Here is a 72,089-nt window from a genome sequence, read left to right on the forward strand (position 1 = left end):
GAGGGAATGTGTGTTATGGAGTTGATGGTGGGTCGGGGTTGGGGGACCGTGTGCTGTGGAGTTGGTGGTGGGTGGGGGTCAGTGGGACTGTGTGCTGGGAGTTGGTGGTGGGTGGGGGATGGGGGACTGTGTGTTGAGATAGGGGTTACAACCATATACATTAAAGCCTGTTAAAAACAGAAAAAATGCAAGGACATTCATGATTGTCTACTAGTGACCTTTATTCATGTGCAGGTTGTGTATTGGGTGCAGTCACTGTGCGAAATAATATGATCAGTACCTGTCTGGCCAGCTTCCCCTCCCTCATCCCATCCCTGTGTGTATCATCCCTGGATCCGGCCACATGGTCATTCTCATCATCATACCCTGGGGGTTACCTGTCTGTGTCAGGGGTGGGGGGTAGAGGCACATTCCGCCTGAGGCAAATGTGCAGCATTGCACTTGTCAAGACAATTTTCCCAACTTTGCCCGGGGCATACATGTAGGCCCCTCCATTGTGATCTAGGCACCAGAATCATGCCTTTAAAAGTCCAAAAGCATGTTCAATGCAGATGTGTGTTCGGCTGTGGGCATGGTTGTATGCATGGCCATGTAGTGTGCGTGGCTCACGCAAAGGGGTCTTCAGTCACGTGAGTTCCGGGTATCCTGAGTCACCTGCATGGGAGGGATTGACAACAGCAGGCATTTGTAACATTCACGGGTCTGCCGATTCAGAATATTTGGCCATTTCCACAGTGGGCATTCCTGTGAGCAACAAGGTCATGCGATGTGTATGTGTGATGGGTGTACATCCTTCTGATTTCATGCCATGCAATAAAATATATTCTGTACATGCACCATGTGCTGTTGAGCAGGCTGTCCTGTGGTGGCTGATGGTTGAATGCACATGGGATGACTGCTATGGCATGGGTGGACACAGCACTACAGGTAAGGTGGTGTGTGGTCCACATTTCCTCATAGACATGTACTCATATTGAATTGTGATAGGATGCACTAATACTCCCTGCGGGCAAGGGACACCGGGAACTTTGTGCCCCGGGTTCCACCTGCACCACCCCATGGAAATTTTAGGGCCATTGGTGCATAGAGTGTCACAGGATGGGGCTACTCTTATGACTGGCTGATCAGGTTAAGTAGGCATTTGTCTTTTGATGTGCCTGTATCACTAGATAGTGCGTAATGCTCTTTACATCACCATGGTGTTTTACAGTTGATGCATGTTTCTATGGGCTTATGGAATGCTCTCTCAGTGGAATTTATTTACATGTTTACTCCTTGGGACTCTTTTGACACAGCATTTTAGGGAATAGGGAGTGGGGTCCGCTCTCTTTGGATTCCTATCTGGGGCCCTGGGTGGACTCGATGTTGGGTGATGGGGTGTGAATCAGCAGCACAATCAAGGTGCATTGTCGTTGTGGTCTGATGTGCGGTTGTGTTTGCAGCGGGGTTGGTCCATCACCATGTGTAGGTCCAGATGTGGTTGATGTGTGCATGCGCCCTTGGATGCCCCCCGTAAATGGTGCAGGTGCTGCACAGGTGCTGCCAGTGCCTCCTCTTGCCATGCAATGCTTCCTGTGGCTATTCCCTCCACCCCCTTTTGACTTGTGCTTCAACATGTATTTGTGGCAGAGTTTGTACCCCCCACCATCCAGGTCCATTGTTTGTGCCTATCCATGTATCATGGCAGTGTGCTATTGCATAGGACCATGGAGTCGTGGGTGGATCCAGGGCAGCTGGCACAGCAGTGGCTGATGATTAGGCCAGGCCCACAGGTCATCTACACATTCATAGAGTGGTAGTGCTTGCGGTTCCTAAAGACTGCCTCATGGGCCTGGGGCATAACCAATGCTACATGGGTGCAGTTGATGGCTGCAATGATGTTTGGCACTGTGCACTGGCATAGAAGCGTAGCTTGAGGCAATTCACCTGGGCCTGGGTGGTGGGCAGTGCAATGTGCAGGTTGACATGTCGCAGCAGGGCATCCAGCACCTGGCCCAGGACTGCACTGAATGTTGACTGGGCCATGCCATACATCATGGCCACAGTGCTGGAAAGTGCCAGTCCCCAGGGACTGCAGGACTGCCACCAGCTTGACCAGTGGGGGCTCGGCTCTGCGGATGGCAATCCTGCTCCCAAAATCGTTTTCTATTGTGACCAGCAGTTCAGTGATGGTTGCCCTATACAGCCGGCACTCTGTTACCAACTGGGTGCCACTGAGGGTCTGGGGATTGGTGCACACCTTGCTGGGACTTGTCACCTCCTCCTGCTCCTCCTCCTCCTCCTCATCCTCCACCCACCCCCAGTGCTCCCTGTGCCGTGCCCTGGTTGTCCAGCATCTGTAGCTCCAGGCGCAGCATGTGAAACTGCATGTCAAAGCTCCCAGCAAAGAATGGCAGCATGGTGTTGGAAACTGTGTTTGGGGCCTGTGGGGGGGTCTTATGTAGCCATCTGCTGTGAATTGTATACACCTGTGGCTTTATTCCTTGCACCTGGGTTCATTTACCTCCAGCTAGAGGTTGGGGGTAATTCCAGCTGCATTATCGCCTGTTTTTGGGCATTAATACTGCTGGACATGGGGTTGTGATAGGCCTGTAATAACACTCTGTGTTGACGGCGGTATTACCGCCGGCTCTGATAACGCCAGCTTTAATAACTCTGGCTGTATTAACGCTGGTCCCTTTTGGGTCTGGCGCTATTTTGCAGGGTCGTGAACGGGCGGAGCGGTGTTCTAGGCGCTAATATTGTTACGCTGCATTTAAGCGCTGGCTACTGCCTAACTCGTGATGAGACCCAGAGTGTTGGAACACAGCTCCCAATATGTAATTCTGCTTTGGCTCTCTGGGCCTCTCAAGAATGCTGTGTTAGTCTTTTTTAGTGTTAGTAACACAATTCCCAATATGTAGTTCTTCCTTTTCGCTCGCTTTGGGATTAGCTTACATTTCTTATTCAATTTCAACATACTTCATTCACTTCCTGTACTGCCTGCAATCTAATTCCACCCTTCTTCCCGGTGTCTCATACTAGATTCTCTTTGTTTGTCACCCCTTTGCTATGAGAGGGGCTGTGGGAATGGTGTTCTTTGATCATTCGTAGCTGTCACCCAACTTTTTCTTTGTGAGTTAATTTATGAGTCTGTGTTTTCCACTCTGCCCTGGTCACTTTTAGTCAGCATCTTGGAAGTCTCTCATGGATCAGGCACTCTCATCTGTCCACTTTTCATCAACATTTCAGCAATGCCCTACATTTGGGTGACAGTGTTTTAGGAGCTATTTTCTCTCTCTGCATAAACATTTCATCTTCTTAATGGCCCTCTCCCAAGTATCTTCCATCTCAATGTGTCTGTCCATCATGACCACCCCTCCTTTCTGGGTGTCATTATTTCTTGAACTCGTGTGAACATTACATGTTTTTTCTATGCTTTGTACTTTCAAATCCCCATAGATAGCTCTTCATAACTTCCACTGGCTCTAGGATATTTGGTCTTCAAGTGACAGCATGCACTGTTTCCTTTGTATACATATCTTCTTAATGCCTCTAACGTGTTTTGATTCAAATCCCAGTAGGCATCAGTTATCTTTCCACTTCATTTTAACTGTCTCTTGGGCTTTTGCCTTCAAGTTTCGATTTGCTATTTTTGCTTTCAATGAACCAAGAAACTTGGATTTCATGGTCAGAGCACTTTTCCCTGTGGCTCAATTAATTCCCCTCCATGGTTGTGCCTGATTCCTTACTTGTTTCAGTTAGCTCATAGAGTTTGCCTTTTGTGCCTTGGTCTCCCTTCAGTTCTGGGAGACCATGGACTTTGATCTAATTTGGATTTCTTGTGCATTAGGGTTACCTTCACCTGATCCCCTCGCTCATAGGAATTCATTGACAAAATGTGTTCTAGAGGCTTCTTGTGGGTCCAGTGTGTGGCATTTCATCTAAACCTCTTGCTCTAAACCCTCTTCGTGGCTGCATGTTTGCTTTCATTCTGGGTTCCATTCTCTGTCTGGACTTCGTCACTGAATACTGGATAAGGATTCCAAATCCACTGTTCTTGTCTCTCTCTACATGGCTGGCTTTCTTAGACCCTCCCTGTAATTCATTTACTATCTGTACAGTATAGCTCTCTCCATATATCCTCTCCCTACACCTATCTCATTTAATTCACCTTTGTCTCCTCCCTATTTCTCAATACAGGCTTCTCTGTCTGACCTCTGACCTGCACGAATTTGGACTTTGTTACTTGTCTTCTCTGCATTAACCTTGCTGTCTTGTAGGTATGCTCACCACAGTCAGTAATGGTTTTCAGCATTTCTATTACAAATGCCTCAGAATCTCCTATATGTCTTACCGTGTTTTGTTTTTCTTTTTTGTCTTTAATAGGTAAGCATCTTGCCCACCCTTTCGCCATCTCCACAGGGTTTCGATCAGCCTGCATCCACGAATTCTCCTTTAAATTGAAATTTTAAATTCTTCAGTCAGTAGAATAACATATTGGATATTAATGAGTTACTTACACCTTTAACTTTGTACATTTTACATAGAAGTTAACCTATTCTAGATTTAATTTTACTTGGTATTAGCCCAAAGGATTCCTCTCCTAGTGATGCATTCATAGAATCCCAAAATAGTTGTTGCTCAATAAGAGTTATTTGCAGAATTCATTAATGGCCTTACAAAAAAATGCACCCTCTAAATGACAGGCATGGAATAGATCTCAGTTCCATGGTGCCTAAAGGGCAATATAGACACATGATCAGAGAGCAGCATCAAAATTACTTTTACATGTTTCCTTCAATTAAAATGTGTGAATAAATAGTGTGACGATTCACATCCTGTTGTCACTTCTCACCAGAGGGGAGCTCTTTCCTATGTGCCTAGGGCGGTGTAGCCACTACCCAATAGTCCCCCTGGGAGTGGTTTAATGTGGGAGGAACTCATGGGGAGGGACTCTCTCTCTGGGGATAAGGACAATCACCTGGGGTACAGACAGTTAAATATCGTTACTCCCCGACATTCCCTAGCCCTCCCTAATGTCAAGAACCACTACATTGAGAGCAAATCTATGTATTGTTGTAACATAGGAGAGGAAGCCAACATACTAGTACAAGGAAGAACACAGGAGACATGAAGATCATTGACTGTGCTAACACTGATAAGAGATCGCCCCGAGGAGGCATGAGGTTTAAGTCATTAACACAGATGAAGGTCTTTTGCAATCTGCATTGGAGGAACTGGATACAATGTATAAAAAGGAACAGAGGACTATCTGCATGTGTCAAGCTCGGCCACAGAGCTGAACACAGCCATTAGAGGAAGCAGCTGTAGCAGATCTCCAACACAGGAGATTCAAATCCTGCTGGCGGACCAGCGGGAGGGAACACAGAGAACGCTGGCGAGCAGCTCTGGAAGTTCTCTGTTGGGTCTGGTGGTGCCGACACGAGAAAACGACTGATAGAGGGAAGCGATCTGGGCTGTGCATGGAGATGCTGAACTGCAGATCCTGACAAGGAGAGAAGCCCGAAGAACCGACTGAGCCGATCCCTGTCCCAGGAAGCCCCCTTGATGTACCGAAGCCCCTGAGAAGGTAAGGGGAGGTACGGGAGACCCAGAGGAGGTGCGTGAGTGGCTTGGAGAGACACTTGAACAGCGACCCTACCACAAACACAGGAAAGGTTGGGGATGCGGGAACGTGAACCAGAAGGTTCTGGGACCCTAACAATGAGAAAGAGAGCATCAGAGGACATCTTCTTCAGCATAGTGGTAACAAGGAAATCACTGGCTGTAACGCTCACCTGGCTCCCACGGAGGCGCTGGTCTAGTCTGGGTTGCTGTGGCCTCTTCAAGCGTGATGCGCAGAACTCGGACCACCGATTGAACAGGACCCCCAAATCTTGCTTGTCTGGCCCGTAGGAATATCCTTCTGCAGATGATAAAGGGGATTAACTGTCTGCAGAATAGTGTGCTTGCTCCCCCCTTTCCCTCTTCGTTCTTCTCAGACTTCCTCCAAAACCCCCAGTTTAAGCTCACCTTATGGTTTGGAAGGATGAACTCTCCATCCTGCTTCTGGTGCAGGGGCGCAAGTTCGTCCAGTTACTTCACTGGTTTTCAGAATGGCGCTGGCAAAATACACTTGACTTTTCTGAGCGATACGCTGTAAGTATGAAGATTCAAAAGTTCAAGTGTGAGCCTCTTTTTATGTTGTCTTCCTAACCTGTGATCTGTCCTTTATTTCAGGTGCAGAACGAAGGCGATGCGTTGAGGGGTTAAATTGCCGATGGTAAAATCAGGTGAGTTAGTGATGAGGGCGACCCCTCTAAATGTCTTTATAATTCCCCAGTAATGTCTTTTATCCTTTCCCCATAGGGGCCAGGGTGCGGTACCTGCCAACGAAGCGGCGCCAACCCGAAATGTGGAATGGTTCACCAAGAAAAGCCGGTAAGTATTATGGCTGAAAATTCGGCTTTCCTCCTGTGTTCCCTCTGCTCACCTTTTGTCTCTTCTTCTCTCCCCTAGGTGCTGAGATGTGGCGACTGGTGCTGACAGCCGCGATGGAGCCGGGAGATGTCTCGAGGACAGGTGAGTGAAGCGCGGCGCTGCAGCGAGCAACGCAATGCTTTTAAATGGAAGTCTTTCTTCAAGAATGCTGGCGTGAAGATTCCGGATGCAGGTAAGAAGTTTGAATAAGTTCTTGGTTTTCACCTTTCTCTTCTCTTCTTTCCTTACAGGTGTTCCAGGTTCGAGGCGGGCGTGGCTGGAGTCCAGGTGCAGGAGCAGACACGGTGAGCGTTCAGCTGCTGGGATGCAGAACAACGCGAAGCACGTGTGGCTGTCTGGGCGTGGCTTAAATAGCCTTGGAAGAAGTCCTAGGTAAGTATTCTTCCACAGCCCCACCCAAGTAACAAAATAGTCCCTTCAGTAAAATAGTCCCTCCTAAGCCTCATTTGGCTTGGGTCTTCATGAAGCATGGTCTGCATCAGGTGAGTATGCAGCATGGTCTGCATCAGGTAAGTGCACCAAACACTTTTCTTTATGAGCCTGGCGCCTATGGCGCCAGGACTGATGTCCAACATGAGCCTGGCGCCAAAGGCGCCAGGACAGAGTCCAAAGAGCCCCTATAAGGGGCCGCTGGGTTTTTACCCGGGGGCATGATGCCTGCTTCCGGGGTGCTGGGCCTGGCCTGGTGCTCCGGGGTAGGCATCATGACAGCACTCCCCCCCAAGGCCCCTCCCAAGGTCGTTCCCTCTGGAGGTTTCGGTTTGTTTGGAAAATTCCGATGGAACCTTTTTACTAGCCGAGGTGCATGTACGTGGTCGCTGGGTTCCAAAGACCTTTCCTGAGGCCCGTACCACTTCCAATCAATTAGATAGAAAAATTTTGATTTTGAGATCTTAGAATCCAAAATGTTCTTCACCTCGAATTCAGGCTCGCCATCTATCTGGATTGGTTCTGGTGGCTTTATTAATCTGGTCCTGGTTGCACTGGTTTCAAAAGTGACACATGAAAAACGGGGTGAATCTGCATGTTAGCTGGTAGATATAGCTTGACTGCCACTGGGTTAATTATAGCTTTGATCGAGTAAGGGCCTAAATACCTTGGATTAAAAGTCTGAGGTCCCTTGAGCGATAAGTGTTTGGTAGCCAACCATACTTGATCCCCTATTTGGTATGGAGGCGCCTCTCTTCGATGCAGTTCCGCATTCTTTTTGTATTTCCCTTTCGCATGTTGTAAGTGTGCAGTTGCATCCTTGAAGGCTTGAGTAATTGTAGAATGCAAATGGTCCACTGCGGGCATTTCAAGGCTCAAAGGTGAGTCCAAGTCTGAAGTACGAGGGTGATGTCCATATAGGGTATAAAAGGGGCTCTGACCAGTTCCAGAGTGTATCGAGTTATTGTATGCATATTCAGCCACCCATTAAATATCCTTCCAATTACCCTCCGATTGGTGCAACATACATCGTAGATATTGTTCAAGGGTCTGGTTTGTTCTCTCCGTCTGACCATCGGTCTCAGGGTAGTGGCTGGTTGAGAGTCTTACGTCGATTTGTGCCAGTTGACAACACTTTTTCCAAAAATGAGAAATAAACTGGCTTCCCCGATCGGAGACTAGTATGGACGGGAATCCATGCAAATGGATGATATTTTCGAGGAATTCCTTGGCAAGAACAAAAGCTGAAGGTAATCCTTTCAACGGAATAAAATGGGCCATCTTGGAAAATAAATCCACCACAACCAGAATAGTATTGTATCCATTACAAGAGGGCAGATCCGTGATAAAATCTAGTGACAAGGTGTGCCAAGGTGCTGGTGGAATGTCTAAGGGTTGAAGAAGACCGGCGGGTTTTGTTTTTTGACCTTTGTTTTGGGCGCAAACTCCACAGGACATCACAAAAGATTTAATATCCTTTCGCCAGGAAGGCCACCAGAATTGTCGTTTAATTTTTTCCTCTGTTTTGGCAATGCCAGGATGTCCTTCCATCAGAGTATCATGATGACGGGAAATAACCAGTTCTTGCAATTCCTTTTCTGGCAAAAATAAGCGTCCTTGGAAGTAAGGTAAGCCATCGTTGACTGAAAAGTAAGACCCCCTTTTGATCCAATCCTGCAAGGCTGAAGAGTCCAGGAATTGTTTTACCCGTGTTTGAATGTCTTCAAGGGTTTGTAAAGTGGTTATCCCCAAAATTCTTTGTTCGGGAATTATCGGCACAGGTTCTGAGTTTGTGTCCATTTCTCCCATTCCAATTCGAGATAGCGCGTCCGCTTGCCATTCTTACAGCCGGGACGGTAAGTGATTACTAAATCGAACTCAGCAAAGAACAAAGCCCATCGGAGCTGTCGTGAAGACTGAGCCTTGGCAGTTTTTAAATATTGTAAATTTCGGTGATCAGTGATCACGGTGATGATATGTCTGGCGCCAAGAAGATAATGCCGCCAAGCCTAAAGGCGGACTTAATGGCTAATAATTCCTTATCGGTGATTGCATACTTTATCTCCGGCGGTGAGAACTTTCTGGACCAAAATGCTACGGGGTGCAGTTGGTTGGTTTCGGGGTCTCTCTGAGACAGGACAGCTCCCATGGCTAAGCTGGACGTGTCGGTTTCGACTATATACGGGAGATCGGGACGCGGATGTTTCAAAATAGGTGCAGACGTAAATTTAGCTTTCAATTCCTGAAAGGCCTGTTCAGCTTCCTCGGTCCATTCAAAACGTTTATTTTTCCGCAAGAGTGCAGTGATGGGTTGCACCACACGTGAAAATTCCGGGATAAACCTGCGATAAAAATTGGCAAAACCAAGCATGCTTTGGACACCTTTCACCGAACTAGGTGATGGCCATTTGAGGATGGCATCCACTTTCTGGCAGTCCATTCGGACCCCTTTTGGTGTCAGGATGAATCCAAGAAACTCAACCTCGGTGGTATGGAAAACGCATTTTTCCAGCTTTGCAAACAGTTTGTGCTGGCGCAATTTCTCTAGGACGGCCCTGACATGTTTTCTGTGATCTGATTCCGAAGAGGAGTGCACCAGAATGTCATCGATATACACGACAACACAGACATCGATGAGTTCCCGAAGGACATCGTTCATGAAGAATTGGAAGGCAGCAGGCGCGTTGCACAACCCAAAAGGCATCACCTGGTATTCGAATAGTCCATATTTTGTACGGAAGGCCGTTTTCCATTTGTCGCCTTCTTTTACTCGTACCAGATGATAAGCCCCCCGGAGATCTAACTTGGTGTATACGCAAGCGTCCTTCACCTGGTCAAGGAGTTCAGGGATCAAAGGCAGAGGGTAACGATTTTTAACAGTTATCTGGTTCAATGCGCGGTAATCGATACAAGTTCTAAGGTCGCCTTCTTTTTTTGGCACGAAGAACAAAGCCGAGGATGCCAGAGACTTTGACGGGCGAATGAAACCATTGGCTAGGTATTGATCTAAATATTGTCTCAAATGCAGATTCTCCGGTTCAGTAAGGGCATAAATCCTGTTACAAGGGGGTTGTGCACTGGGCACCAGATCGATTTGGCAATCGTACGATCTGTGAGGAGGTAACATGTTGGCCTGTTCCTTTTGGAAGATGTCCTGAAAGTCTTGGTATTCCGGAGGTAGTTGCATGGAGACAGAGGTTACTGATGCTAGACTGATCTTCAGATTTTCTGGGTAGCAGGTTTGTGCACAATCCGGGAAGGTTATTCTCTTCGCTCGCCAATCAATTTGAGGATTATGTGTCTCTAACCAAGGGATTCCGAGAATAACCTGAAACTGTGGAGCCTTGATTACATCAAACACTACTGCCTCCCGATGGCCGTCCGGACCTACAAGTGTCACCTCAGCTGTGGAATGTGTTACCGGTCCAGAAGCAATTTCGGTTCCATCAACTGTGGTGATGACATCTTTGCTGGTTTTAGGACGCAGAGGGAGGTTAATCCTGGAGACCAATTCACGATCCACATAGTTTCCTATAGCCCCACTATCGATGTATGCCTTTATTGCATGCAACCGCTTAGGCTGTTCCGGATCTACGAGGACCATTGGCACAATGAAATGCGAGGTCTGAGAGTTAGTTTTCAAGCTCGGCAAGCGGACCCCTACGCTTGTCGGGCGTGGTCGTTTCCGGATACAGAGTTTTCATGGATTTTATCAGCGTCTCCTACCACCTTCTTGGGCGGCTTTGCCGGGCAATCTCGTAGAAAGTGTCCAGAGGACCCACAATAAAGACATAATTGCATCTGCCGTCTTCTTTCACGTTCCTTTTGAGTTAGAGGTCCTTTAACCCCTCCGATTTGCATTGGCTTCAGCCCCCTTGAGGTTAGCGTGGGTCTTGACCAACATTTGGTCTCAAACTTGGACCGATCTGCTTTTCTGTTTTGCAGTTTGTGATCCAATTGGACCACTGAGTCTATATATTCTGAGCATTCTTGGGGCGGATTTACAACTTGGGCCAGGACATCTTTAAGTTCTCTGCGTAGACCTCGATAAAATAACGTGATTCTTTTATCCTCTGGCCACCCAGTTTCCACAATTAGTCTATTAAAGGTTGCAATGTAGGATAGGAGGTCTTGATTGCCCTGTCGCAGAGATAGAAGTTCATCATCCAGAGCCTGCCGCTGGGAGTGACGAGCAAATAACCTTTCCATGCTTGCTTGAAATCCTTGAAAATCACGAAGAATCGGGTCATCTTGAGTTACCAGTGGAACTGACCAATCGGCAGCACTGCCGCTGAGATATGACAATACAAAGGCTACCTTGGTCTGGTCATTAGGGAAGGCCCCAGGTCTGCATAGGAAATGCAAACGACACTGATTCATGAATACAGCGAATCGTTTGTGGTCCCCAGCAAAGCGTTCGGGTGGGGCCAGCGGCATGTTTCCAGGTAGATTAATCTGCACCGGGTTACTGGAAAGCACAGGAGCGGGGTTCCCCCCGGAACCGGGTAAAGGAGTTTGTCCAGCTTGACCTTGCAAAAGCTGTCTAGCCAGGTCATCAGCTCTTTCCTTTGTTACAATCACTTCCCTCCTGAGAGCATTAGTCTCTTGACGAGCAGCGTGTACTTTGGCCCGTAATTCCCCCAGTAGTTGGGCCAACTGGTCAGTCTCAGAAGTTTCCATAGCGCCTGGGTGGGAATTTGTAGGAAGGGCTTCGCATTCTGTAACGCTCACCTGGCTCCCACGGAGGCGCTGGTCTAGTCTGGGTTGCTGTGGCCTCTTCAAGCGTGATGCGCAGAACTCGGACCACCGATTGAACAGGACCCCCAAACCTTGCTTGTCTGGCCCGTAGGAATATCCTTCGGCAGATGAGAAAGGGGATTAACTGTCTGCAGAATAGTGTGCTTGCTCCCCCCTTTCCCTCTTCGTTCTTCTCAGACTTCCTCCAAAACCCCCGATTTAAGCTCACCTTATGGTTTGGAAGGATGAACTCTCCATCCTGCTTCTGGTGCAGGGGCGCGCGTTCGTCCAGTGACTTCGCTGGTTTTCAGAATGGCGCTGGCAAAATCCACTTGACTTTTCTGAGCGATACGCCGTAAGTATGAAGATTCAAAAGTTCAAGTGTGAGCCTCTTTTTATGTTGTCTTCCTAACCTGTGATCTGTCCTTTATTTCAGGTGCAGAACAAAGGCGATGCGTTGAGGGGTTAAATTGCCGATGGTAAAATCAGGTGAGTTAGTGATGAGGGCGACCCCTCTAAATGTCTTTATAATTCCCCAGTAATGTCTTTTGTCCTTTCACCATAGGGGCCGGGGTGCGGTACCTGCCAATGAAGCGGCGCCGACCCGAAATGTGGAATGGTTCGCCAAGAAAAGCCGGTAAGTATTATGGCTGAAAATTCGGCTTTCCTCCTGTGTTCCCTCTGCTCACCTTTTGTCTCTTCTTCTCTCCCCTAGGTGCTGAGATGTGGCGACCGGTGCTGACAGCCGCGATGGAGCCGGGAGATGTCTCGAGGACAGGTGAGTGAAGCGCGGCGCTGCAGCGAGCAACGCAATGCTTTTAAATGGAAGTCTTTCTTCAAGAATGCTGGCGTGAAGATTCCGGATGCAGGTAAGAAGTTTGAATAAGTTCTTGGTTTTCACCTTTCTCTTCTCTTCTTTCCTTACAGGTGTTCCAGGTTCGAGGCGGGCGTGGCTGGAGTCCAGGTGCAGGAGCAGACACGGTGAGCGTTCAGCTGCTGGGATTCAGAACAACGCAAAGCACGTGTGACTGTCCAGGCGTGGCTTAAATAGCCTTGGAAGAAGTCCTAGGTAAGTATTCTTCCACAGCCCCACCCAAGTAACAAAATAGTCCCTTCAGTAAAATAGTCCCTCCTAAGCCTCATTTGGCTTGGGTCTTCATGCAGCATGGTCTGCATCAGGTGAGTATGCAGCATGGTCTGCATCAGGTAAGTGCACCAAACACTTTCCTTTATGAGCCAGGACTGATGTCCAACGTGAGCCTGGCGCCAAAGGCGCCAGGACAGAGTCCAAAGAGCCCCTATAAGGGGCCGCTGGGCTTTTACCCGGGGGCATGATGCTGGGGGGTGCTGGGCCTGGGCTGGTGCTCTGGGGGTAGGCATCATGACACTGGCCACCAGAGAAGGGTCTGGGGCCCCAACAGTGAGAAAGAGAGCATCAGAGGAAATCTTCCTCAAAACAGTAGTAACGAGAAAACGACTGGACACCAGAGAAGGTTCTGGGACCCCAATAAGACTTGTAACTTTGCTAACAACAGACGAGAGTGGAAGAGGGTATGGCAAGCTGAAAGCAGTGAGAAAGAACTGTGCCAAACTACAAGAGGAGAAGAGAGTCATTCTCCTGGGACGGAACTTGGAGTTGCGATAATAAAATACCTGAGGAAGGGAGTCATTCACCCTGGCCTTGTTGTGAACGGAACCAGGTAACACCAGGAGAAGGAAGTAATTTTCCTGGTTCAGACCCAGGAGTTGGGTAAAAGCCACCAGGAGAAGGGAGTCATTCCCCCTGGCCTTTTCATGAACTGTACCGAGTAATATTAGAAGAAGGGAGGAATTCTCTTGGTCCCGGACTGAGAGTTCAGCCATTCTCCTGGGTGTGAAATTGCATAAAGACTGGGTGAAGCCCATGAGCCAGGGGAAGGCAATCATTGCCCTAGCATTTTTGTTGTGAGAGACCAATCTTTTGGACACTGTTCAAGAAGTAGGAGAAGGGAGCCAATTCTCCTGGAGAAGGGACTTTCTGTTAGTTATCCTTTAGTTGTAGTGTCAGGGTTAGAGTAGGATTTTGAGACAGGATGGTGGCACTTTAATTTGACGGACATTCTGACACACTCTTTAGTATTCGTATTCTGGCAGGGAAACCCCTCTTAGAGATAGGGACAGTTAGCTTTTCAATACGATAAAATAAAGGTCTATAACCAAAATCATGGCACCTTTGTGTCAAGTACCCTCTTCGATACCCTTACAATAGTCAAATCTCCAAGTCACATGGTCATCAAAGTCTCTACATATCAAGTAAGGACATTTTTGTTAAAAGTTCCTTTAAGATTTTATCCAAGCCACATCCCTTTGAATACTGACTAAGAACTTCCATCTAAAATGTGGTCAATTGGCAGAATGAAATCAGCCCAGCTACTATTGGATTGATTAATTGCCACTCTTTCAAATGCTGAAAGTTGGTCTCCAATCCGCAGATTAAATTTAGGCAATTGAAAGAGTGCTGCCTACAGCATCCCCATGGAGTGCACTGGGATCAAATACTCACCCAACATGGCACTCACACTATGTATATAATATATAGAACAGTTACGTCTGGTCCTATGTATATATTTACCATATTAACTTACATTTCTAGTAAAATGGCACTTATAAGCAGTCCAGAAAAACAGCACGTTTATGTGTCATCAGCATTTAAGCAAAACGCAATGTTTTTTTTCAACTCGACATTTTATTAGAATTTAAAACATAACAAAGACATCAGACATCATTGCATATGCACAGAGATATGACACAATACACTTTTGATAAGGGATCCTCAGACAACTTCAAGCCCAGTGTAACATCCCGGGCCCTCAGGGGGGTGACTGCACCACTCGATGGTAGCGCCCAGGTGAGTGGCTTATTCCAGCCAGCGGGTTAGGGGAGGCGTACGCGTAAGTCCGGGGAAGTTTTCTGCATAGTCCATGAATGGGGCCAGACATTTCGGAAGAGGTTTAGGTTGCCCAGCCGAAGTGCTGTAATTTTTTCTGGCTACAGCGATGTCCCAGCTCTTGGACCACCATAATGGGATGGAAGGGCCCTCAGGGTGTTTCCAAATCCTCACCAGGGCAATTTTGGCAACTGTTAGTAGGTGGGTGCAGAGGCGTGTTAGATGGCCTGATAATGGTAGGTCCCCGACCCCAGTGTCTCCTATCAATATAATCCCTGGGTCCAAAGGAATAGTGAGGCCAGTGATTGAGCAGATATGGTCCAATACGCCTCTCCAAAAGCTCATCGCTTTCGGGCAATCCCACAAAAGGTGGAACAATGATCCCTTGGAGGCGCAGCCTCTCCAGCAGTTCATCGAGACATTGAAGCCAGATTTGTGTAGCTGCACCGGTGTGACATAGTATCTGTAGCACACCTTATACCCACCCTCCCTGTTGGTAATGCACTGGGTGCTTTTATGCAGCCTTGACCAGATTTTGTTCCACATTGCCAAGTCCATTGTTTGCCCCAGGTCTCTCTCCCAGTTGACCATGTATTTCTCTTTAGATTCAAGGGTGGACCTCTCCAGAAGCCGGTACAGAGTGTGGACTTTCCCTTTAGGAGGAGCTGATGTGAATGCGAGTTCTAGGGAGTTCATTTCCTGGAGCCCCGCTACTTAACGGTTTTCTGGGAGATCGAGTGACGGATCTGCGTGTAGCGAAATCTCTCCCTTCCGAGACTTTGAATTTCCCCTTGCAAGCTCCAAATGTGAGAGGAAGGCCACCTTCTAGGAAATCCGAAATCTTCTGGAGGCCCCCGTCTATCCAGGCTCAAAAGCTTCAGGGGTGGAGCCCCAGAGAGAATTCGGGATTGTCCCATATTGGTGTGAGAAGTCCCAGGGTCCCCGGCACTTCCCATTTCTTGGCTGCTGCTTTCCAGCTCCCCACTGTGTTACGTGTTGCAGTGAGTGGATTTAGGTTAGACTGGGCTTTCCATGTCTGCTTGTTTGGTAGGTCAGACAGTGGGGGCTTACATCATGCTTCCTCTATCTGTAACTAACATGGTCGGTCAGTTGCTTGGGACCAAGAGAATGCATGCGACAATTGTGCTGCTCGCCTATACCTGGACACATCTGGAACCCCCAGACCCCTATGTTGCGGCTTCGAATCATAATCTTTCGTGCTGTTCTGGATTTTTGCCCCTCCAGATAAATCTCATTATCTCCCGCTGCAGGGTGTTAAAGTTACTCTCAGCGATATGCGTTGGAAGCGCTAACCATTGGTAAATTAGCCTGGGGAACAGGTTAATTTTCAGCCCAACCAGGAGATCTCTTGGTTATTCCAGCGACTAAGGTCCCCCAGAAGTCTCTGAATAGCTGTGAACAGTTGCATTGGTAGATTTTAGCATTATTTTTGGGAATATGAACCCCCAAGTATCCAATTGTAGCGTCAGCCCATGGGATGGGAAGCATAGAAGCAAGGACTTTCTTCCGCTGTTTCGTTAGGCTGATTGCAAGGGCGGAAGACTTGTCATAGTTCACCCTGAATCTGGAAGCCCTCCTGAAGGCGTCCAGCTCCTCTAGCAGGGGCATTAGGGATGTAATTGGGCATGTTATGGTCAGGAGGGCATCATCTGCATATAGTGAGGTTTTGTATACCTTTCCCCCTATTGTGAGCCCTCTGATGTCTGAGTTTTTCTGGATCCTCTCAGCAAAAGGCTCCATAGATAAGGTGAACACAAGGGGGGGCAGTGGGAAGTCCTGGCGTGTAACCATAGTTATAGCTATGGCCTTAGATCTAATGCTGTTAACTCGGAGTTGGGTGGTTGACAGCTGATAGATCGCCATGGTCCATTTTACAAAATTGCTGCCTAATCCCATGTGCACAAGGGTATGCCTTATATAATCCCAATCCACTAGGTCGAACGCCTTGTGTGCGACCAGGGAGATGACCAATAATCCCTCCCTTCTGTTGGCGGTTTCAATGAGGTTCAGCATTCTTCTGATATTATCGTGCGTCCCCCTTCCTGGTATGAATCCCGTCTGGTCCCTGGATACCATCCAAGGGAGGATCCCACCCAATCTAGACGCCGAGACCTTGGAGTAAATCTTCCCCTCAGTGTTCATGAGTGTAATCGGCCTGTACAAGGACGTTTGTTCGGGGTCCTTCCCTGGTTTGTGGACTAATATGGTGAGAGACTCTGCCATGGTCCTAGTGACCCTCCCAGATTCCAAAAAGGAGTTAAACAGGAGGGTTAGTTGTGGGGCTAAAATATGCATAAATGTTTTGTCAAATTTGGTCGTCAGCCCGTCAGGGCCTGGAGCGGTGTTCTTCAGGGATTGAATGGCATTGGAAACCTCTTCTAGTGTAATTAAAGCTTCCAGTGAATAAAAATAAGTCGTGGCACCAGGTGGTTTGGAGGACTATAAATATTGGTGGTATGGGGTTTGGTCTCTCGAAGAGGTGGGCGGGCCTGACATGATTGTTCTGTGGTGGGCTACTAAGACCTCCAACTAATCGGCATCAGTGTATCTAGCTATTCCATCCTCCCCGATAAGCCGGGTTATGTTATTCCGGTTATGTACCTTTCGCAGTTTGTAAGCAAGAATACGGGGTGCCTTATTACTTCTGTGATAATAAAAATGCTTAGTGTATGCAAGGGCTTTAGCGGTGCAATCCGCCCAGCGTATTTATTGGGCATAAGAAGCTTTTTCCAGCTCTCTTTCTGCCTTTCTTGTTGGGCGTACTTTTAATTCACTCTCAAGAGCCGAAACTTTAAATTCTTGTGCTGAAGCTTGTATCTTGGAGACTTGTTATTTTTTGGCGGCTGCACTAATGAGTGTCCCTCTTATTACTGGCTTCATGGCCTCCCATAGATTCTCTGCGGATGTATCAGGGGTTGCATTTTCCTTAAAGTAATTAGTTAGTGACTCGCCCACTTCTGCTTTAATTATTTCGTCTAATAGGAGGGAATCATTGAGCTTCCAGTACCTCGTCGGGTGAGCCGGGGCGCCGGTTATTGAGAGGTCGGCTGACACTGGGGCATGATAGTAGATTATTCGGGTGTGGATTACTACTTTTTGGATGCAGGAGAACAATGCTCCCGTGATCAGGATGAGGTCAATTCTGGAATAACCCTCATGCTCATTGGAGTAGAAAGTGTAATCCCTGACCTCCTGGTTTGTTAGTCTCCACCCGTCCACCATTTCCGCTTCCCTTAACAGTTTGGCTAGGGCCAGGGCTCGGGTGAAATCTGAGTTGGATGGAGGGAGAGTTTTATCCTTCAATGGGTTGGGGACCATGCTAAAGTCTACTCCATTAATGAGGTGCCCTTTTGTGAAGGTTAGTAGTGTCAGAAGCAACTCCGCTGGGTACTTATCCTGGCCTGTATTTGGGGCATTGATCACTGCTATAGTGATCGGGTGCTGTACAATGTACCCTTTCAATAGGAGGGAACTGCCTGCGGAATCCTTCTTTACTGTGAGGTTGGTTAGGGAGAGTTTGTCACTGAGTAGGATAGCCACCCCCCTCTTCTTGTCCCCTGAGGTGGCGAAGTGGGTCTTTTTAAACCACTTAAATCTAATGCGTTGCACATCTTCCGGTAATAGATATGTCTCCTGGAGAATCACTATGTCCCCACCAAGTCGTTGAGTCTGCTCTCTACTGATTTGCGTTTTCTGGGGGGATTGAGCCTTGGACGTTCCATGTAACAATGCGGACATCTTTACCTTTGTCTGACCAAATGGGATTCTTGAATAGTTTCAGCTAGGGGCACCTGTGCATTAAGTCTTATGCTAGGCTTCCGGGGTGTCCATCCGAGTGAGTGTGCGAGTGTCTCATCTGGCGATGTCTGAGTTGCGAGATGTTTGATTAACTGCTAAAGTAGGGGCACTGAACAATTCCCCTCTCCCTTCCCCTCTCCTTCCCCTCTCTCTCTCCCTCTCCGCCCCAAAAACTCTAGGGATGAGAACAGTCTCATCCACAAGGTTTCTAACCAGCTCCATCATCGGATAACTGCGGCCAATGGGCCGAGCCAGCATTAACAGTATAGCACTAGTTGGCGGTTGATCAGCACCCGGACCTTAGCACTTCTGACATGCTTCATGCTCCAATGGAATGAGTAAGGAGGCCCCGGAGGAGATGTGAGGCCACCGCACGGACCCACGCTCCCACCTCCCTTGGTAGAACGGAAGTAAAGGTGCGGGTGAGTGTCAAGAGTTTCTGCAAGTGGGTTGTGCATGGAGCGAAGATACTAACTTTCCATTAGATAGTAGCGGAGAAGGCAGTTAGTTTGGGTTGGTCAGTTTCCAAGGGCCTCAGAGTCTACGTCGCCTACTGGCCTGGGACCAGAAGCCAGCAGAGGCCGACTTTGCTTGTGCTTGAGTTTGCATTTCAGACTCAGAGTCTCCGATGTCCGTTTCCCTTCCTAGGAAGTGTTCCGCCTCCTTTGGTGTGCGGATCTACCTGCGCGTTCCTTCCCATGTGAAATTCAATGCAGTAGGAAAGCTCCAGCGATATTGCACCTTCCGCTCTTGCAGCCATTCCGTGAGACCCCAGAGGGCTTTTTGTTTCTACAGGGATGCATTTGCTAAATATTGGTACAGTAGAATGGTCGCCCTTCTGAAAAGTATTTGCTTAGTGGATCTAGCTTCCCTTCTTTTACTTTAAAGAAATGGATTCACGCAAGGACATCTGGAGGGGATGCAGAAGCCTGCCTTGCGGCTGTTCAGTGGACCCGGTCGATCTCCAGGGGAGAGCTGTCTGGGAGAGTTAAGATAAACCTGAACAAGTCTTTAGTAAAGCACTCCAACTCAAAATCAACTATTGCTGTGGAGATTCCCCAGAGGTGTAAATTATTCTGCCTAGAGCGGTTTTCCGCATCCTCCTGTTTAGCTTCAAGCGCTTCACATCTTGTTCAAGGGATGTGATTCTGTCGAAGCCGCGCTCTAGCTCAAAGGCGTTATCACAGAGACTATTTTCCACATCTTCCGTGCGCTTTTCTACCTCTTCCATCCTTCTGTCTAGCGAGGCAATCTTCTGCGTGACCTCATCTGTTCCTTTCTGAATTTCCTTTATTAGCACGGACGGGAGATCTTTAAGGTCAGCTTTAGTTGCGAATTGCATCGGATCTGGTGCTTCTGAGGAATAGGTTCCCTCGGAAGTGGAACCTGCTGTCTGGGCACTCTTCTTCGATTTTTCTTGGGTGGGATTGCTCATCATTGTATTAATGTCTGTCTGTTTCACTGCTTTCCCACTTTTTTGCCATACTATCTGAGGTATTATTTGCGGGAGGGAGAGTCCCCAGCTCCAGAGAGTCTCTTCTAGTAGTCCTTCTCTCTGTAAAGGTTGAGCAGAGGTATATAGGCTCAGGCTGGCTTCCAGAGGTGTTCACCCACTGGTCTCTCCACCCCAGCTCACCCCAGGTTGCGGTTCGCTGTACTGGTCCCAGAGCAAGGCTGTGTTCCCCTGAGGTGCTCACTGTTTAATAGGGAGGTGAGCGGATGGTTCGTGGGCTCATTTCATGGGTCTTGCTTGATTAGACTGACTTTTTTAACTCTGTTGCTACTGCAGTTGCCCAGTGCTGAAAGGTAGATTGAGTAGTTAGGAAGGGGGAAGGGCTTTGTGTGAGTGTAGTGCAATAATTGCAGAGTAATCTGGCCTCCAACCTCCTGTGAGCACTTTGATTAATGCAGGATTAGTGGGGCAAGTTCATTATCCATTCCCCGAGGTTCTGAGGGTTTATGGCTGCTCCGGTCCTGTGTTGTAGTTGCGTTAGATTCCAAATAGACCCAGAGGCCACAATCCTGTGGCTAGAAGCAGAGTCACTCCAGAGCACATGGGCTGAATCAGGGATGTCTGTCTGCTGATGGACGTGCTGGGTGCGCCTCGTGACCCACCCCCCTCGAGCAGATCCGGAGGGGAGAGAATGCACCTGGGGATGTGGCGGGATGGCCTCCAGGGAGACTATGGGGGGCGGGAGCATTGCACACATCGCGCAGGCCAGGGAAGACCTGCAAACACTTTCAACGCGACTCACCAGGTGGAGGAAGCTTTGCGGCTGTTGCTCGGGTGTGTCGGACGCTCGAGGAACGGCAAAGCAGGCACTGCTCCCGCCACAATGGGGGCCTTCCTGAGTCCAGCAGCCCGCGGCAAGGCTGTAGTGGGTGGGACGGGGTCTCTGCAGGTCTGGACAAGTTTCACGGTGAGTGCTCGCCTCCTGGGGTGATTGTTGCACGGCTGCGAACGGCTGTAGGTCCGGGTGCTATCTCGCCTCTACACCATCAATGCGGTTACTCTGGCGGGAGCTCGGGCCGCCGGTGGTGAAACAGCCCCTCCCCCATTGTGGCCGTGGAGCTCAAAGATCGATTGCCCGCCATTCTGGCTGCTCCGCTTCAAGCTGGGACAGAGCTTTTCATTGCAGATTGCAGCCCGGGGGCAAGGTGTAGACGCCCCAGGTTCAGCGGATTAAGAGCAGCAGATGTTCATACCCATCCCCCAGGGAGGTTTTCCGGGTACGCTGCAGGCTCCAGTCTGCCGAAATTCACTTCGACGGCAAGGCTTCTCAGGAGCTAACACGGAGCCATGCTATTGAGTTGGCTCCCAGCCACAGCCCCCGCAAAATGCACATTTTAAAAAAAAGGTAAGCTTCACCTTTAGAAATGAAAGTAATGTTTGCCAGCATGTGTTTTAACATATCATTTTAATTACAGAACCATTTATTTCATGGTGAAAATCCATGATCTGAGGTTATAGTGGATGTGTATCTCCCTGCTTCACCCCATCCATTTATTCTATCGATATAGATTTATCAGCCGTCTTCGACCTCGTCAGTCATGAAGTCTTGTGCAATCACCTTACCTCATCAGCTCACTTCTCTGAGAAAGCTACAGCTTGGATACAATCCTTTCTGGACAAAAGAACGATGAGAGTGTTCTCTTCTACCGCATCTGCTGACCCAGCACCAGTGACGTGTGGAGTACAACAAGGGTCCTGCATGTCACCTTCGCTGTATAATATTTTTTTGCTAAGCCCTTGGTTGATGATCTTGACCTCTTCGGTGTCACCTACACTAATTATGCAGATGACACCCAAGTCCTCATCCCTATCTCCGATAACTATGACCTCAATACTAAACTATTGAACAAAATCTACCTCATCATTCAGGCATGGATGGCCACACATGGCCTCTGCCTCAATGATGAGAAGACCGAATTCCTACCCACTGGCTCCCAAGCCAAACTAAATAAACTTGACATCAGATATAAATCACATACCATAGACGGCATCAACATCCTGGTCTCCAAAGATGTCAAGACACTCTCGACTCATCCTTAACCCTGAGCAAACAAGTGAACGCCAGAGCCTTTGCCACAGCTTACATGTGTAAACTAATAAACACCTGCAGACATTTCCTTTCAGCTGCAAAACAATGCTCCCAGAGACGCCCTTAACATACCAAGATCCCACCATATATCTGAAACTAAACGTAACGCCTGCTGGCTGTCATGTCAAGAACAGAATCTCGTTCAAAACTCTCACCCTCACCCATAAGTGCCTAGCCAACTCAGCACCAAAATACTTGACCTGTACATTCCCCAAAAACCAATCTGACCGACCCACCAGTCAGCACAACTACACTGTATGAGAGTCCCTAGACATAACCTTCAGAAATCAGGAGGCAGCAGCTTCCCTGTGCTAGCGTCAAAACTATGGAACTCATTACCTATAGCTCTAAGAGCAGAACCTTCATTCTCCCAATTCAGGACAAGTGTAAAAAATTGGCTGTCCACTCAGGGGACTAGATAATTACCTGCTACCTATTGCTTCTTCTTATTCACTGACATTCTCATACCTACTCATTTGACTGTACATACAATGCATATTTGTATTTACTCCTATGCCTGTACATAACCTCACAGTATTATCTCTGTATCTGCTGTAACGTGCTACTGTAAACTGTACAAATGTAACTGAGGTAATGCACCCAGATACCTGAGGGTTAGGTGCGCTATATAAATAAACAATACAATACAATACAATACAATATTAATAACCAGCATTAAAGTAACAAAGATTAGCTACATCAAATTGTGATTTTCTTATTAGCTCTAGCTCTAATCATTTAATTATATTATGGGGAAGGGGCAAAATTTAGATAGGATGAAGTCTTAAAAACCTAGGGTGGGAGTTAGTCTGGCAACAGAAATCCATGTGCCTGATACATTAGTAGTAAAATAAAATTCTCTGCAATATACCATTTGAAGAAAAGAATCTAACATGCTCATGCAAGAGAGTTTGATAGAAACTGCGTAGTTGAATACTGCAATAGGTAATATTTGATTCTAGTACATAATAATATTGGTATAACTTGTGGCCTTCTTTAAATATAAAGATCACCAGATAAATTAATTAGCTTCTCAGCAATCTCTTCACAAACCTTTTTACAGCTGCTTAATCTTATCGGGGAGACTACAAGTACTTTTGCCTCAATGAGTACTTTCCGACATTACAAGACATAATAAAATCGATACCATTGCTTTACAGACATTTTATTTCTAGCTCATACTAGTTGAAGAATTGAATAGCATTAATCCAGTCTCTGCCGGCCAAAGAGGGAATAAAAAAACACTCTGACACTCAAATCAAAGAGACACAACATGGAGTAAGAAACCCAGAAAAAAAAAAACTTCAATCAACTCTGGGAAAAACATCAGTAGATCCACACAAAATTAAAATAAAGACTGGAACTATCACATTTTCAAAACTAAATGATGTGGAAGTAAAGGAAAAGACTCTCAGGAAGCAAACTAAACCAGATTCGATGTCAGAACTCTAACGACGAGGGAAAAGGAAACCATAACAAACATGGTTTGTGGAAATAGCGCCTTGGTCTATGTGCTCGAGGAATACAGGAGGCTCTGGGCACTTGTTTAAAGGGGACAACAAAGATCTGAAGAAATTTGCTTCCAAGAAACTTGGATTACTAAGCAACCCATCAGTGAAGGATGCACCACCTATATGAATCCAGCTATAGCTAGAGATAGAGGACAACCTTCTGCAGGCCTTTTAACTCTTCTAAAGCATGGGATAAATCTAAGAGACACTGAAGCACACAATCCGAACCACTTCATACAAGTCTTAATACTAGAACAATTGGTCCCTTCTTGTACCAATGATCGATCGAATAGTAAGAGTTCAAGAAATCCAATCATAGGACTGCTGAACTTATATTGGAAACCTGCAGCAATTAACAACAACACTTTTATTGGTTTTGTCTGCTCTTCGATCGATGAAATCCATGCTCGCTATACATCCTCAGAGATTATCGTGTGTGGAGATATGAATTTACATTTATTCACAGAAACGGGAACTCTGATCCCAACTCGGAAGCTACTTGAAAAGGCAATAGCTTGGATGAAGGAACTAGCGCTAAGAGACCTGGTAGAAATGACTGGGCACATGAAAGGTGACACTGCGGCACTGCCCACTTGGTCCAAAGGAAATTTAAATGCGTATCTGGACTATATTTTCATGACTCACAAACTAAGTGCCGAGATTGAGACACTGACTATTGCTTCAACAGAAACTAGTGACCATCATAAATTATCCATGGCATGGAGAACTAACAACAAAGAGCCCCTGCAAAGAGCCCCTGCATTACAGCTACCAACAATGGAACTAACTCATGGCAACTCAAGAGTTCTCACATGAATGACACCAAAACAATAGACTATGATTGGCTCCTTCTGCCGTTTAGGCAATTTACTAAATTAAAGATGGACCAAAGATCAACACATGTCTGTGCATTCAGCAAAGTAATAGCCACCAGAAAAAAAGGCGTAAGACGCAAAATCAGGAATGCGAAACAGCCACCGGTGGATCAGAAAAGTGCCTATATCAAATCTTGCAAGCAATTACACAAAAGGTGGTGTTATAGCAACAAGAGTATACAAGCACAGAACGACGCGGAACACATGCTTCGAGTGTTGGCAAGCTGGAATGAAAGAGACCTGTGGATGATTTTAAATAGCCAAGATGCACAAGCAGGTTTGCTAACATCAAAAGTTGTGCAATCCACATGGGTTGATCATTTTGCACAATTGTTCACAAGGAAAGCTAATGATTAATCTGGAGTAGGAAAATAAATTCCACTCTGCTCGAAATGGGACACAAGCTTGGAATACGAAGATATGTTATCACATATCAAGCACCTCAATTCTTCCAGAACCCCGGGACCTGATGGTCTCACCAACCAAATGTTGAGATCAAACCCAGAGTCTTGGGCTGATTTCTGCCACCACCTATTTGCATTAATCATTGCTCACAAACAAATTCCAGTAACCTGTGGAATGGCTATATTAATTCCCATTTTCAGAAAAGGAGACAAGACAGTAGCAAGTAATTATCGCCCTATACCTCTCTTAGACCCACTTTGTAACGTGTTTGCTTGTTTCCTGCTTCAGCGCTTGACAAAGTGGGCAAAAACTAACAACAGAAGAGATCCTAGACAAACTGGATTTATACAAGGAGTGGGAACAAACATCAACCTCCTCATTCTAAATGTACTCAAGTTAGATGCTATCAAGACAAAAAACAGACTGTGGCAGTATTTATAGATTTCAAAATAGCATTTGATAGTGTTTACCGACAGAAGGTCTGGCAAAAACTAACAATGTGGAATTGTCCGCCTGACATACTGGAGCCCATCAAGGCTCTATACTCCAATATGACAGTCAGAGTTAGGTTAGCAAGAAATGGTTCTCTATCAAATGCAATTCACTCCTGGAATGGCCTGAAACAGGGCTGTCCACTGGCAACATCCTTATATGACCTCTATACTTCAGTTCTCCATTCATTACAGAACTTACCTGCCTCAAATCCTCCCATACTAAACAGAACACTGGTACCATACGTGGACGACTTTGTACTTTTGGACAGAACTCAAGTGGGGTTACAAAAACGCCTCTTGGCGTTAGAAAGATATGTAGAAAAAAATGACCTCAAAATCAACATATCAAAATCGCACTTTATGTCATTAATTCAATGTCCAAGAAATAAGAAAGGGAATGCTACACTTTTCTTGTATGCAAAAAAACTCGATGAAGTCAAACTCTTTAAATATCTGGGAATTTGGCTTAACCAAAGTATGTACAAAAAGGAATCGGCAGATCACTTGCGAATGAAAACAGAAGCCCTGGCTTGCCAAGGACTAATGCTACATAGGAAGTATGGCAAATTTTCGTTGAAGTCCCTCATTACGTTTTACAGACAAAGGCCCTCATTCCAACCCAGGCGTTAAGGGTTTAACGGCGCCGTCGGCGCCGTTAACCCTTAACGCCTGATTTCCACCTTAACGCCTGCTTTTAGCAGGCATTAAGTACCAGGGCGCTAAGCGCCCTTGGCGTTAATTACGGCACCGTAATTTACGGTGCCGTAATTAGCGCCTTCCCCACTCCCATTGTGCCCTATGGGGCAAATATGGGAATGGGGAAGGGTAAATGGGGATTGGGGATTTACCGCCCCACTCACCTTGGAATGGGGCGGTAAATCCGCCATCCACCATGGTGTAAACAGAGTTTACACCATGGTGGTAAAGTAGGGAACTTACCACCTGGGTTGGAATGAGGGCCAAAAAGTGGTAGCAATCCTCACTTATGGTGCTGAGTCCATGCTAAATCTACACTGGAAGATATGGGACTTATTGGAGGAAAATTCTAGCCTTACCAAAATAATTTCCCTCACAGCATGTTCGATTTGAATTGGCACTACAATCAATGAGATTATTTTTAACATGAAAATCCGTGGATCTCTACAGGAAATTCCTAACAGATGAATCAATTCTATCAATAGAAATCCTAAGAGACAGATCAAGCTCATCCCACGACAGATGGGAAACAGTAATATAGTGCCTGCTAGAAACCAAAAAGAAAAATCCAAAGATGTGATTGGATTGAGGCAATGGAGAAAAAGGACCTATACCAGGTCTCAATATGAAGAGTAAACGAAAACAGAGCACTAAATCAACTTCCATCATGTATTGCGCTCTTTCCATGACATCAGACTAGAAATCTCTTCTTAAGAATGCGATTAAACATATTACCAACCTAAGAAGTGCTAGCATGAAGAAAGCAAGATGGGGTGAGTTTCTCCTCCTGACGCTTCTGTCACGAAAAAGATAAGATTGATTCATTACATCATATTATCATGGACTGGACCGCACTGACCGAAGAAAGACAATACATTGCCATGCTACCACCGGAGGTTGCCGAACTTACACCCCAAGAAATATGGTCAACAGTGATGATGGGCACGAATAAGAAGCTAATGCTCAAAATTGTACAATTCTGATTTAAGTTATTCGGAAAGGACTCCCTGACTTCAGAAAAACCCTCTGAACTGCAAATGTCACCTGCAACTCCTGATGGAAACTACCACTAATACATTTAAATTTGAAGAAAATGAAATAATCAATGGTTGAAGATTTGTTTTATATCATTAGCTAGTCTTATGATTTATGGTTGATAAGACCAAATGAAAAAAGTTTGTAATTCAAACTATACTCATTTAATTGAAAAAAATAATAATAAAGTAAAGCAATTAAGTGGACATTCATCCATTATCAGTTTATTAGGGTGAGTGCAAATTTATATATTTTGTAAAACTTAAGATTCCACAGCAAGTAGTTTCAAATGAATATCGTCAAAAACCATTGTGATCAATATTACCAAAATGTTTTACTATCTTCTGCTCTGAATTTCTTGTTTATTTTCCCCTCTATTTTTAAAATATTTTATAATGTTTTTGTCTTGCACCATATTGTTTCTACTTCATTCTTTTGACCAAGTTTTTATTTTAATTTTTTATTTTATTTAGGATTATACTTTTCATTTTGACATACGTGTATGATTTATTAACACATGTCAAAAAATGCATATCACCTGCACATCAGGACAATACGATGTTTAGTTATGCCGTTTTGCCCATCAACAACTTGGAAGCTGCACTTTGTATTAGGAGTACAAAATATTGAGTGTTTTGTGTTTGAACGTTATCCTGTTAATATATTTACTTGAAAGGTATAGTTCCAATAATCGGTATCAATAATGCAGGAATCAATATATTTATAACGAGCCCATGGCTTTCTTTTCTACTTCCATAATTTACTCCACGTTTTATTATTTGTAGTAGTAGGTGCGCAAAATATCACTATAGTTATAAGCAGAACCCTACAGCCTTCGATTATTAAGGTTAATTAGTTTTAATTGGTAACAGTAAGAAATGCACATATTCTTGAATACCAGGCACAGCAAGCAACCATGTCAATTGATCCCATAATGCACAAACCCACAGTGCCCAAATGGTCATTGAGGGAAAGCGCACACACGTAAAGCAGTAGGAAATTACAAAAATGGTTGAAATGATTTTAGCACAGCGGTCCCTCACCATGTGATCGAAACAATGGTCATTTATTCCACGCCCAATTAGATAATGCCCCAGACTCTTTCCTAGTACATCCAGACCCCGAGACAACATGCCCAAGGCCACACACAGGCTGGTGGATAGGCCTCAAGCCTGGGAATGAGATGAGTAGTACTTTAACTGGATCATAGCGGTTTGCCCACTTCTCCTTCCACACTATGTACCTTGTCACTGCATACAAGTGTACAAGGCCAGGTGAGCAAATGACAGGCCAATTAAAATATGTTCCTCTATCAACTATTGTAGTAGAGTGCCAACCAACTGCATGCTAAATTGAAATGTACAATCCAAAAATAGTCCATAGGCACTCCTCTGCGAGAACAAACACTTCTAAATGACCTGTTCTTTGGGAAGGTACCCACTCGAGAGTCTGCAGCCACACTTTAGCTCACTGTACATTTCACAGAAGGGAAATACCCATTTGCATATCAGTCTTTGTCCCGCCCACATCGGCAGTCCAGCACCGAAATGCTATGCCAATTCTCTTTTGAACAAGAGTACCAACAGCAACGCATACACATGCTTCAGTCGTGTTGGGTGTAATCAGTGAGGTAGAGCTGTGCCTCTCTGAGCAAGTGGTCCCCGCCTGGATGACCCTAGGAAACATAGGGTGACTAAACCTAAGTCCCTTAAACAATCAAAAAATAGTCCATAGGTGCCCCTCTGTGAGAACGAACACGGCTAAATGACCTGTTCTTTGGGAAGGTACCCATTCGAGGGTCTGCAGCCACACTTTAGCTCACTGTACCTTTCACAGAAGGGAAATATTAATTTGCATTCCAGCACCAAAATGCAATGGCAATTCTCTTCTGTACCAACAGCAACCCCAGACATGTGCTTCAGCCTTGTTGGGCCTCATCAGTGAGATGGATGTCATGGCCACTGGTCATTGGCCAGTTACTTCACATCCTGCAGGGTTCCAAAGGACCCAGTCTGGGCGCCTTTGGCATCAAGCTCATAATAAAGTGTGTTTTGCACAAAGACTGTTGAAGGTACGTGCATTTGGACAGGGCGGGGCCCTAGCAATGCATGAAAGGCACGTGCAGAAGGCAGGAGGAGTGGCAAGGTGGGGCCTCAGGGCAGGGCCTAAAAGGAATGGCTGGGGCCAGGCTATATAAGCCGGCCCCACCCGCATGCTGGCGCTTCACGTTAGTCTGATAATCATAGTTACAAAACTTACATACCTTCAAGATGGAATGGTTGCAGCCTGTCTGGACCTTCACGCCAAGGACCAGTGACGCAACTAGGTCCATCTACAGCGCCCCTGCTGGAAGAAAGCAGGACGGAGAGCTCATCCTTCAATTAAAATAGGTGAGCCTGCATGGGCAAACTCTTGCTCACAACCTTCTGGCAAGAAAGGGTTGAGGGGAATCCCGACGTCACCACGCCATTTTCACTGTGTCTCATCCTCGCTCAGGAGCAGAACTGGTATCCGGGGTCCTTGAAAATGCAGTGGCTCGGGGTGAGAGCTGATCCACGGGAGCCAGGTCCAGGGAGGGCTCCAACCGTGCCCCAACGCCCCCGCGGAGACCACGTGCGCGTAACGGTATGCAAAGCCTCTCTGAATCTCTGCCTGAGCATTATGTATGCTTCAGAGACTGACCAGCTGGCCCAATTGTTGGGGGACTACGAGCTGAAGTACATGCCTCCAGATAAGAGACTCATTTGTTAAGAAGGGATTTTATTGTTGCACGAGAAAGAACCAGCTAACTGGCAAGGCAGGTACTTCAAACACATGTGGGCAAGTCCCGTTATGTGGAGTCACCCCAACCCCTTTGCCAACATCACCACCAGTGCAAGTGGTGCTCCCAGGGGCTGTACCGTTGGCTTCACCCGAACGGTTTACCGGCGACCCCAACAAATATGCTATATTTATGAATCAGTGTCGCCTGCACTTTATGTGCCATCCAGGGGCTTTCCCGAACGACAGTTCCAGAGTGGCCTTCGTACTTTCGCATTTAGGAGGCAGTGCTGCAGATTGGTCAATACCATTGGTCGATCAGGATGACCCAGTACTCCACAACTTTGGGGAGTTCAAACAGGAAATGGAAAAGTTATTTTCGAGGCACTCCCAAGGGCAAGTTCTGGATAACTAACTATTGTCTCTAAGACATGGAAATCAGGAATTATTGACATATATAGCCACCTCTAATCGCCTCATTGCACAAACCAACTGGCCCGAAGAAAAGAGAACTACAATATTCTAACGAGGACTGCGTGGGGAATTAAAGGATGTGCTAGCCCAAGTGGTTAATCCTCCTGAAGGTTGTACAGAGTACATTAATCTGACGTTGCAACTGGATCGTAGATTACAAGACCGGAAATTAGATCGCACGAGAACGGAAGGGAAAACAGTCTACATGCGAACCAGGGATAATCCTGTCAAGGCCCATGAAGTGGCTGAACCCATGCAAATCAGAGGTTTACTAGCCTCCATATCTATGGCAGAGAGGGGAAAAAAGGATGCAACAACAGCTTTGTTTATATTGTGGCTTGGCTGGACACTTTCTGTGAGATTGCCCAATGAAACCCCCCAAGAAAGCTGTAGGTGCCACAGACAATAACGAGCAAAACCAGGCTTCGGCTCCGGAAAACTCCAGCGCCCAACAAGGGTAGGGGGTGCCCTTGTCGAGCGAAATAAAGAAAGCAATTCAGACCTCACACCTAGTCACTCCGGTACTTATAGTCCACCCTCAGCAACCATCAAGGGCACACGCCTTGGAGGCGTATATCGACAGTGGAGCAGTTGGTAACTATATTGATCAGAATCTAGCTGCATGAATAGGCCTTCCTCTTCTGCATAAATCGCAGGCGGAAAAACGTAACTGCAGTGGATGGCTCTCAACTATCCTCTGGACCAGTAATGTAACACACCAAAAAAGTTATGCTGATATGTCAGGACGGTCATCGAGAAGATATCTCTTTTGATCTTATTGGAGCACCACAGTTCCAGATGATCCTAGGAATGCCGTGGCTGGAGACCCATAATCCCAGAATAGACTGGAAAACACAAGTGCTGACCTTTCCGCAAGAATGCGCCAAAACCTGTTATCCTAAGAACTTGCAGAAACCCAAATCCAAAGCAAATACACTTCTGGCTTTTGCGAACACCTTACCCCCGGAATATCTGGACTATCGGGACGGAAATGTGATGGCAATTCTCTTCTGAACAAGAGATTGAAATGTATCATTTGTAGAAGGATGTTTCTAGGAGAAGTTATTAGTTGTGAAAGAACCAGTAACAAAAGGTTTGCTTATAGATAACTATATGTCCTGTACTCTACCAACAAATCAAGAGAGAAAGAGGAGGATTTTTTATGATACTACTAACCCTGTTTAAAACATTGCTGTTTGTAACACCATTTTTTAATTGTCTTTTGTTCTCCCAGCAGTTCTCTGTATTCAAATTTCTTTGTGCACTTGGAGTTACTCTGTTATTGAGTTTTAATTTGTACTTATATCTGGCCCTAAATTAACATTTGGAGACACTGCTGAGAAACCCAGCACCGGCAGAGAGCCAAGGACTCCTCACCATGGCTCCCTTGGGCAGTGGAGTGCCCCCAGAGGGAGCGGTTCATGAGCACACCTGAGAAAATGTTAACAGGAGCTCAGTTTCAGCAAAAGGTCCTACCCGGACTCGCAGGCGACACGCTGGATGCAGGGGGTGGAGCAGCAGATAGAGGGGACTCGATGCCGTCTGACTTCAGGGATCATAGGATCATAGGATAAGTGAGTATTTCCATGCATGAAAATAACTACAGAGGAGGGTATACTGGGTATTGTCATTGTTTTAAGTTGAAGAAAGAGAGATAGAAAAAGAGATACCTCCAATCGTAGTTAAGGAAGGCCACGTGGTAGGGTGTAAAGTCATTCTCCTTCGGGCTCAGTAAAGAAATAAGAGGGGGTTCCTTGTATAAAGGGAATACAGATATGTAGAATAGATGTATTTGGTGTTGATTGTTGTTGATATTGTTTGGCATATAATAGGACAGTAGAGGTGCTGTATATGTGTTGGTAGAGTAGTAGTTAGGATTGTTGGAGGTAATTATGGACTAGATTGAGATTGTGTATTGTTATGAGCTAGGAGGATATTGCGTTAATATTGTAAATTGTTGTGACGTGGGTGTGTGAAAAGGAGAAGAACAGTGAGAGTGTGGTGGAAACATTGTTTGTTGAATTTGTGGTAAATTGGATTTTGTTATTATAATGGTGCACACCCCCATTTTTCATTTGTGTAAGTCGCTTCCCCAATATAAACAAAAGATTCCTACATACCATGTGCAATGGGTTAAAGACATCGCCAGTAAAATGTATCAGCCATGGCCCCAAGAAGGGATGCACTCAAAGCATCTGCTGCAACATATGCAAACAAACCTACATGCCAAACAAAAGGGAAAGAAACTACAGAACAGATTAGGTATACTCAAATTGTGGAAAATGTTTGAGGAAGAGGAGCAGGTAAAAAAAAGAGAATATAGGCAGAGAAGAGGGGCGATACAGCCAACACGGCCTCCTCCCCCTCAACCATGCACTCCGCTCTCGATGGTGCCAGGATTATATCCATTGCAAGCTGCTGCAGGTTACAGCAATCCTAGATATGTGCCCCCGGAAGCAGGAAGTGATGTTAAAGAAAAGGAAAAGGAAAGTGTTGACTGGAATGCATTCACAACACAAGTGGAAAATGATAAACGGTGCAGTTTAGAAGCGCAGCTAAAGGAAGCAAGAGAAGAGTTGAAAAGAGACAAACATAAGAGGAGGGCCTAAAGAGCCAGCAGTCATACCAGACAAATGAGTGGGAGGACAGATTCTATTTAAAATAGACACACAGAAAAATGCCATTGACAACTTGAAGGCCCTGGAGAGGGAGGATGAGCAGGAGAGAAGGAGAGAATAGTACCAGAGAGAAGTTAATGCTAGCATTAGTAGAAGAGTGACAGGCAACAGACAAAGGCAAGGAAGTGTGAGGAGGACCGTGGACAATGTTAGCAGAAACATAATAGATTAATGGCCCTATTCATGGAATAAATCTGCGCCGAGAACGGGGCGCATGTGTGGAACAAGAATGCAAGCGACCGTTTTCCGATTCATGGAACACATTGCGCGTGGCTTACCTGGGACCTGTGTTGAATCCGCGCGGGTCCAAGATGTCACTGTGACATCACAAACGCCTTGCGCAAGATGGCCAGTGAAGGCACATACCGTCCAGCGCACAACCTAAAAATGGGGCAGAACACGTGGAATGGGGAACAACAGGTGTAAATGTGGGTGTTACGTAGGAAGTACCACAGTAAAATATCCGCAACGTCCACACGCGCACTAACAACATGTATTCATGGAATTGAACAGGGCTCTTCTTCGTGTGGGAAAAGACACACTAATCCAGAAACACGTCCGCCAAGCGAACGCAGGTGTGAGCGTCACTGCACACCTAAAACAATGCATGAAAAGCATGCACAAACACAAATGCACGTATACAGCTACGATTAATGTACCATTCCTCGCAGCAGTGATCGTGGGACACCGCAGGATGAGGAGGAGGATAATCAGGCCCTGCATTTCTTTATCCAGGACCAGCCTTTTTGGGATGCCTGATGACCAGGTCTATGGCAGGTATAGGTTTCCACCTCATGTCATCATAGACCTGGTCACTGAGTAGGAGGATGACCTCACAACACCCACCCTGTGTTCCCAAGCACTGAGCCCCTTGGAAAAGGTGCTCAATGTACTGCATTTTCTGGCCACTGGGTCATTTCAGTGGACAAGTGGCATAGTTGGGGGTGGTTCACAGCTCACACAGTCACGCTGCCTACACCAGGTGTTGGCAATCATGACTGCAGGCCCCTCAGTCCGCAGGCACATATACATGGCCAGAACACCTGCAGAAAGGCAGAACGTGGTCCAGGACTTTTATGGATTGCACCCATGTCGCCTTACGTCCACCTAGGGCCACAGAGCACATCTATCACAATTGCAAGCACTGGCATTCCATCAACGTGCAGGTTGTATGTGATGCCAAGGGAATCATTACCTCTGTATATGCCAACTATCCAGGGTCCACCCATGATAGTTTCATATTCAGAATATCACCCCTACACCGGGACCTGGAAGCTTGAAGGCATGGCAACACATGGCTCATTGGTGAGTATAAATGCCTGTGCACATGCATGCATGTTAGACACATACAAATAGACAAAGCCAACCAATGACAACCATTCTCATCTCCCCAGGGTACAGTACCTACCCTCTCAGCAGCTACATGATAACGCCAATATGGAATCCCACAAGCCCACCCCAGGTAAGATACAACGCAGCCCATATTGTAACTAGGGCCATAGTGGAGTGCACATTCGGAGTGCTAAAGTCACGCTTCCGCTCCCTTGACCACTCCGGTGGACACCTACTATATGCACCACCAGTAGTGTGCAGGATAAATTGTGGCAGCATGTGTCCTGCACAACGTTGCACCACAGCTTCACCTACACCCTCCCAAACTCCATGTAACCTGTTTGCCACACCATACAGTGGCATGCAATGTCAAAAGTGACAGATAAATGGGCAACACATTACACCACTGTCACTAAGTGCTGGTCGACATATGGAACTAGGTCAGAAATAACTCACTCTGACACATCAAAATGAAATCGTACACAGAAACACCCATATTCCAGCATTACATATCATAAACACAGGACCCAACAGTGATAATGTCAGACGGTGACCAATCACAATAACACAAGTGCATCAAAGTGACAACGATACCACATGGACCCCTTCTATCTTGAGTGTGGCTCTGCTAGCTAAAGGGGGCAGGGTAACGCATACAGCAGGAAGGACATCAATAATGGAGACAGTTAAGGTAATTTTTGTATTTATTAAAATTTTATATAGCGCTTTATGCCAAAGCACTTTACAAGAGGACAAAGAGAATACAACAAGCATTACAAAACAACAATCAAGTACCGGAAAACCGTATATGAAACAATTTACATGCGTGATATGGTTTAACACGAGTGGTGTAGGACCTTAGTGAGAGAAGCAGCAAGAAGGTGTTAGGATGTGGAGTAGGACCGAAATGAGAGAGACAGCACACAATGTTAGAGTGGTGATTGGAGGAGATGGGATTTTAGAGAAGTGTGAAAGGAGGAGTAGGTGGAGATAGAGAGGATAGGGATAGGAGACTTTTCCAGTGGAAAGGAGCAAGTAGTTGGAAGGAGGGGAAGCGCGATGGGGCACAGGGTGGAGGAAGAGGCGTGAGTAGGAAAAGATCAGCAGAGCGGAGTGGGCGAGAAAGTGTAGAAAGTGAGGAGGGAGGAAAGGTATGGTGGAGCAAGACCAAAGAGGTATTTGAAGACGAGACATAGGAAATTGAATTTGAGCTGGGAGTGAAAGGAGAGCCCACCTACAGAGGAGAGAGAAGAGGAGATGGAATCTTCAGGTGAAAGAAGAAAGAGGGTACTGATGGCAGAGTGGTACATTGTTTTAAGGGGGGTTAGGGGAGTGGAAGGGAGTCCGAAGAAGACAGTGGAGCAGTAGAAAAGGCTAGAGAAGACGAGGGAGGTGACTAGGAGTATAGTAGCATGGAAGGTTAGGAATGGTCGAAGTTTACGGATGTTATAGAGGTGGAAGGGGCAGGATCGGGTAGTGAGAGAGATGTGGTGAGAGAGGGAGAGATTAGAGTCAATGTGTAGGCCAAGATTATGGGCATGGGGAGTTGGGAAGGGGAAAAGAGAATGGAAGCAGGTGGGAGGAGGAAGTGTGCTAGCAGGGAAGAATAGGACTACAGTACTGTCTGTATTTAGGGTAAGAAAGAGGGATGTAACATGAAAAAATGCCCACTAACCAATGTCCAAAGAAAAAGGTATGCTAACCATGCACTGGACAAACAATCATGAATCCCCACTAGGGGTGTATACACAGGTTGGACTTCAGGCCGACCACAGAACTGATGGAAGGCCAATGCCTCTGTGTAAGTTACTTTCACACACTGCCCTCCTTGCAAGCCCATGGAAAGGGGAAGCAGGAAAGGCATATGTGTCTGGACCCTAAGGCACAAACAAGTGGTATACCAGCACGAGACACGCCTGTATGGGCCCAGCCAAAACACACAGTGAATGCCTATGGATGCCACACAAAGCAACAAAGAAATGTAATAAAATGGCCATGGTGGACCGGGGGTGGGGGTGGTTGCACCCAGGAGGGAGTAGGTGCAGGGTGCACCTCAACACCCACATGTGTGGATTTTGAGAAGAAAAAAATAATATCCTCCATGGATTCATGGCCTGCACGGCTAGCATAGAGTGGGAGAGCTGTCAATGTTGTCGTCACCCTCAGGTCTTGCTGAGAATACACAGGGTTCAGGAATGAGCACTCCTAGTGACTGTGAGCCTGTGCCATCATCACAGTTCTAGGCAGATACCTTGCACCAAGCCTAAAGGACTTTCCACACAGTACAGGTCTTTCAGAGTTGCAGACGGAACAGTGTAGAATCACAGAAATCCTGGTAAAGCCTGTTGCAGTAGTCCACCATAGGAATTACCAGTCCTCTGGAGACAGTGAGGAGGTTGCAGGGTGACCTCACAGAGACTTCAGTGATGTGACGATAGAAGGCGAGTGCTGAGTGGAATATCATCACAGGCTATCCATGACCACAGGTTGGAGCAAGAATAGGGCCAAGAGAGGCTGGACAGAGAGTGTCATGAAAGGAGGGAGCAGGTGTAGTGATGAGGATTGGCTCTGTGTGCAGCACATGGTTTGTATGCAGTCTGCATGACAACAAGTACGTATCACTTCAACATCACATGAGTCACACATGGAAGTCATATCAATGTAGCCTGAACTGGCAGACAATCATAACACATCACCCAAGCAACATACACATGGGCTGGACACATACGCCCCTCACCCTTGGCACATAACCTCCTCTACCTCCTGTATATCGCTTCACCCGATGCTGTTGATATTCCTGTTCATACTTTTCTCCCCCAACATTCCTCATCATCGCTCCATCCACTGTTATTTTCAACAATTTCTTTTGCACCAATTTAGCTTCCTCTCTTTGCCTCTCTTCTACCTTATTTCTCTCCTTCTTTTGTCTCATTCGACAATAATGGGCAATATTCAACTGTATCTCGGGCCATTGCTTCATCTCGATCTCTACAATGTTCTTTAGCTTCTTGCGTTCTTCTTCGGGGAGGCCCGATACAAGATTTGACAAAGCACAGGTATATTTTTGTCCCAACTTTCCCTCTTTATTTCTAAATGGCACTTCTCTTGCATTTCTTGGATATGTGCAGCTGGATAATCACACTCATGTCTGATGTGTCAGGGTATTGCACCCTTAATGGCCTCCAAATGGCCACTCTGCAGTTGTTAAAAGGTGAACCATCACGTGCATCATGTTATGCCGTCACATCAGGGTAACCTGCCCTTTTTCATACAACGGCTGCCTGTTTTCCAAATATTGAGGCAAGTAAACTCTTCAAGTCCCCTTGCGCCAACGGCATACCTGCTATCCTGATAAATCCACCTATCTGCCCCTGCTGCCAGTAATGGTAGGTTAGCCATCAGATTGTTCTTATCTGGCTGTGGCCATGGAATATACTGAGCAAGTCCCTTCCCATTTAGGAGCAATGGTAACTGCATCAACCTTGCGTTCCGCACGGCGCAACTGCGCCCTTCGTCCCTTTTCAGACTACCATCATGCAGCTTGCTCGACAGCCTGGCAAATTCCTTAATCTGTTTACATAGTGTTTTTCTTCCTGTATTTATTGAGAGGAGCTGTGGGGGCGAAGGAGCTTGTTACTGATTCCTCCACTCACATACAGTTCTCTCTCAATTTAGAGCCCGATTCATAGAATCCAGTGCAGAAGCAGCACAAGCGCTGCGGCCAAGAAGGAGCGTGCGCCACGCATGCACTAGCCGTGGCGCAAACCAGCACTTGTGTGGCACGCGTATTCATGGATTTCCCAAGGCATCAGTAGCCGTGGCGCAATGAACAGCAAGTAGCACCAGTAACACCCCCAACACTTCCCCTTGCGCAGGAAAAAGCCAGTGAAATGGGCAATATGGCGCAAGGCCCTGCGCCATCCATGGCCCAGCACACAGCCCCCCTCCATCGTAATCACATGAAAAATCAGACCGTACCCCGCTTGCATCAGCCAAATCGCGTGGATAGGCCCACGCATGCCCTGTCTGCACCCCTGTGAAGTGGCGCACCCCGCTCGCACCGTTCAAATTGCATGGAAAGGCCTGTGCGTGTCCCATCTGCACCCCTGCGAAATCGCGTACCCCGCTCGCACCAGCCAAATCGCACAGAAAGGCCCGCAGATGCCCCGTCTGCACTCCCAGGAAATAGCATAGCCCGCTCGCACCAGCCAAATTGAGTGGAAAAACCTGCACGTGCCCCATCTGCACCCCTGCAAAATCACGTACCCCGCTCGCGCCAGCCAAATCGTGTGCAAAAGGGGTCCACGTACCCCGTGAAATCAGGCAACCCGCTCGTGCCAGCCAAATCACATGGATAGGGCCGCGTGTAGCCCCGTGAAATTGCATACCCCACTCACGGCAGCTAAATCGTGTGGAAAGGGACGCATATACCCCCGTAAAATCACGTACCCCGCTTGCACCAGCCAAATCGCGTGGAAAGAACCGCGTGTATCCCCACGAAATCGCGTACCCCGCTCGCACCAGCCAAATCACGTGGAAAGGGCTGCACATGCTTCCATCAGCTGCAAAAATACCCCGCAGGCAGCCCACACCACAAGGGATCCCCCCCATCACCTGTGATCATACCCCCCAGGCTGCCCACACAAGGGATCCCCCTATCACTCGTGACCATACCCCGCAGGCAGCCCACACCACAAGGGTCCCCTATCACCTGTGACCATACCCCGCAGGGAGCCCCCACCACAAGGGTCCCCCATCACCTGTGACCATACCCCGCAGGAAGCCCAAACTAAAAGGAACCCCCCATCAACTGTGACCATACCCCGCAGGCAGCTCACCCATGACCATACCCCGCAGGCATCCCACACCACAAGGTACCCCCCATCACCCGTGACCATACCCCGCAGACAGCCCACACCACAAGGGCCCCCCATCAGCTGTGACCATACCCAATAAGCAGCCCATGACATAAGGGCTCCCCATCACCTGTGACCATACCCCGCAGGCAGCTCACCCATGACCATACCCCACAGGCAGCCCACACCACAAGGGACCCCCCATCACCCGTGACCATAACCCGCAGGCAGCTCACCCATGACCATACCCCACAGGCAGCCAACTCCACAAGGGCCCTCCATCACCTGTGACCATACCCCGCAGGCAGGCCCCGACACATGTCCCCCACCCCACCAGTGACGGCAACCTGCATGCAGGCCCGACTCATGTCCCCCCACCCCCAACAGTGACGGCAACCTGCATGCAGGCCCCAACTCATGTACCCCACCAGTGACGGCACCCTACAGGCAGGCCACAACTCATGTCCCTCCACCCCCACACCCACCAGTGACGGCAACCAGCAGGCAGGCCCTGACTCATGTCCTCCCACCCCCAGCAGTGACAGCAACCTGCGTGCACACCCTGACTCATGTCCACCACGCCCACCAATGTTATGCATCGGATTGCCCCTGTGTGGTCTCACCTGTGCCTCCCACTGCCGAGGAGCCCATGCCCAACTTCGCCCTCTTGGGCCTCCCCTCAGCAGCTGTCGCCATTATTGCTGATGCAGCGCCTGTCTCCTCACTCCCGGAAGATGATGGTCCCTGGGCGGATGACTGCATCCTGCGTCTACGCCTGGTGGGGGCATCCCTGCTGCTGGTCTCCAGAGTGCCTTCTCCACCCTCTTCTACCATCGTCGCTGTGGATAGGGAAACATAGAACACATACACCAGGGTACTGGACATACGTGTGCTTGGTACAGTGCAAAAGTACATAATTGCCACTGTCAAAAGTCACAAACATCATCACACGGGGAAGTGCCATTCACACACATGCACAATCATGTCCGTCATTCACACCAGATGTTCACATCCTTGGACAAGGCACTGCCAGCACATGAGAATTGTGCATGCACCTCACGCACATCATGGCACATACACATCTCACTCACACACATCACCTGACAGTCATGAAGCAGGCCATGGATCCATCACGTCAGAGGGCACTTAAGGTCAAATTGGCAGCATGAGGCAATCACTCAAGCAAAAGCAAAGAGTCACAGACATCCTGGAGTGTTTGCCACTCACACACTCAATTATCATACACACGCACATGTACACCATGCATATCCATGATGTTGCTAAATGAACACATGTGTCACACCTCTGGCTTGACACAATCCGCACACAGGGATGCAAACATGTGCACGTTGTGACACACATGCACGCATCATTCATTATCACACAGATACCATTGATGTTGCACATGCGTCAATGAACTCACATGCAGCAGTGCCTGGGACATGCACACGGACATCTGTACAGTAAGCATGCCAAACATAACAGCAGGGTGCACACACCAACCACACATCTACATGCACATACACTATGGTGGACAAGAAGACATGGGCACTTACCAGTTAACTCCAGATGGAGCTCCAAATCTAAGACCTGGGTGTTCAGCGCTGGGTCGATGTGCTCCAGGACCCTCATTTCATCACTGGTCAACTGGCCTTATTGAGGGTCCTGGAGCTGTAGTCCTCCCAGCGCTTATGGACATGTCAGTAGTCACGGGGTGCCACCCCCACCTCATTGATTGCACCCACGATGTCCACCCAGATCTTCGTCCGTCCTTCCTTGTTGACTCACGATGTTCCATGGAAGATGGCAACATAATGCCACAGGACTTGCTCCACCAGGATGTCAACTTTATTGGCACTGAAGCTGACAGCCCTCTGCCTCGCTGCCGGGGGGTTGCCACTTGTCTCTGATGGTATGGTGTCAGTCATGGCTATCTCCGAGGCAGGTGTGGGTGGGCAAGGTGGTCCTGGGGCTGGTCTGTGGAGCGTTGGTATGGCAGTCAGGAGTCTTCTGGATCAGCAGAGGTGGTCACAGCAACAGGATCACTGGCAATGGCTGATGAGCAGGCACCAAAATGCAGGGCACGTGGGCAGCAGGCACACAGAGTGGGCTGGCAGCAACAGATTGCTCTAGGAGGAAGCTTGGGGCATTTAGACGCAGGTAAATGGCCTTGTAGGCAGGAGCATGGGTCTTCCGTGTTCTTTAGCATGGCCAGCCAGAAATAGAGTGACTCCGCACATGCGGAAACAGCACCTTAGCGTGTAATCAGAGGAAAGGCCCTAAGTCAGTGGTCTTCAAACTTTTTTGGCCAGGGCCCCCCTGAGCAAAATTTGGGCAGGTCGGGACCCCCCAGAAATGCCAAATGGACAGTATATATTGCGCGCCGTCACCTGCTCCCATCAAAGTCGCTGGGCTCCCTCATCCCACTCCTACCCAGTCGCTGGTCTCTCCCCACCCCATCACACACCCAGGGCTCTCCCCACTCTGCTCCCATCACTATCCCATGGTTCCCGCCCATTGTGCTCCCACCATAGTCCCTCGGTTCCCCCATCCCGTTCCCAACACAGTCTGAGGGCCAGTGGCGGCTGGTGAATCTTTTTTAAGTGGAGGGGCATTAAGGGGAGGTTCGGGGGGGTTTCCCCCTGTGAATTTTTTTTTAAATAATAGGTTAAAATGTTGCATTGTAGAGCATACTTTTAACAAAAAATGGGTAAATAGCCAAACAGTTTGCAATTGTTGCTGGGAGTCCAGGGGGCAGGCATTGATATTTTATTTCTATCGCGCTCGTACACAAGTGTTTCAGAGCGTGACAAGGCAAGGGAGGGGAACAGAGGAGAATAAAACAGCGATCTTACTAGGCCCAGTGACATTGAGAACGCGCAAGTGTGAGGGGAAAAGTGCATGGAAGGGGGGAGAAGTGGAAAGTGCGAAGCAGAGGAGAAACAGATAAATAACAATAAATAAATAATAAAGGCAACAAACAGTGGTAGTGCAGCCAGCAATTTGCAAGTGCTACGTTTAAGGCAGCAGACAGGGTAGGTCTGATAAGTGCAGGAAGAAAGATGGTTCTCCTCAAGTTTTAGAGTGGCAGGGCGCTGTTCCAGAGGGAGGCCCCAGCCGAAGACGGAGATCTACCCCCAGCTCGTTTCTTTGATAAACGACTGACCCTGAGGGAGTTGGAGGTAGAGGAGTGAAGAGCTCGAGAGGGGAGGTATTTGCGGAGGAATAGCTGAAGGTATTTTGGACCCAGGCCCCAGAAAGCCTTGTGGACAAGGCAGAGGGTTTTGAATGATAGATGTCCGATAAAAAGATACCATCCCTGTCCCCTGGGCCCCACTGGTCCTAACACAATGAACATGATTATGTGTATATGCAAGGCGCTGCACATTCATACAGCAATCACTCTATCATTCACATGAGCATCCATCACCATACACTCACTCATAACGCATCCATACACATATTTAAATAAAAACAATGAACATAAACGTACCTTCTGCATTGGCCTGTGTGTGGGTGCTGAAACGGCCTGCTCCAGCTGCTCTGTCCGTATGTGCGAGGAGGCGCAGGAGCTCCCCCTCGGACATACAGACATGCAGTGCCCCAGCCAGCATTTCCCATGAGCTATGCAATGCTGGCGAAGCAAAACGCCCCAGCACTTGCATGGCTCAGTGAGCATGTGCGGCTGGGGAACTAAACTGAACTGTCAAAGGGAAACAGTGTTTCCCTTTGACAGTTCAGCCAGCCCAGGAGCACTCCATTAGCTGGATAAAGCAGCTGAGGGAGTGCTCACTGTTTCACTGGGCTGGCTCCTTAGCTCCTCCATAATGGGTGAGGGGCCACTGGGTGGGCGCCTCTTGCCATTATGGATGAGCCGCCAGGCTCGGACAGGCCTATAGGGCAATGCCTGTACCAAAAATGTAAAATGCTAGTTTGGGCCAATCAAAATGGGCCACCATTTTGGCCAATGTGGACCATTTTGATGAGTTACTTAACTATGCAGTTAGTAATGTTGACCATTGTTGCTGAATATATCACAATTTACTTACATTTTAACACAAAGCACCCCTTTGGGTACTATTGAAACAGTGGGCTTCATAACTACTCTGGCGGTAGCTGTGCCGGTAAAACCGGCACGGCTGCCACTGGAGTTGCATCCGGGTCTGGCACCCGCGAATGGGCAATTACTAGGTCACGCCGAGTTAGGCGGACATGATAATTGCCCTTTCGAAGGTGCCGGTAGATCCCCATTCCCATTTGAGCCCCATATGGCTCAAATGGGAATGGGGAGCTCGGATGCACCGGCACCGTTAATAACGGTGCTGGTGCATCCGACGAGCTGAGGTCAGACCTGGCGGGGGCTGTCAAGCACCCACGAGCACAACTCTTACTATGGCGGAACGGTAGCAACGGTGCCGGTAGCTTACCAGCACCGTTGTTACTGGTCCGCCATAGTAGTAATGAGGCCCAGTCTGTGACAAAAGGAATGAATATCCATTTACAACTGTGGGCCACTTTTTCATTGTTGCCTGAGACAGTTTCATGCTTCAGCCCGCCCATGTGGGCCACCCCTGCCCATTTCTTCCAATCTAAAAAAAAAAAAAAAAAAAAAAAAAATCTTTTTTCATGCTGAGCTCTCAGGGCCCCCCTGGGATGCACCCGCGGACCCCTAGGGGGTCGCGACCCACAGTTTGAATACCACTGCCCTAAGTGCATAAGTTACGTAACGCACACTGAACGTTGGACATTGCTGTTCAGTATTGGATAAAGGTGTGCGTAGGACGACAATGCAACGTATGTGCTTTTCGTGGGGACGGATGTGTGAATTTCATATTTTTGTGGGTTCACACGCGATTACTTCACTACTGTGGCAGTGCATACGTCTTGTTCTTCTTGTTTTGGCGGGGGAGTTGCCTATGCGCACACTACGAGACAGACAGTGATTTGTGCACACATGTTTCCTACTGTGGTTGCCCCTGTGGGTCGCGTGCCACAATTTTCAAGGTCATAGTAGCCTACGTGTTCCTCGCGTATGCATTTCTTGTGTTGCTGGGTGCCACAGCGTACTGCAGGGCGTTTTTCACTCATATGTGGATGACCGCGGGGTCACATACACGTTGATTTTTGTTTTTGGGGTGGCTGAGCATTGCACAACCTGTTATTTTTTCCCCAGGGGTCACATAGAGCCTTGCTGGAGCACAGTGGTACGTTTTCCATCACGTACCCTGCCGCCTCACTCCAATTGCCCAGGACAATTGTTGGCTGCACCTCCCATTGCGCTAGTCCATCAGTGCCATGACTGGGAGGTCAACATGAGGGAAGGGGGGCAAAGTTGGATGACCTGTCAGGGGTGGGCAAGGTAGGCGACGTGGCCAAGTGAGCGACGTGGCCAGGGTGGTGAAGCTGGCCAGGGTGGGTGACATGGCCAGGGTGGGGAAGATGGCCAAGGTGGGCGACATGGCCAGGGTGGTCAAGCTGGCCATGGTTTTCCACTTGGGCAAGCTGTCCAGGGCCATGCAGGGATAGCTATGCCCCCAACCAAACCAGGGCAGGGAGATTAAGCTTCTGCTGACATCCCCAGCACCCGTGGTCCCGGACAAGGAGTGCCATCTGCTGTCTAGAGCAGCCAGGGTGTGGAAACTGCAGGTGCAGCTGCGCTACCACCACCCAGATCAGGGGTGAGCCAGCCCGGACTGTAGAGGTCCCAGCCCAGGCACAGGGTGACTCCATGGCCGATTTCCATGTCCCGATGTCCAGGTCACGTGCGGTTCAGGGTCCTGGCAACAGCACCCAGCTACCAATACCTGCAAGCAGACCTTCTGTACTAACATCAGTGGCTGATTCCATAGGCCAGTCCACCTGTACTCTAGCCCCTAAGTCACTCAGGGTATGTACCACCTCGCAAGAGGCAGAAGTGTGCTCCAGCCGTATAGGCTGGGACCCCAGACACGACTCAGCAATCCCACACATCGAGAAAGAGGAGTTTCTGTGAGGAGGAACTGGACACGCTTGTGGCCTACGTGTTGGAACAAGGCCGTGACATACTGGTGCAGGCAGGGAGCACACATATGCCTGCTCAGCGTATGGCCCACTGGCAGTGCCTCGCAGACAGTATTAGCGCCTTGGGCTATGAGAGGCGCACAGCTGGTGATGTCATGAAGCTCTGGAATGACCTCAAGCGCCAAGCAAAAGACAAGCTGGCTGCCATGTTTGCCTTTACTCAGGTGACTGGTGGTGGGTCATCACCAGAGGACGATGAACTCACTGGACATGAGGAGATTGTTAGGCAGAATCACATGCAGTACCCTGTGGGAACACTACACACAATTAAGACTACAAGTGTCAGTACAATTTCACCTTTGTTACAAGCCTGTACTAAACAGTAATGTGGTAGCAGTGGCTGAGCAGCCAGACTTATCTCATGAGTAAAGTGAGCAGTACAAGAGGTTACACAAAGGGGCAGCAATCACAGTGGTTCAAACAAACATTTACTCAAGGTTTCTTGGTAATTTACACAGTCAGTTGCAAAAAATTCCGCTAGTAAGAGCGGCTCAATATCGCAATCTAATATACTACAATACACAACCAATCAGTTTCTGAACAAGTTCAGCTCCCCTGAAGTGGGACCAAAATGGCACTTCAGTTCCTTCGCGGTCGGGAAAAATCATGGTAGTTTGTTAAAAACCACTGCCAGCAGCCATTTCAAGTAGAACAGGGTAACATTTGACTGTTACATGAGTGTTTAGACTCAGGGGATGCTAGGCAACGCCTACAGCACTCTATAGGTAGATAGTGTGGGCTGGGTCTGTACATTTAAAAAGACTAGTAAAGTCAATTTAATTTTACGTGCTCTGGGAGACAGTAGTCAGTCCCAGAGAAGATATTTAAACCTTGGGGAGTCTGAAAGACACCCCTGTGCCACTGCACTGAAGGTGCTGTGTGACACACAAGAAAAAGATGATGCCTATGGAGTTGTTTTAAAACTCCATATCCAAAGAACACAAAAGTAAAACACACATCAAAATACATGAAAGAGTGGGAAAAAAGGCTCACACTCTTTCCAGGTAAAAATGAAAATCCGAGAAATCCAGCAAAATTGCTGTGGGACTCAAAAGGTAAGGGCAATTAGCACATTCATGAGCATTCTCCCTAACAGAGATCGGCCCAGGGTGAGGGGTTATGTGCCAAGGGGAAGGGGATGTGAACCTGGAGGTGGATATGGTGAAGGTTTTGGTAGGAAGGGAGCAGGATTTGGAGGTTTTGGAGCACAGTGCTGGATGTGCGGGAGAACAGGGCATTATGCACCAGCATATGGGAGCAGACTGGCAATGAAAAAAAGGATTGCAACAACCCAGCTCAAGAGTAAGGCCTGCATTTCCCCCACAATATTATACACAGACACAAAAAGAACAGGCTGCATTTGAATACACAGATGCACCAGCCACCACAGCAGCAGACGCCCCAAATACAACACCTGCATCAGCCAAAAATACGACAACAATCACAAACACTGAACCCATTGCAAATGCAACAGTCTGGACAGTGGGATAGGAACATATTGCCACAGACTACAGTGCCTGCAAAAGGGGTGAACAAGTGGTGGGAGTGAATCCCTTCACAGGCACAGTGAATAGCATTTGCCCTCAATAGGACAACCCACAGAGAAGCTTGATGTGTCCAGTACTATCAGTATCCCCCGACCCGGTAGTGGAAACCCAGGTGGGGGTGAGAATATAAGATAGGATGTTCTCTTTCTTGGTTGACACTGAGCGACAAGTTCTTGTGTCCAGTAAGTAGAGTTTCCACTATCGCAACTAACGATGGATGCACAAGGGTTCTCTGGGGCTATGACAAAGGTTCCATTTACAGAAGAGCTACCTATAACAGTGGGAGAAGATACAATGGCTGCACCATTGCTGTATTCTCAGAAAACAGTGGTTGATATACTGGGAAGAGGTTTAATGAGTAAATTAAGCAAGTATATTTTTATTTTCTAAGAAAGAGATAATATGTTCGACACCAGGTATACATTATTCAAATGTGAGAGAATTCCTATGAGCATTCCAGAGTAAGAAAGCATTATGAGGGATGACTTTAAATTCACAATTATTTGTTTATGGAGTTCAGGTGTTGCTATGTTGGCTCCCACGAATAAAGGATGAATTTTTGCAATTACCACTAGAGTTTATGTTTAGAGCAGACATACCCACAGATGTGGTAGAAGGGGAGATAACAACAATACACCCAGATGCAGCAGTGGTACAAGAGGACATAGTAGTGCTACACGGGACAGATGAGGAAGGTGTTAACTAAGGCACAGCTATAGCACCCGACTCAACATGGCGATCAAGTGACATGACAGGCAATGAGCTATTTGAAGATGATACAGTTGATGAATTACTTTGTGAGATTCCTATTCCATACCGATTGCAGATACAGTACAGACAAACGCCCCAGATAATATTGTTGGCTAAAAAGGTATCACCTTTTCTGCAACAATATTTGGCAAAAGTACCAAGTGTACTATGGACCAGCATTCCTTATGATGTAACCTGCTGAAAGGAATTGGCTCAGTATGAATAAAATTCAAAGAGGGAGCAATTTTACTCGAGTTAAACAATATCCCATCTCTCAGGAAGTAGACAAAATCATTTATTAAACAATTGCCACTGTGAGGCAACAGGGTATTATTGTGCTATCTGACTCCCCACACAACACAGTGGTGTACCCGGTGAAAAAAGCAAATGGATGGTCTTGGTGATTTATACATGATTTATGCCCCTTAAACCACATCGAAGAGGTGGAGTTTACAGTTGTCCCCAACCCAGCTACAATTTTGTGTAACACACTCCTCCTGCTACCGATTTTACAGTGATTGAGTTAAAGAATGCTTTCTTTTCCATTACATTTCACATAAACTCTCAATATCTCACAGTGGTTATGTATTGCAGGTTCTGCCATCAGCACACAAGACTCCAACAGGGGGGCTGTGATTCCCCCAGTGTTTTAAACAGAGTGTGTCGTAATGTGCACGGGCTCGTGCAGGGACACTTGTGGAATGTTATGATGGTTCGGAGGACTACATTCCACGGTGGCCGTTGGCTGGAGGTGGCAGGGCAGCAGGCTTGTGGGGTCTCGTAAATAAATACATTATAACCTACTTACATGTGTGCGATGAAATTACATCAGTGGCGAAGAGGATTTTACGTGACCCCGTTCCACGTGTGTATCGGCCGGCTGTTTGGTGCTGCTGCCTGCCCGTCCTGGCGTTGCAGCTGACGACGCGGATTAAGGCCGGAATTCGTTGGAGCCGCCTGCCGCCTACCCCTGTGTCGTTAGGGGCGGAAGTGGCCACAGGTGGGCTCCGTTGGTGGGCGTGTGATTCCCAGTGGCGATTGGCGGCCAGGAGCTCACCAGGGGCATCGCAAGCCATTCGGGAGGCGGCTACGGGCCCTCCTGTGTCCCGAAGGGGAAGAAGCCGGGGCAGCAGGGCGACATCATTGCGCTGGCAAGTCGCCAACAAGTATCGCTGTTGGGGATCCGGTTGGTGTCTCGGAGGAGGAGCACTTGTCTAGCGGTACGTTGCACGGAGGTCTGTATCCCTGTGTTGTGTTCAGCGTAAGAGACTGCACGTCGGCTGACAGCTCCGCCCCCGGCAGCGCATGCGCATCGCGCAGATCACTGCTGCCTGCTTGAGGGAGGAAGGAGGGGCTGCGGTGGCGCTGCGCGGCGTATATTAAGTATCAGCTGACTGCTGTTGTTCAGTTCGCAGGAGGCAGGAGCCTCATACAAACGCTGTACACGGGCACCTGGAGCTTGAGTTCTTCTACGTGCCACCAGACAGGATATTGGTGGTAAGGTGCATATGACTGCTGTGGAGCACTGTGCATATGGTTTGTGATCTGGAAGTGGAGTTTAAATCTCATGATTGGTTGTGACTCACCCGGTGCCTATTGACGGTTGTACTGCAATTACGTGTGGGTGCACGTGCACAAGGTGCCATTGAGGGATCATCTCAAGGGAACAAGAAGTCTGGAGGTTCTCACAAGGGTGGGGGAAAGGTTCCTGTTGGGGGTTTAAGGGACAAGGATTTCCGCCAGCAATGTTACATACGGCTGCAAGGCCTCCGCCAGCTTTTCTGCCAAATCCTGGAGAGCCTGTTGCTCCTTGGGAGCAGTGGGTGGATGCCTTCAAAGTATATTTGAGGGCTGCTGGCGGGGCAAAGTTCAACGACGATGAAAAGGAGGCTGCATTGCTGAATTGCATTGGGACTGAGGGCTTGAGAGTTTTTCGGCACCTGCCAGGGGAGAACGTAATGGTTCAAGGGGGAGGTGAGGGAGAAATGGTTATTAGTGCATATGAGACAGCTTTGAAGAAGTTACAAATGCGTTTTGGTAAAAGAGTTAACGTGGTTTTGGAGCGGTATAAGTTTTTCTCTAGGGCGCAAGGCTCTACGGAAAGCATAGATACTTATGTTACGGCACTACGTGCACTCATGGCTACATGTGGGTTTCCTGGCAATGGGGAGGAACACATAAGGGATCAGGTTATGATGAAGACATCTAATCAGAAAATAAGAGAAAGGTTATGGATAGAGAGTGATCCTTCACTTGAGAAGGTATTGGAGATTGCAAGAGCAATTGAAGCTTCTAAGACCAGTGTACAAATGCTTACTGAGAGGGATATGAATAGGGAGATGGTGCATGCGGTAGTAGCAAAGAACAAGAAGGGTTTGGATAGAGCTGGGGTGCAAGGGACTAGAGCACCTAAGAGTAAGGAGGGGTGCAAGAATTGTGGCTGGTCAAGTCACACGCACACGGCTGAGTCTAAATCTTGTCCTGCCTGCAATGTCGAATGCAGGAAGTGTAAGCGTTTGGGCCATTTTGCACGTATGTGTAAGGGGCAGTTGGTTGCTAGTGTGGCATTAGAAGACTCTACCATGTTGTTAGAAGGGACATCAGGAGGGGGATCTAATCAAAGCGTCATATTACATGTGGAGGGAAGTGGGCGGAAGGGTCCATGGGTGTCGGTGTTGGTGGATCAGCACCCTGTGGATATGCTGGTGGATTCGGGGTCACCCTATACACTGGTGGCTCCGGATGTGTATCAAGAAGTGTTGGGTAAAGATATTTCGACTTTATTGGCTGCAGATATCAAACCATGTGCATATGGGCAGAGTCCCATCGACCTCCTGGGCTACAATTGGTCGAAATTTTCCTTCAAAGGGAGGCAAACCTTGGGTAAGTTGTATGTGGCTTCAAAGGGCACAAATGTGTTGGGTTGGGATGAGCAGGCTGCACTTAAAATACAGATTCACCCGGGTGAGAAGGAACCGGTTCTCAGTGTCACGGAGGGAGCAGGACAGAATGATGAAATGGTTACTTCTACGGTGCTTATGAGTGAATTTCCTGAGGTGTTTTCTGACACTCTGGGTAGGCTCAGAGGTTTTACACATCGCATTGTTTTGAAGAAGGGTGCGGTTCCCAAAGTACATAAAGTGAGGGGAGTGCCAGTAGCGGCGAGGGAGGCATTCAAGGAGGAATTGGCCAAATTGCAGTCAGCAGGGAATTGAGCCCATTGAGTCCTCAGAGTGGTTGTTTCCCGTGGTTTTGGTTAGAAAGGGGGATGGGAGCATCAGAATGTGTGTAGATCTCCGGGAGCTGAATTCAAGCATATGGGTGGATCGGCACCCATTGCCGAATATTAATGAGTTGTTATTGACATTAGGAGATGCCAAGTATTTTTCAACTTTTGATCTGTCAACAGCGTACCATCAAATTGACCTGCATGTTGACTCTAGACCACTTACTTCGTTTGTGACTCCGTTTGGGGCATACAGATTCTGTCGCATGCCATTTGGCCTTGCTTCGGCTTCGGCAGTCTTCCAGAGGTTGATGCAACAGATGTTGGGTGGGGTGGTGGGAGTCAGTTATTTTCAAGATGACATTCTAATCTGGGGCAGTTGCAGGGAGGAACATGATGCCAGGGTAAGGAGGGTCATGCAGATTCTTAAGGACAAAGGTCTGACTGTAAAGTTAAGCAAGTGTCAGGTAGGTGTGGAAGAGGTCACATATTTGGGACATGTATTGAGTTCACGAGGTGTGAGTCCCAAAAGGGAGTTGGTGCAGGCGTTGAGGGATACACCAGCTCCGGTCAATAAGGATCAGCTAAGGGCTTTTTTGGGCCTTGCGGAGTACTATGTTAAGTTTATACCCAATTATGCGGAAAAAACAGTGGCCATGAGAGCGCTCATGAGGAAGTGTGTAAGATTTGCATGGTCTCAGGAGTGTGCAGTGGAATTTGGGTTGGTTAAGAGGGATGTAGAAAATGCTCCTTGCCTGAAATCGTTTGACCCGAAAAATAAAACGGCCCTGACTGTGGATGCAAGTGAAGTGGGTTTGGGGGCAGTGCTGGAGCAGTGGATAAGTGGTGAATGGATGCCAGTGGCTTTTGCCTCGAGGACTTTGAGAGATGTTGGAACTAGATACTCGGTAATTGAGAGAGAGACTTTGGCAGTGTTATGGGCTTCAAAACACTTTAGGACGTTTTTGTGGGGCATTCCTTATATTGTCAGAACGGATCATAAACCGTTGGTGCAAGTGTTCTCTACCAAGGGAGTTATGGCAGTATCCCCGAGGATTGCGAAATGGTCAGTACAACTACAGGATTACAATTTTTCATTGCAGTATTTTCCGGGGAAGTTGAATGTGGTGGCAGACTTCCTGTCCCGTTTGCCTATGGTGGAAGAGGGCAATCAGACAGTTTTAAGGAAAGATGAAGACTGGCAGGAATGTCAGGTTGCTTATGTGACGTCTGCGGTGGAGAAATCGTTGTGGGATCAGGAGTCTGAGGCCGATCTTGAGTTAAAGTGGATTAAGGAAGGTCTAGTGAAAGGGTGGCACACGGTTAAGGACATGCCTGAAGGGAAAGGTTATGCCCAAGTTTTACATGAATTAGCCGAGGGTCCATGGGGTGTGTCTAGGGGAAGTAGGTTGATACCCCCTGTGAGTTTGAGAGGGAGAATAGTCACGTTAGCACATGTTGGTCATTTGGGTCGATCTTTGACTAAGAGGAGACTCAGGGAGGAGTACTGGTGGCCGGCTATGGACAAGGATGTCGAACAAGTGGTGAAAGACTGTCAGGCATGCTCTGTTAGCGATAAAAGCAAGGTACTCCATACACAACCTATACATCCTGTAGAGGTTCCAGAACAAGTGTGGTCGAAATTGGCTTTAGATATCATGGGTCCGTTTGAGTGTTTGGAGCCTGAGTGCAGATATATGTTGGTGTTGGTGGACTATACTTCCAGGTGGATTGAGGTGGCGGCATGTTCTTGCGTCACAACTGATTCTGTCATGGATTTCTTTAGGAAAATTTTTGATCGTGAGGGATTACCTGCAACCTTAGTCACAGATAATGGGGTGCAGTTCACTTCCAGAGCGATGAGAGAGTTTTTGGAACAACATGCTATTTCCCATTTTAGAACAGCTTTGTACAATCCTTCTGCAAATGGATTAGTGGAGAGGGCCAATGGTACTATTAAGTCAGCTATAGAGTTAGCTTTGGCTAATGGTTTGGATTGGCAGGAAGTGGTGAAACAATATCTGGCTGCATATCGCAGAACGCCAGCCACAATTACGGGTAGATCTCCATTTGAGCTTATGAGGGGCAGGAAAGCAGGTACTATGTTGAGAACCCTGGCTATGGGTGGTGGTGGGCCATGTGATATGGATTTACAAGCTATTTATCGCAGTATTTTGGCGCGACAGGAGGCCATGGGGTCTTCACAAAAGTTTAGAAAGGAGTTGAATGTTGAGCTTGGGGATGAGGTGTACATACGAAATCCCAGGATGGTTCATAAAGGTCACAGCAAGTTTTTGCCCTCAAGGAGAGTTGTTAAGGTTGGAAAAGGCCATGTGAGATTGGAGGATGGTTCTGTTTGGAGCAAGAAACAGGTGGTGGTGGATGGTTGCAAACGTGGGGAGAGGGCAGGTGTGGAGTTTGATTGGGAGTGTCACGGGACTGGGCTGGATTATGATCCTGTGAGTTCACAAGGGATCAGCCTTGAACAGGAAGAGGGTGTTCAACTTCCAGGTCCTGTGAGTGCCGAAAGCAATGTGGAGGGTCAAAATGCTTCTGATCAACAACCTGATGTAGGACAAGAAGGGGGTCGTCTTGCCAGGAGGTGTGGCCCCCCTATAAGGTTTAGAGATTATATTTGTTAAACATGAAATTTACATGTTATGTTGCAATGAATCTTTGTGGTCAATATTTTCTTTATCCATGAATGCAATTGGTATTAATGATGAGTTATATATATATATAGTTATGTTCATGTTTCCATTGTTCAAAATGTTCGCGATGTATGTGTCACAGGTTATTAACAACTGTGTTGTGCAAGGGAAGAGGATATGTCGTAATGTGCACGGGCTCGTGCAGGGACACTTGTGGAATGTTATGATGGTTCGGAGGACTACATTCCACGGTGGCCGTTGGCTGGAGGTGGCAGGGCAGCAGGCTTGTGGGGTCTCGTAAATAAATACATTATAACCTACTTACATGTGTACGGTGGAATTACACCGCTGTGAGGCAACAGGGTATTATTGTGCTATCTGACTCCCCACACAACACAGTGGTGTACCCGGTGAAAAAAGCAAATGGATGGTCTTGGTGATTTATACATGATTTATGCCCCTTAAACCACATCGAAGAGGTGGAGTTTACAGTTGTCCCCAACCCAGCTACAATTTTGTGTAACACACTCCTCCTGCTACCGATTTTACAGTGATTGAGTTAAAGAATGCTTTCTTTTCCATTACATTTCACATAAACTCTCAATATCTCACAGTGTTTATGTATTGCAGGTTCTGCCATCAGCACACAAGACTCCACCAGGGGGGCTGTGATTCCCCCAGTGTTTTAAACAGAGTGCTACAGATGGATTTGGGAAACGTACAGACACCCAGTGCAATCATACAGTAGGTTGACGGTTTGCTAATGTGCAGCACCACAGAGGAAGAGTGCAGGGCAGACTCAGTAACACTATTAACAGTATTGGCTGACAAAGTATATTACGGTGGACAAAAACAAATTGCAGTATTGTCAGGAAGAAGTATTATATTTTGGCCCGATAATATCAAAGGAAGGGAGGAGGGTGACACCTGACAGAGCAGAGACAATTGCAATATGCCCCACCCAGAGACAGTGAAGGAACTACAGCAATTCCAAGGCCTACATAATTATTGTTGCATTTGGGTCTTTGACTACAGCATGTACGTTGGGCCCCTTTTACAAGGATTGAAGGAAGCTCAGAACCGCTTATGTGGACAGACAGGAATGATCAATGTGTTTGAAGAACTGAAACAAAGGATAACCACATCACCCGTATTGGGAATACCAGATTACAAGGACACATTTTTCCTATTTTCACATTCAAATGGGCTGTGATGACTTCTGTCCTCGTGCAGACAACTTCAATGGGGCACAAGCCACTGGCATATTACAGTGGAATCCTAGGTCCCGTGATGAGAGGGCATTTCCCATATGAACAAGCACTGCTGCAGCAGCCTTTGCGATAGAGAAATCATCAGAAATAACAATAGGCTGGCCAGTAACATAGTATGTGGAGCATGCCCTGTTTGCGGTTCTTGAAAAAGCAAGGTCAACACTCACTACACAGTGAGCATATGGATACAAGGTAATACTGTCCAATCCATCAATGAAAATGGTAAGATGTTGGATGGCGACCCCTGCAAGATTTATTGCTGAACAAGTGGAGGGAGGAGAATGGGTTCATGACTGTTCAACAAATGCAGACATACATGACTATGTACCCCGTAAGAGAACCAAAGTTAGAGGAGGGTCCGAGGGGACTGGGGGGAGAGGTGGTCTTTGTTGATGGTTCATCAATGATAGATCATCAGAGCACTGGATTATGAGATTCAGGGGCAGCAGTGATAAGTAGTAAGGGCAATGATTTTGAGATTGTGTCAAGTATTAGATTACCAGCACATTTATTTGTGCAGGCAGCTGAGTTAGTGGCGATGATACTAGCATTTGAAAAACATGAGGACCAGGTAGTGACAATATATTCTGACTCCGTCTATGTGATGTCTACAGTACCTCAGAACTGTCACGGTGGAGAAGGATGGTGCATTCAGCGTGCAGACAGCACACCAGTAAGATATGCCCCATTAGTAGGAAGAATACTAGATGCACTGGTGTATCCCACGGGAGCCGACATGGTGAAGTGCGCAGCCCAGGCATGGGGTACAGATTTGGTTTCCTTTAGTAACGAATCAGCAGGCACAGAAGCAAAAAGGGCAATCTATTTTCCACAACTAGCAGATATTACAATCGATCCACATAAAATGATGCTCAAAAGGAAGATAACATGGGGCTATTATGGATTGCCATTAACACAAATACTGGAATTACAGGGGTGCGCACGACAGATGGAGCAGGAACTGTGGATAATGTGGGGATGTGTATTATCCCCACTGATCCAGTGTGGTGACAGAATAGCACAGGGAAGCATGTAATGCCACCTGAGTTGCTTACAGTAACTATTTCACTACCCAGCACACACCACAAGAGAGTATGTGGCAGCAGATGTTTCTGAAGATTGGTTTGTGCCAAATTTGCATGAGCATGTTGTTAATTGTATTATTAATCATTCCCCATGCCAGCAATAAACTGCTGTACATATCTTGAGAACAGTGAGAGGAGCAATACTTTGTCATACAGGCCAATATCGGCATTTGCACATCGACTATGTTGATATGCTCCAAACTTGTAATGGATACAAATAAATTATAGTGGTGGTGTATCTCTTTTCACAATGGATAGAAGGAGAACCATGTACACATGCAGACGCCAAGTCGGCTGCTAAGTTCCTCATATGTGAGGTGTCTCCCTGATGGGGAGTGTGCAAAGTGTTACAGTCGGATAATGGACCACACTTTGTAAATGAGCTATTTTCTGAAGTGACATCACTGCTTGGCATCAAGCACAAGCTCTGTTCTGCTTATCACCCACAGGCTAATGGCATTGTAGAACACCTCAACTGCCTCTTAGAACGCATTGCTAAATTGAAAGATGCATTAAACAAAAATTGGCTGTACTGCCTTCCCTGGCTCTTTTTGCTATACACAACCAGCCAGGTTCATGCCACAACTGACGCCCCATGAAATAGTTACAGGCAGACAAATGCATGTCCCCATTGCTCCTCCCACAGTGCTCAATCAGATGCAGCGAGTTCTGCAACTGTTATAGGAGAAGAAATGTATGATTATTTGATGGCGATTACTAAATCTTTGAAATGTACTTCTCGACAGATAAAGGTGCGGCAGCAGGGAAAAAAAGCAAACGACAATAGAGAAGAAATTGTAAATGTAAATGTTGTGATACCTCCCTTGCTATTGTTCCCAGGTGACTTAGCTTATGTGCATAACTTTATCTGCAAGTTGCAGAAGCCACATTTTGAGGGCCCATTCCTTGTCTTGTCACGCCTAGAAACACTTGTGTACAGGTGCGTTATAAATGTCTTATCATATCACATCATAACATTCGGAAAGAGACAATTATTTTCTGAAGGAATCTGTTGATGCACTAGATTCTATTCCATCAAAACACAGGCTGTTCAGCAAGGCATCTATGTTCATGGCTTCTTGCACATGGCTTGCAATCAGTAGCAAATGCCAAGTGGTTTCAGATTATGAGAGGGGGGTTAGTACAGGCAATAAATGCCACTGAGAAGGGGCTCAATGCAATTATGGAGGAGCTGAGAGCTATCAGATTGATGACCCTCCAAAACAGGTACATTCGCAACCTTCTCAATGCTATGGAGGGAGGAGTGTGTGCAGAGGTTTGGCTCAAGTAGCTGCACATGTATTCCTGCGTACAATGAGCAGAATGGGAGTTTGACAGAAGCAATAACGTCCCTGCAAAATGTACACACACAAATGGTCCAGGAAACTAGTGAAGCTGAAGATGAGGACTTTAATAATGACTCTGTTCTCAATGGTTGCTTACTGGCTAGATACTGTGTTGAAAATAGAACTAGCAGTGCTGGTATTGGTACTAACAGTTCTCTGCGTCCTACAAATAATATTATTACATTGCAGAAAAATGGGCAAAAAACTTGTAGAGCAACACATGATGACAGTGATATTGGGTAAAGACAATGTGGTACACATCCACACCCAAACAGATGAGCCACATGAAATACATGTCATTGGTAGACCAATAGGTCATCTAAGGCACTGTTTTCCAAACTCCTTTTGACCCTGAGCACTATAATCAGTACTGGGTCGATTGTGCAGGAGAGGGGGATTGTTGCATCATGACATGCGGGCCAGAAGAATATGTAGAACAAGGAGACAGCTTGAGGGGAGTGTGCAAAATATGGATACACAAATATGGACATGATAGGATGGAGACAAATGGAGGTGTGGTCAATAAATTGAGCAGAGGGGAGAGTGTGGTAATGAAGATGAGAGTTGCACCAGGTCTGGCCATGTCCCCACTTGTTCCCAATCATGAACAAATATACAAATAAGAAATGTTCATTAAACTGTCAGTGAAACACTAAAGATCATGTAGCCACCATTAAGAGTATAAATGTTGCGCGACACAGGTAGGGCACAAAGTAGTTTACACTTATAGAAGTAGAAGTTTCCAGTATACCCAGACAGGGTATACATACAATAGACATGAAGAAAATACACCAGAGTTGAAGAACACTAACATGACAGAGAGAGAACAGAAGTGCTGCCATTATTCAGACCAAAACCTGCAAGGTGCTAATTCAGAAATACTCCATCCTGACATAAAATTGCTTAACACACAGTTTCCAGGATTCACAAAGCTCTGACAGTAGCACAGCATCAAGGTCAATGCACCGAAGGGAGATTTGCTTCAGAACCTGAAACTACACCAGATAATGTTTCCCAGAACACACAGTATACAATTATTAAGGTTCATTATTTTCAATTAGTAACAGTGAGAAATACACGTATCTTCAATGCCAGGTGCAGGAAGCTACTGTGCCAATTGATTCTTTAATGAACAAACCCACAGCGCCCCAAATTGTCATTGAAGGAACGCACACACACATAAAACAGTAGAAAATCCCCAAAATTGGTTGACCTGATTTGAGCACAGCAGCCCCTTACCACGTGATCGAAACAATGGTGATTTATTCCAGGCCCAATTAGATAGTGCACCTGCCACTTTCCTACTACGTTCAGACACTGAAATGACATGATCAAGGCCACGAACAGGATGGTGGATAAGCCTCAAGTCTGGGAATGATATGGGAGTATTACTTTAACTGAATCGTAGTGGTTAGCCCACTTCTCCTTCCCACCATATACCTTGGCACTACATAAAAGTGTCCGAGGCCAGCTGCGCAATTAACTGGCCAATCAAATTTATGTTCCTCTTTCAACCATTTTAGTACAGTGCCAACCAATAATATGCTAGATTGAAATGTATCTTTGGTAGAAGAAAGTAGCTAGGAGGAGTTATTAGATGCAAAAGAACAAACAGCAAAAGGTTTGCTATAGATAACTATATGTCCTATACCCTACCAACACATCAAGAGAGAGAGCAGGAGTTTTTCTGACAACTACTAACAATGACATCAGTTATGATGATTTCCTTGTTTAAAACCTTTTTGTTTGTGACACCATTTTGAGATTGTTCTCCCAGCAGCTTTCTGTATTCGAATAAAGGTGAGTTTCTTCATGCACTTGGAGTTACTCTGTTACTGAGTTTTTATCTTAACAATACCCAAACACCAGAGAACCAATACTTGTTTTTAACAAACGTCTTACCCCAGGCAGTGTTTAAGAGGTTTCAGACTATTTCATATAAATAATATGTCTTAGCATGGGTGGCAGTGAGAGATGTTGACCACCTGATCATCTTGTCCAGGCTCAACACTGCCTACTCACAACACATCATAACAGAGAGTTCATAAGCGGGTAACATGCAACACCCTGAATGTCTAAACATTTGTAATACCTTTGGGATAAGATTATCATTAGCACCAACTCCTTGTGTGTAAAGCGTTTTGGTAAACAGAGAGCAAGAGGTCAATCGCTTTCCTCAGCTGGATCCCTCGAATGGAACAGCCTTCTCCTCCCTCTGCATCTTGAGCAGGACTTTCTTAAATTCCAGAAGCACCTCAAGACCTTCCTCTTTTCCTCCTCCTTCCCTACTCCCCTTCTCTGCTAATCTCACAGTTGCTGTGATTGGTGTCTTTGGCCCTTATGAATCCTCTGGGCCCCTGACCACCCACACCCAATCGCCTCAGCTTCTGTCTACTTTCAACACTTGCCTGGCACAACCCCACCCTGGTGACTCGCACTTTACACCCAACGCGGCTCCTTGACGTGTAACACTTACCACACCCCGCACTTCATCTGTTGCTCACTCACAAGCACGGACACCCCAGCACCTACCCTACTGCCCTCTTCCTTACTGCACTTGCACCTTCTGAATATTCACAAGGCATAGTAGGTTTGTCCCTTCCTTCCCCCACTCTATTAATATTTTTGTGTATCTAATGTACTTCAATCCCATGTTACTTCCCTGTTGCTCTGTGGGCGCTTTGAAACAGAATTTATTTGCTGTATAAGCACCTAACAAGCGAACAATAAATACATAACTAATAAATAAATAAGTTACGATATGATATGGCATTTATAACACGCCTATACACAAGTGTTTCAAGGTGCGATGAGGCAAGGAAGGGGGAATAGAGGGAAGACAGACAAACGATCTTACGAGGCCAGGTGTCATTCAGATCGCGCAAGTGCAATGGAAGAGGGAAAGAAAAGTGAGGAGGGGTGCAGTACATAGGATAATAATAATCACATAAAATAAATAAACAACGGCCAGCTGGTGGCAAGTGCAGGGTGTGTGCAGAGAGAAGTGCTGGTTAGGGGACTGTAGGGATACAGTCCCTCGGTGCAGGGTTGCCAGGGGGGCAGCGCAAGTGTGCAACTCGCATGGCCAGGATTTCAGCAGGGGAGAGGGGGGAGAAAGCAGAAGCAAAGAGGAAGGTTTTTAGGTGCTTCCAGAACCGAAGATGGTTCTCCTCAAGTTTCAGGGGGTGCGGGATGCTGTTCCAGAGGGAGGCCTCAGCCGAAGAGAGAGATCAACCCCCATCTCGTTGCTTGGAGAAGCGACTAACCCTGAGGGAGTTGGAGGCAGATGAGCGAAGAGCTTGAGAGGGAAGATATTTATGAAGAGAGAGTTGAAGGTATTGAGGTCCCAGGCCCCAGAAGGCCTTGTGGACGATACAGAGGGTTTTGAACTTAATCCTCTCAGCCACAGGGAGCCAGTGCAGAGATTTCAGTCCTGGAGAGATACGATCCCTGGGCTTGAGGCCAAGGACAAGGCTTGCAGTCCTGTTCTGGATGAGTTGCAGAGGGCATAGAATAGAAGCAGGCAGATTTAGAAAGAGGCTGTTGCAGTAATCCAGCCTGGAGAGAACCAGAGCTCTGGAGACAGTGAGCTTCTGGGGCAAGGAGAGGAAAGGAAGAATACCTCTGAGGAGGTGCAGCTGGTAGTGTGACTTCTTAGAGATTTCTCTAGTCTGTATGCCATGAAAACATATAGGGATGATCAGAGCAATGTTTATAGACAGGCTCGAGTGTACAGTTTGCAATATCAGAGGTTTAACCTTTCATTGACCAGCAAATGGACAGCTAAGTAGAATAGAATAGGATGTTGTAACCAGGCACAGTAAAATGGAGCCAGTGTGCATTAGTTTGGGTGTTTCTCGCTGGCTTCAACTTGATGTAAACACGCAGCAGACACTCTGAGGGTCCGGCCAATCTTCATGTGGAGTACTTCATTAAGGTGAAATTGGCGTACAGCTTGGTGCCTACCGAATCATGCAGTTACAATCTCAGTGAGGATAATGTCCCTGGATCAGGAGGTCAAGGCGTTTAGTCACTGCCTGTATGAAATGCAGCTTGACATTTTCTGTCATCCGCTGCAGTTAGAGTCCTGAAAAGCACATACATATACCAACTTCCTTCAGACAGGGACTAGCGGATAGGCAAATGCACACACTATTCTCAAATGGCATGTGCCATGCTATGGGGATCGTACACTTCTTACCACCTGGATAAGATATATTTTCTACAAAAAGATGATGTACTAAAAGGTGTCTGAACCCAAAGGTAAATAATAAATGGTATATCTGATAACCAAATTTAATACATAAAGATTACAAATTTTATTAAACATATAGAATTTTCACACTCTTAAAATGATCACATTACATACAACTAAATAAAAAACATATAAAACATATGTACCACAGAACACAAGGAATACAGAAATGTGGGTTGATTTTTCTAATATCTATATCAAAACTCTGTGTGATATTTCATACTGGAATTATAATTCTTATTTCGGAAAGTTATTATTCTCTAAAACCCAACTTGCACAAGTTTCTGTCCCTAAAACACAGACAAATGTAGGACATTCATCAGGGGTGTAGTGTTTCTTGTGTTTATACTGGTGATAAATCTTCTCTATTTTCACTTCTTGTCTGCCACACGTATTCAATAATGCGGACCCTTATGGACTGTGAGAAAAATATCCACAGTCTAATGTGCAACACAAATGGTTGTAAAGGATATTTCCTTTTTGTAGGGAATATCACCCCAAACCTTCCTTCTATTCTGTAGGAATTATTGGGAATAGTTTTCCACACTTTTAATATGCCGTCACGTGGCTGGTAGAGAAATGGTATTGGTACACCTCTCCTTGGGGAAATTCAGGAGTGTTGACTGTGCTTACTGTGCATGTATCCAGATCTCAAGGTAAAGGCCAAGCACAGGCCTCAAACGCACAACATTTTTCTCAAAGGAGGGAAAATCTCCTTATGTCCACATCCTAAACCCAAATTCTCTAGGTGCAGGGTGGTCCCTCAGTTGTTTAGGCAAATGGAGCGGTGTCGAAAGGGCATGCCCAACAAGTCAGTGCAATTGATGCGTGACGATTTAAGGCAGTATTCCTGGGATATATTTGATCAGCTCAAGACAGAGAATTCTTCATCACCAGATCAATTTGTTGACTGAGGCTCCCATTAAAAAAATAATAATAATTCCGTCCTACCTCCAGGTGGGAGAGGGAGCATTCTGGAATGGTTCAGGAAGGTAAGTGGTGCGAGCAGTGATTATTAGAAGAGGGCAGCACTGGTTGCACTCTGTAGGCATCTGGAGGCCCCAGCAGAGAACCGGAAAATTATACGTATCTTGTGTCATCAGATTGAATTATGTTCCCCATTTAGAACCATGGCACTGTAGTATGAACCTCATTAATGATTTAAATTGTAATATAGTGGCTGCAAGCGCATTTATTACTCGTGCTTCAGCAACAGACGCAGAAGGTATTGCCTGAGACATTGAAAACAGTTGCATGCGGTCTTAGTTTGTGTCACTGATCTGTTAACCTGCAGTTGTTAATTCTAACCATGCCACCGTTTTCTGTTTGCAAGACTATCCGTGATGGCAAGTTAGAGAAATGTAACAAAGACAAAACGTATCATTTAAATCTGTGAAATAACCAAAAGGATGTCATGCGACTCTGATAGTAGTATTTGGTAAACATATGGAAAGCGAAATTGAAATTGTGTGAAATCCACCAACCCCTAATGAATATGTTAAAAACAATCGGTTATCGTAGGGCCGCCATCTTAACAAGAGCCCATCTGTGGACCTTGTACGCGTGGGATGTGTAAAGGAGAGGAAGGATTGCCTAATGAAGTGTTCACTTGATTTACTTAAGTGGTGCTTTGGGAAGGAGGAAATGGAAACATAAGAACCTTCAAATTGTGATAAATGAGCTGCAAGAGACTGTATAAATTGGGAAGCTCTGCAGATCATACTATTGGCGCATGCTGGACCTTGACGTCTGGCTTCCAAAGTGCATTTCTTCACAGTGCTCGTCTCGGCAACATAAATATTCCATTGATAATTAATGCGGTTTCTTTGTATACATTGCCATATAAACAAATGTTAGCAGGCAATGCACATTGCTAATTAACAAGTGTACCCATTTGCACAATACTCATTTGATAGAATTAGGCGCTAGTGTGAATCCAGTACCTGCACTTTCAGAAAAGAACATTTGACAGTTCTCAAAATCTTGAAATTGCGCATTTGCAGGCCAAGCAAAACCAACTTTGTAAAGCGCAGAGGCGTTGCTGTGGGGGGTAGGGGGCTTAGGGGGCTTAGGGGGCTATAGCCCCTGGTCTTTTGGTTGTAGCCGTGGATAGAATCTCAGGGGGTACAACCAAAAGGCTAGCTAGCCCCGAGTCCCGACAGACCCGACATTAGCAACACCCCTGATAAAGCATTACCCTTTCTTGGCGATCAGCAATCATATTATTCAATGATGGTTTTGATTATGGATACTCCTCCTAAAAATGTGTAAACTATCACTAAGCTGTGATGCAGATCTTTTTGAAAATGACGCCTGCAATGCCTGATGGAAAAGCAATGTCAGAATCATAACCTCTAAGTTCATCTTCAAGATTTCAAGGAAAAAGAAGATATCTCCATTGCATTTGCAGATGCTGTGGGAATGTATTTGGAGCATTGATAGGTCAGGATCCCATTACCATAAATAGGCACATGAAGAAGGAGCAGAGGAATCTATTAATGGTGGCATGCGTAATGTTGCTTTTGGCAACACCTCATACTAGTGCATACATCACTTGAATATGTGACAAGGCCCACATGCTGTAAATAAAACACAAAGATATTATTGACGGAATTTGCCATTTGACAACCCTGATGGCCCAGACATCAAGAGAGAATATATTTGCATGCTTGAAATATGGTGTAGCTCGTGATCTCTGAGGTCTCTAGAGATGCCTTTCCTTCCAGGTTGCCTTGCACCCTCCTCACTGCATGCTAGTTTTCTATCATCAATATAGCAGTGACCACATGAAATCCACCTCGATTCACAAGTGCTATGATGGAAGAGTTGTCCTCTAGTCAGGGTTTCCTGTTGGCGACATCACTGTGTTCGGGTTTCCTAAATGCTGGATTTGAATAGAGAAGATAACTCTCATGAGACTTTGATCTTGACGATGTGGGCAGCGACCATCTAAGACACACTTGGAGGCTTTTCCATCAGTTAAGGGTATAGAAGCCCTATATTTATTGTTTTTTTAATAAATACTACAATGATACAGGTAATCTACTTCAGAAATGGCTAAGCAGAGCCCCCTTTTATTAAAATACATCCCACTATGCATTTAGGGATATAGCCCCCTGCTCTCAACCTTAGCCAGGTATTGTGATTAATTCTGCACTCTCATCCACTAAGTACTTTTTGATTTAGTCACTAATCATGTTTATACCTTTATAAACCATTGCCCTATCATCTAGAGTCTACATGGTGTAATTAACCCATATGGCAAATAGTGTATCAAAACATGTGTCAAAAATCCTAACCTATTTCCATGCACAGGTTGGAGATAACGTTTTACGAATGCACAGAAGAAAATATACCAGAACGGAAAAAAGCTCTCTAACTGTTTCCTAGGTCCATATACCATTGCCAAAGTACTTGGAAGGGGTATATATTGTCTTAGAGAGAAATGCAGAAACCTTTTCCACCAGAAGTGTAATGCTTGCAACTTGACAAGATGAATTCCAGAATAAAGTAAAAAAGAGATGGACAAACAAAGTCAACTGTGCACGTGGAAAAGACAGTCATTTCCAGCTGTACTGATAATAAAGATGAAAGTGAGGAAGTCTGGGCAGCTGACACACCTTTCACAGTCTGATTCAGAGTCACATTTTTCAAGTGACTGGATCAAAGATCAATTAAGCGATGCAGTGAACACACTTGTCAGCTTGTATGTAAGTCATGCACACAGTCAATCAACACTTCTCTCCCAATCATTCAAAGGTTTCAGCCCAGTGATAGACCACACTGTTCAGATTCTTCATGATTATGACCATTGGATAACAACAGCATTTCTCAGTGGTAAAGGTCTGTATGTAGACATCCTTTGGCGGCCTATTTCAGAACATGATCAAGCACAAATTAAACAGTTGTATGCTACCCAATTAGATTCAATGGGATAGCTGTGAATACCATCCCTTGCCAATGACAATGTAATTGGTCTGACTGTGGAACTATTGCTGCTGCAAGTGCATTTGAACCAGCTCACCACCTTGATCAAGAGGCATGGTGCAGGTTCACAGTTGCCATTTGTGAAAGCTGCTCTCACAGCAAAGTCGCAACAGACAGAGGTTGCATTTAAATCTGCACCACTAATCCAAAACTATAATAATTATGATAAACTATCACCCGGTGGCAGGGTTAAACTTGAAAATAAACAAAGGATATGGTGTAGGGGCACACATGATGTGACAGCAAGTGCAATAATTCTTAAAAGGTTTTAAATTGTTTCAATTGATTCGAGCTGCACCAGGTCAGTCCCTGGTTACTGGGACAATATTGAGAATACTATGCTTTCCTCAAAGCACTGAGGAAAATACCTGGGTGCTCATGTAGGCTAACACCTGAAAAAACTTAAACAGACTAAACAATGTATATCAAGTTTAAAAGCTGTTTAATACAAAGTGTAGATTTGCAACAAAGATCATTTTTGAAATGTGCAATAATTTCACATTGTGCTTCCAAAGCAATCAACAGAATGGACATATTGCTCTCAAATATGCAAATATCTCTGTTAAATATCATATATTCACAGTTTTGTGAAACTAAAGTCAACAAAAAACAAAGCTTTTACAATGAAATGTTTTAAAAAAAGACAGTTCTTTATGTAGACAGATCTCTATGAAGCAAGAGAGCCTCATATGAGCATGTAGTTCTAAGGTGGTATAATATCCTCTTGTACTTACTAAATATTCTCAGGAGTCGAAACTATGTTACCACAGTAAATAAACCTAAATAAAGATATTTCGAAACCAATCAGTATGGATAAGTGTGGCTACATCCTCACTGTATGTAGAGAAATGACAAAGTACTTGCTGAACTGTATCAGGTGTTGTGAGAAAAAATCCTCTTAAACGTACTGCAAAAATCAAATCCGCAACTGCCTTCCTACTAAGGAGTTCCAGGTGATAACAAAAGTCTACAAAGAGAGAAACACAACAAAAAGGCTATTAAAGTCTAACATGTGTTTTGACGTTCCTGGAATAGAATCCAGCATATAATAATATTAAATACCAGACACGGGACGCACAAGCTGCAAGAACAGCTCTGTGTCCCGTGCCTGTAAAACTCAATGGATAACATGACGTGTGCCGATAAACAGTGTTTCCGCAACAAGAGTCAGATTATCAGGAAAAACGTACCCAGTTCATCAATAGCTTGGGATGTGGAGAGCGAATGGCTATTTCCTAGTTGGTAATGTATTAAAAAAACATGGATCTGGGGCAGTGAGGGTGGATTAAACACTCTTAAATCAACTTCTCATACAAAAATGTATTCCAAACTTATATCACAAAATACAACTAAAATCACATGGATATTGTACAAGGCGTCAATCCTGTCTGCAACACCTACCATTTACCACCTTTCATACCCACTCGAACCATCATACATTCAATCTTTCACCAATGTTTCTGTTGTACAAAAGAAAACAGTTCACAATACAGTCTCACTTGCCACCCTATATCATATATTATATTCTTCTTTGAGCACTCTTTTTCCCTACGCAGTGTGCCTCTAGGTCCAGTACAGTTTTCTTGTGGACTCTGTCTACATATGTTTCGGTCGATCCTGGGCAGCCAGATATCACCCACAGTCTTCTCGACTTTCTTCAGGACAAACAAACGCGAGCGACCCAATTTTCGCTCTCCCCTAAATATTGGTGGAAGATGTCTTCGACAACTTTTACAGTTCCATTTAGCCTAAAACATATACACAACTATTTTAATCCAACCTCAGTTCTTGACACAGGCATAACCAAATTATGCATCACAACCAAAAATACATTGTTGTGGCCACTCGCACTGACCTCCAATTTGTCAATGATGGGGGTTCTACAAGTACTAGGGACATGTCCCAAATGTTCGAGAGAGCATAATCACGCAACTCAAACACGCTGTCTCCTATTTGTTAGGAGCAGTCCAGGAAGAATCCTGCAAAGCAAAAGCCCAGGGTCAACCTCTATTTCCACATAAATAGAGGTTGACCCTGGGTCATGAAACACGCAGTAGAAGAAAACTAGTTGAGCAAAGAAGAAAGTATATTTCTTGCTAAAGATCATCCAAAATTGGGGGCATTTTACATATTGCCGAACGTTCATAGAAATCTTGAGACACCACCTGGACAGCCAACCTATGTTAAGGATACAACTGAGATGATCAAAATACTGGAACCAATTACCATCGAGAGAGGGGACATCCTAGTAACTATGGATGTAGAATCACTGTATACATTGATTCCCCAATTAGAGTACCTAGCTGTTCTTTGCATGTATTGGAGCAGAGATCTGAACTACAGATACCGCCCACATGGTTTGTGCTTGAATATGCTCACCTGGCAATGTGTGAGAACTTCTTTGTGTTTAAAAAACTAATTTATAAACAATGAAAAGGGGTCAGCATGGGCAAGACCTTCGTGCCCAATGTGGCCAATCTGTACATGGCCAACTCTGAAGACCTATACATTGGAGGCAAAAATAGCACATTGAAACAACAACAGTTTGCACAGTGTCTGATAATCTGGACCATGGATGTCCTTGAGGTTTGAACAAAGTATCTGTTCTTGGGGGGATAGCTCAGGGGCAACATGCTTGCCTTGGAAGCAGGACGACACTGAGCAATACAGGTTTGATCCCTGGGTCTGCACTTAGAAACCTCTGGGTATTAAGCACGTTATTAATAATCTTTCATATCATATACATATCATATATCATATACATAAAATAATTGTTGCTGAGTGCGACTTTAAAAAGATTCAAAATGAACAATATGTCAGCTTTACAATCCTCAGTGGATAACAACCAATCCATGTCTTCTAGACCATTTTGGCATTGCCAAAGTGTCCAAACTAGATTGTGGTCATACTGTCCCTTAAGGAGAGTTGGGACAACTAGGTCTGCATTACAATGGCTCGGTAGCACGAATACATATGACAAATTAATTTTCAATGAATGGAGCTTCAGTTACAATTTTTATGGAGCCACCTGTTTATCAAGAGATAGCCGGAAGAATGTGTGCTAGGGACAGCCACATGTTTCAAAACAGGAATTGCAAAAAGTGTTTGTAGAGCAAACTGCCACAAAGCCTGACAACTGTTTGGGATTGCCAAGTTGACTGAGCTCATGGGAGAGGATGTTGCTGTGTCTAATTTGTTGACCTCACTGTTCACACTCACTGCATGATTGGTTACTTTTGGTGGGACAGCACATCAGAAGTTACATGAACTTGTCTTGAACAATATGGGTATGCCGTTTAGTAAATGTTACATGAATAACTTTAGCCAATCAGGATGATGCATTTTCAACTGACTGCACAATTAGGTCATTTCTAAGGGGCTGCACTTTGGATGGTCACTGGTTAATGTACTAAACAATGTGTGCTACTAATGGGTGCATTCAAGTATATTGTGTTTATATTTCTCTGTAGGTGAGAGCCAATGGGGAAACTTGGGATTAACATGTACTTGATATTACATGTAACTATTTCTAATTTTGTATTTCTTTCCTTTAAATACTGTAACTCATTGTGGGTGGACCAAGAGCATTTTCTATTTTCAGTTCCACAGAGCTGACTGTCCCTCCCAGGCATAATGCACTTCATTATTGCCTCCTTGGATTGTTTTTTTTAAATTAGGTTTTGGGCCTACCGTACATTTTTTGGTGACCCCCAAAGTGATATCCAGTACCTCCCAAAGATGCTGCAGGTCCTCTGGCCTCACAGTCCAGCCTGCACAGCCCTGCCTCCCGAGAGCAATTTCTGTGAACACAAATGGAGAGTTGAGCAGATGCTGTGTTACTCTGAATGGTTGTCTGATCCCTGAAGTGTAGGCTGCCGTGCTGGGCTGTGCAGGCAGTTTGTGGGGACGTGGCCTCAGGGGATCTTGGGGACCACACAGAACATGATTGCACTCTCTGCATCAAACACAGTATTGTCGAATATTTCTTGTTATTGTCTGTACATTTCTAGTGTGATAGAAGGGCAAGCTCTTCAAAGGCGAGGAAAGACAAAGTTGTGGATTATTGTATGAGTATTGATTAAGTACTGAGTTGAAGCTCCCCTTTCGCAGGGAAAGATGACATCATATAGAGTAGTAAAAGTGAGGAATTGATGTGGGAAAATCCTCTTAAATGGGGAAAGACAGTGCTGTAAACAAAGTGATGGTCCTATAAAGAAAGGACAGGATATCCCTCAGCTCTAGAGGAGAGTTTGAATAGGATTGAGTTCACTTGCCTTGATGCAAGGATCCAGAGGAAGGATCTACGTCATTGTGTATATAAATGTGCTTTTCTTGCAAGTATCAGTAGCTGGCGTGTACATAGATATAGTAAATATTAGGTAATAGTAGTGCATTATAAAGGTGTTCGTGGGCAAGGAGTTCTTGGCCAGTGTGGGCAGGGGGATATTTTAGGATCAAGTGTCTTCATATTGATGTGAATAATTGACTGGGAACATGCCCAAGCCCACCAATGGAAAGGATTTACAGTATTCAAACTGCCACTGGCTATCCAATCATGAATAGCCACTGGTCACCACAAATGGGCCAGCAACAGACATTCTAGTACCAGAGATGTGGACTGAGCCCCCTTCTCTGGCACACACACACTGCCCCTAAGGCCATGAAAGCCAAAGCTTTGCCCAGGAAATGCATTTCCACGTAAGACATTTTTTGACCTGATAAGGCAGGAATAAGACCAAAGAACAATATGGCCAAAGAACAAGTGAAAAACCTAGAGGCACAGCCATTTTAGGGTGCTATACACCTTTCGCAGCCATTTGAGGTAATTGCAAAAGTGTAGAAGTAAAATGTTTCAAAAATGGTAAAAAGCTTGCCTTAGGCAGATTGTAAACGTAACCAAAAAGCCATTATATACAAAGACATAAGGATACAAAGTATCCTAACTGCACTTCACTGCAAGGTGATGTGTGTAATTGTAACTATACAAGAATTCACAAAGAGAGACATAGGGACTCATTCTAAGTTTGCCAGTATCCTGCTGGTGTTACTGGCGGGATACCAGCAAGCTGCCCTTACCATTTCTGCCATCTGAAATCCCAGTGATACTGGGATATTATGGGCGGCGGAGTGGCTGTAAGTTCATGGATTCCAAGAGGACTCCATGAGCTGGAATTGCTGCAATTACCAGCACCGATATTACCAGTGCTGGTAATTGCAGCATTTCTTTGCTGGTAGGGGCCAGAACACCTGGCGGGAGATCCGTGGCTCGCACTGGCAAACCTGAAGTGTGCCGGTCTGGAAAAAATGCCAGAGCCAGAAGTACCAGCATTTTTCCAACATTTTTTCTGGACCAGCACATTTGTAGTGAGCCTCATAGTCTCTGAATACTGACAGTCTTAGGGACTAGTCAGTTTCCCCATAAGAATGAGCAATACAGGCAAGGCAAATAAAGTGTAAAACCTACCTCCAAAAAGTCAGGACAGAGTTCAAAGCAAACAAAAAGAAAGGTTGCCCCATCGAAGTCTATGAAAGAAAAGCAGCAAAAAGAAAATCTTTCAGAACAGTCAACTACAATATTGGGGATGTTCTAGTATTCACGTTCTCTTGAATTGATGTGATCTTCTGTGAAGCTGTGATGCATCCAACTCTAAGTGCTCTTCAGTCTTGCAGTACTGCCTAACTTGCCTCTAGCAAGGTATTGTATGAATTACACTTAAAAGGCATAATTAATTAAGCCAATGGATTATGCAAGGTACCAGCATGCATCATGTAAAGGTAATGAGAATCTCATTATTCGTTTCGAATAAGGAAAATGTGTGCAGAGAAGTGTACAATGCAGAATGCACCATAACTTTGTTCAGTGTAGGTCAGGGTGTGCCACATTTTTAAACAGTATTGCAAAATTGGAAATATGCTCCATGTTATTGTTTGTATGGTTTTATTTTAAAGATTGAACTTGAGAAACGTTCTTTATATGCATATATTCATACATCATTTAATGTATTAGAGAACATTTCGTTTTTGTTTACAGATTTCTCTGAGACATGATTGGTGTATGATTGATTTGTCCATAATTTGTTTGTTTTGTTTCGCCAATGGTATGTTTGGCAATGAACTTAGAGACATCTGTTAATTCAAAGTAATGTTCTCTAATAGACACAAAGGATGTTTGTAAATGATATATGTATCTATATTAGGAACTTCTTTTATTTCAACAACTAAAGTACCCCTGTCCCTAATAAAATGGGTAATACCTCATACTGTGAACAGATGTTTTGAAGATGACAACAAAAAACCGAAACATTCTGGCATACAACATGACAACGTAGGACTTCTTCATTGGTAAAGTTAAGGCTTATCAATCTGCCTGTGCCGCTAACTCTGCCCATCACAGCCTCGGATGAGAGTAGATATTTTGGGTTTCAACTACAGGGCCTCTATTGCCAACTTCGAACATGCTCGCTCTACAGTCTTGTTCGCTATTTCTATATCCCTCTTTCTCTCGAAAAACTCTCCACATATGCCAGCAAGACCCTGACTGGTCATCCTCTAAAAAAAAATATATTGCTAATATCTATTTGGTCCCACAGGCCAATGTGGGTGTTTTTATTGTTTTTTTTAAAAGGCAGAGTTGATGCTCGATGCCTACCATATTCAGCTGTAAATCCTCTGAACTCATGTCTCTCTGTGATTTCTAAGGGTTTATACTGTGGGCCTAGGACTGAAGGTAGGCCGAACACGTTCTGAGCATCATTTGCCCCAGAATCACCAGTGGTCATGTCTCCCAGCTCTCACCTTC

Source organism: Ambystoma mexicanum, chromosome 6q, assembly GCF_040938575.1.
Source record: "Ambystoma mexicanum isolate Mex_15411 chromosome 6q, UKY_AmexF1_1, whole genome shotgun sequence".
Classification (NCBI taxonomy): domain Eukaryota; kingdom Metazoa; phylum Chordata; class Amphibia; order Caudata; family Ambystomatidae; genus Ambystoma; species Ambystoma mexicanum.